The sequence below is a fragment of the Trichosurus vulpecula genome, chromosome 9 (assembly GCF_011100635.1).
Source record: "Trichosurus vulpecula isolate mTriVul1 chromosome 9, mTriVul1.pri, whole genome shotgun sequence".
Classification (NCBI taxonomy): Eukaryota; Metazoa; Chordata; class Mammalia; order Diprotodontia; family Phalangeridae; genus Trichosurus; species Trichosurus vulpecula.
Genome location: NC_050581.1, coordinates 156,362,895 through 156,434,983, shown reverse-complemented (window position 1 = coordinate 156,434,983; position 72,089 = coordinate 156,362,895).

Sequence of the window (72,089 nt, the reverse complement as noted above, 5' to 3'; positions counted from 1 at the left end):
GAAATCTATCCTGCCCTACAAGAAAATAAAGGGAAAAGGGATGGGGGGAGGGGGGTGACAGAAGAGGGGACAGACTGGGGAAAGGGGCAATCAGAATATATGCCATCTTGGAGTGGGGGAGGGTAAAAGAAGTGGGGAGAAAATTTGTAACTCAAAATATTGTGGAAATCAATGTTGAAACTAAAATATTAAATAATAAAATAATTGTTGGAAAAAAAGATAACACAGAAAAAGTTTAGAAATTCAGAAATGCGTAAAGTATATGTATAGTGTTATATCTTTTAATACCATAACAACTCAAACTTCTTTTCTGGTATGAGGGGAAGGCCAAAAATTTTATGCAGATTTTCCAGATAACAGGGGTACTGTGCTCCTAACGCCTGCTATGTGGAAGGGATAACTGTATATGAAATACTGAACTTCTCTTACATATAATTTGTTTTTTCAAGTATCCATTATATTTAATAATGTGTTAACAAAATTTCTCTATTTGGGGTGAAAAACAATAAACTATTTTAAAAGAACGTATTTAAAAATATAAATCATTAGTCTTTTAACATTATTATTAGTCATTATTTTGATCTGAGTTCTAAAGTATTTCAAAGTTATCTCTCATTTTTTTTTTGTTTTTTTTTTGGAGAGGGGAAGGCAAGGCAATTGGGGTTACGTGACTTGCCCAAGGTCACACAGCTAGTAAGTGTGTCTGAGGCGGATTTGAACTCTGGTTCTCCTGACTCCCGGGCTGGTGTTGTACTCATTGCGCCACCTAGCTGCCCCCTATGTTTCATATTTTTGTGATTGTTGTATATATCATTTTACTAGTTCTATTTATTTCACTCTATACTCATTCATGCCAGGTTTCTCTGACACCCTCATATTCATCATTTCTTATGATGAAATTGTATTCCTTTTCCTTCATGTATCATGATTTGTTCAGCCCTTCCCATCCATGATGGGCACTCACTCTCGTTCTAATTCTTTGCTACAAGAAAAAGTGCTGCTATAAATATTTCTGCACATAGGGTCCTTCCCCTCTGCCTTTGATTGCCTTCCAGTATTTAACTGTTAGTCTCCTACTTCCTTTTCTAACCATTGGTAGTTAAAATAATCTCTTTCACATTGCTATGAGTTTAACTCAGCAGTTATCACAAGGCTCAATAAAATTAAAACCATGACAACATATTGTCCATTTAGAACCACACCATAAATACCATAATCTCCTGTGGTTTAGACCTTCCTTAAAACATCTTACATGACATTGCTAGATACCTTTGGCATAAATATATCATACTTTTTAATATCTTGCAATGGCCCAGGATGAAGTGAATGATCTTGGCCTTTCTAAATCAAGGTCTTTCATAGGTCTCGGTTTGTCTGAGGCTGTGCCCATTCAATGAGGATTTGTATGTGTGTTTCAACAGCTTTGGAAATTAAAAAAAAAAACTTTTGAAAAATGAAGATGTGGGATTTTAAAGCACCACCAAACTCTAAATTAGTAACGACAACATTGCTCCTACTTTCCTTTTATCCCCTTATTGGAGGCAGACATAAAATGGGAAAAGAGGTGAGTGAAAGGGCCAACGTAAGGGGGTAGACAAAGGGAAATTTCTAAAAATTTCATGGGTGGAGCAAGAAATGCAACTCTTATTAGCAGCAGGCTCATCTGAAACTGGCACCTAGCCAATTCAAGATGAATTTCCCAAGTCTGTGTCTTCCCATTTTATCTAGACAACCGGATAAATTACACTAATGAAAGTAATCAGCAGCCACAGAAAATCTGACAGCTGATATGCACTTTGCCCGAGACAGATACAGATTTAGGAATGCTGCTGTATGCCAATATGATTTTTTAAAATACATTTTTGTCGCAACCTGTCAGTCATGCTAGGTGTACCTTTCTAATTGTGAGCTCTTAATTTAATACATATATGAGATATATATGTATATATGCACATACATGTGTGATACAGATATATATATATATATATATCACATTAAAAACGAGCCAGATTGTAAATAATATGTCTAGTTAAAGATGCTATTTGACACTGAGTATGATTAGCTGAGTTGAATCAAAGAATGTTAGAGTTAGATGGCACAACAATTTTTCTATCTTCGAATTTGTGCTTATTAAGAAAAAAATGGCTGATTATAATAAGACAGAAAATATCAGACAATCAAAAGTCTAGAGGCGGTAGGCTTCCTAGAAGCCATATAATACAACTCCTCATTTTACAGAGAAGGAAACAGGCCTAGGGAGAAGTTAACTTCTCTACGACTGTAAGGGCAGTTAAGTTGGAAAACCCAGACCAATTATTCAAATCAAACCTGAGGCTGTATCATCTATTGCTTGTGTAAATAAAAAAAAAACAAAAAACCTAAGAATTCTGCCATTGAAAAGCCACAGAAGTTGAAAGGAGGCCTGAAGTGATCTGGACTACACACAGTAAATGCCTGTAAAGGTCTTTTTATCGGGTCTATACTGAGATTCACTTAAACTACTCCCACTCCTTCACAACCATTACCACCCTACCATTCTTAATGGCTTTAGGAAAATACCAAGACCAGCAAGGTCACATTTATATACATTTGACACAACTCATTAGCCTGATCTGAAAGTCTATTTACTCCTTGGGTTCTGGTCACTGGTCACACATTACTCAGACTCTGTATTTTAAATCAAATGATTTTTAGGGAACAATAAAGTCTGATGAGAGTTCCATGTCAGGCCAGTTATTTCTCTTCCCCAAAAAACATTTAAATAGAAGTGAAATGTCACAATTTTCTTTCCAGTCTCTTCTTTACCTGTGAACCTTATTCTCCATCCTCAGCACTAAAACCTAAGACAAATGTTCTCAGAGATTGCTTCTAGAGCAATCAACCAATCAATTAAAAAGCAATTTTAAGAACCGACTAGGGGCAGATTCCATGCTTGGTTCTGGAGAAAGAAGGCAAAAATGAAATTGACCTTGACCTCAAAGAGCTGATGTTTTACAAGTAGTTACAGTAGGTATCCATGCAAGTAAATGAAAAATGTACAGAAATCAAATAGAAGACAATTTTATGGGGGTGAGATCTTAACAAATTGTTGGATCAGGAAAGGTCTCATGCACGTGATGACAGTTGAGCTGAACTTTCAAAGAAAGCTAGGGATTAGAATCCAGCCTCAGACACTTCCTAGCTGTGTAACCCTGGGCAAGTCATTTAACCCTGTTTGCCTCAGCTTTTCATTTGGAAAATGAGCTGGAGAAGGAAATGGCAAAACACTCCAGTGACTTTGCAAAGAAAGCCCCAAATGGGGTCACAAAGAGTCAGACACAAGTGAAATGACTCAACAACAAGAAAAATGAGGGATTCAAAGACATCAAATTGATGAAGGAGTGTATTAAAGGCATGGGGGACATTCTATGCAGTTACATAGAAATAGCAAATGGAATGTCTCATGGGAGGATGGGTATGATGATGTTGGTGTTGATAAAAGTAATTATAGCCCTTTAAGCTTGGTACCTCTTTGGATCTCCCAGAGCACCCCCGTGAGTTAGATTATTGTGAAATTAAAATTTGATTTTAATTCTATTTTGTTAAGACTTAATCGGGCTAGCATAGATTTGATATTTTCCTTTGTTGTATGTGCCTAAAGTCCTTGCTCTGATGAGTTCACTAAGGCAACTTCAGGTTACTTGGATCACAATTCTACTTTTGATATTTGAAATTCCACCCTTAACATTGTAACTGGTACCCGTCCCCTTGTAACTTTACCCATCATTCACTTTCTTGAGAAACTTGGTTAACCAAAAGGTCACTCTCATCAAATTAAAATGCTGTAGCAACTCCCAAGCCTGCAGACTAATCCCATCACATGAAAACTGACCTCATCTCCCAATGATATAATGAGTAGGAGCTGAGATGCCACTCATCCCACCTCCTCATTAAAAAGTCTACCCAATCTGAAGAAGACACACTTTGTTGGTCCAGATTTTGCTCTGTCATCTTGTCAATCACTATAAGAGATCCTGTCATGCCTAACTCAGAGTATTTGAATATTAAGGAGTCATTGACCCTACTTATTGATGGCTGCTAGCCTAGCTAATAAATTGCTCATGCTCAGATCTTTCTGCCTCACTCTACCTTCATTTTCATTGCAATAATATTATTTTCATTCTGTTGTTTGTTGTTCAGTCATTTTCAGTTTTCCTTAACTATTTGTGACTGCATTTGGGACTTTATTGATAAAGATACTGGTTTGCCATTTTCTTCTCCAGTTCATTGTACAGATGAGAAATTAAGGCAAACAGAGTTATGTGACTTGCTCAGGGTCACACAGCAAGTAAGTGTCTGAGGCCAGATTTGAACTCAGGCAGATGAGTCTTTTTTTGACTTCAGGTCTATTACTCTGTCCAATACACCACCTAGTTGTCCCTTCATTCTACAGATGGGGAAACTGAGGCGCAGAGATATTCACTGTTTTGCTCAGGTTCACAGAGCAAAACAATAGATACTGAAAGTGGAACTTGAACATAGTTCTTGCTGACTCAGAGGCAAGCTCTCTATCCACATACTAGAGTATGCAATGGGGTCTTAATATATAATAAACTTGTAAAAAGAAGCTTGAAGTGAATTTTGATAGGCCTTAAATGACAAAGAACAGCAGCTACATGGTGCAGTCAGAGCGCTGGGATCAGAAACACTTATCTTCATGAGCTCAAATATTGCCTCAGATGCTTACTAACTATGTGACCCTGGGCAAATCACTTAACTCTGTCTCAGGTTCCTCACCTCTAAAATGAGCTGGAGAAGGAATAGGCAAACCACTCCATTACCTTTGCCAAGAAAACCCCAAAAGGGGTCATGAAGAGCCAGACGAGACTGAAAAACAATTCAACAAGAACAAAACACGACAGTGAACCTTGTATTTCATTCCAGAATCCGTTCAAGAGCTGAAAGAGTTAATGCGATTCAATCTCATTGAAGATGGAGTGAAAGCTGACCAATTGTGGATGCAGTGAAGACCCTATGTGTTTACCACTGGAACTGAAAGCTTATACCTACTCACCCATCCCACACTCAAATTTTCAGGTTGTTAAAAAGACCTTCCTTGTCTTAGACTACTTTGCATTCTCTATTCTGCAAATACATCAAGGATTGTAACAGTCCTTTTTATTACCCCTCTTTTCAATCAGAAAATAAGCTGGTCAACCATCTTCCTAAACATAAGAGGGGATGTTTAATTGTTTCCATACGTACTTCCAGTGTGTCCCAGTTAACCTATGTATACCTGAAAGGCAAATTCTTTGGGCATGGGACTTGTAGTATGGAAACCTAGATTAGAAGATTGCTTCAAATACTTAGCTATAAGATGTGGGGAGGGAGAAAAAGAAGCATTTATTAAGTCCTACTATGTGCCAATCACAGGTCAGGTAACCTCCCTCAATCTCGGTTTCCTCATATGTTAAATGGACTAATAGTAGCATCTATCTTGTGGCGTGGTTATAAGGGTCAAATGAGATCATCTATGAAAAGCACTTTTAAAGCTTAAAGTACAATATAAATATTAGCTAAATTAGCAGGCAGCTTGGCATGGGGAGTAGAAAAAAGCCCTCAGAGCCATTAGAATATGATTCAAATGTGGTCTTTGCTACACAGAAGCTCTTGTTCTGACCAAACCATTTAACGTTATAGTAGCCCTCTAAGTTCCTGAACAGGTGCCATTAGCAGAGTTGTTTCCTCACAGAAGTATTTCTTATGCCAAGGAAATTAGGCTTCTAACTGCCCCCCAATTGTATTATTATTAGGATACCTGTAGGAATAATACATTAGGTTCATGCTCAGAAATATGGGGCAGTTGGGACTCAAAGTGGGTGGGGCAGATGACATTAGACCTATGTGATAGAGGAAGAAACAGATTCAGAATGTGGAAGTGACTTGACTACATTGACTCGTAACATTATTGATGGTGCTGGAACTAGACCCAATTTTTTTAATCGTAGGTTGGTATTGTAGATGCCTCCCATCCTTCTAGATTCCTGCTTATCAGTAGCCCAGCCACTGTAAAGGAACTTGGCCTCTGTCAGCAACAACCATAAACATTTATTACATAGCTACCTTGGGTAGAACATCATGCTAGCTCATGTCTAGATGCAAAGCTTAGATTTCATTGTAGTTTCATTGGTTTTCTGGAAGAAGGTCCTTTTGTCTGGGCAGATCCCTTTTCCAAACCCCAGTTTCTTTTACTCCTCCTAGGAAAATGGATGGGTTAAATATTCTTTAGTAAGAAAGTATAAGGTATTAAGAACCACCACCTCCAAATACTCCTTCACTTCAGCCCTGCCAAGTATAGTGTTAGAACAGAAGAAAGGAAGGGTCTAGATAAAAACACTTTCCCCCCTCCCCAAGTTGTTTCAGCCTTCCTTTCACCTCCCCAGATGGGGCCCCTTCCTTGCTTTTACAGGTAAAGGGCTCCTCTTGGGTCTAACAGTTTGGCATTTGGAGTAAGAGACAGGTTTGAATTCTCTCCTTCCCAGCTAAGAAACTCACTATGCCTTCATCTGTCCTTGCCCCCTTGTTTTTCAGTCTTAGAATATGAAGTGGGCCTTCTCCTTTTGAAGACAGATCCTCTCCACTCTGTTCTTGATAGGATTCCTTTTATCTAGTCTTACAGTTCATCTGATTTATCATTTGCTACCACTGGTTGCCTTGTATTATATTTATCTGGGTACATGCCATACCCCCTAAGAAGTTGTAAGCCCTTTGAAGGCAGAAATGGGGGTATTTTGTTTTGTTTTATCTTTGTATACACAACTCTTCACACAGGATTTTGAACAAAGAAGGGAGTGAATTAAATAGGCTGCTCCTCAAAGACTCGACTTTATTCTCCTTTTCATTCAATATTTACATGGCTATAAGTACCTTCTTGTCTTGCTAGAAAATAATGGAATAGGGGATGTGGGAGAAGAGTACATCTTAGAAAAAGAAATATACTCCACCAATACATAATGTTGGGTGAAAAGAAAACGAATCTGTGTGGGTACAGCTAAAAGATGTAGCTCTGCTTTCCTGTGGTCTTCTAAGAAAATTACACCTGAGTCCCCATAGTGTATTACAGTCATGAAAATGATATTCAGTTGGATTCAGGAGATATATTGTATGTTAAAAATAGAACCAGCTTGAGAACATATATGGGGAGAGGAAGTCAAAGAGCAGATTTAGCTGTGACAAAGAACATCTAGAGACCTCTGCCCACCTGAGTTGCTCCTTGGAGTCCTTGGAGGATTGAACACCCTCCTGGCAGTCAGGAGTCCTGAGCTGTATCTGCCACTAATCTAGTTTCCCCAAGGTAGTGGTTATGACAATTGCCTAACATATGAAAAGTCCTCAGTTTGAAGCTGAGGGGAAACATGAGACTTTTTCAAGCATTCTCAGGTATAAAAGGATTTGATGGGTTCTATCAAGCTGTCAAGGGCAGAAACAGGAGCAATGGGTAGAAGCCACAAGGAGATAAATGGAGGCTTGATTTGGGGGAAAAAGTGCTGTAACAATCAGAGCTATCCCTAAGTGGGCTAGGCTGCCTGTGGAAGTACTAGGCTCCTCAGCCTCAGAAGAACTTAAACAGAGACTGGATTTTCTTTTAAAAAAAATTTTAAAACAATTTTATCCTGAGCTTAAGAAATAAAACAAGTATTTTCATAACAAAGTAGAATAGAAAAAAAGGATAAAGACTGAATTTTCTCTTGTCAGACATATTGTAGAGAGCATTCCTTTTCAGGTATGGACTGAAACAATTCAGAGCTGTCAAGTACAAACAGAAACTAGAAGGCTCTAACTCATCAAATTGACAAAAAAATGCCCTAAATTAAACGAGCAATTAGCTGTGGAAACTTAATGATCTCATTGAGTTCCCCTGAGTCCTTGAGTCCTCATGAGGGGGTTGGAATACGTCATAGACTCTTTGGATAATAAATCTAGAGCTACTAGTGACCTTGTTTTTATCAGTCATTTCAGTCATGTCTGACTCTTAATGACCCCATTTTGGAGTTTTCTTGGCAGAGAAACTGGAGTGGTTTGCCATTTCCTTCTCCAGCTTATTTTACAGATGAGGAAACTGAGGCAAAAGGGTTAAGTGACTTTCCAAGGGTCACACAGCTAGTTAAGTGCCTGGGGCCTGATTTGAACTTAGGAAGATGAGTCTTCCTGCCTCCAGTCCTGGCACTCTAACCATTGTGCTGTCCAGCTGCCCAAAAGTGACCTTAGAAACTATCAAGTTCTCCCTTATTTTGTAAATGATGAAATTGAATCCCAGGGAAGCTGTAACTTGCCCACTGTTTCACATCCTTTTGGATGCCAATGATTCTGTGATCTCTAAATTTCCTCCAATATTGGAAATTCTATGAGTCACTCTGAGGGTCACTTCTATTTCACCTTTAGCTCCTTTGGTAGTCTTGACAGGACCAATTCAACACACCAGTAGAGAGGCTGCATACATGTGGCCTCTCCACCCCCTTATCCTGATAAAAACATTTTTCACATCAATGTATCCAAGACTCTGACACAAACACTTACATTTAGGCATACTCCTAACGAGTCTTCATGTCTCCTGTCTCTCCTCTCTTCAACCTACTCTCTTATAGTTGTCAAACTACTCTTCCCAAAACATAAATCATGTCACCTCCCCCTACTCAAAAATCTTCAATGGCTCCCTATTGCCTGTAGGATAAAATACAAAATACTTGGCACCTAAAGCCTTCTGCGATTTGACTCCCCATTATATGTTCAGTCTTACTTAGTATTGCTGCCTTCCAGATACTCACTATCCCAAGTTCATTTGTCCCATTGGTTGCTTCCTCTACCCAGGTTTCTGTTTCCTGCTTCGGTGATTTTGCATAAGGGCACTCACATCCTCCTGATCTTTGCTGAGGCTCCTTCTACATACAGTCAAGGTGCCACTTCCTACGCAGGCCTTTCCTGATCTCTTTAGTTATTAGTCTTGTATCCCTCTTGAAATAATCTCCTGTTACTGTTGCTGTTGTTATTTTTAATTTACAGCATTGTTGTTGGTGTTTTATAAAACATATTTTGTGTCCCTATTACACCCTGTCCCAGTAGAGTGTAGGATTTGTTTCGTTTTTATCTTGCCCTTTGATCCTCAGAGCCTTGAATATAGTAAGTAATTAATAAATGTTTGTTGAATTCACTTAATATTTTAGGATCATGTGTTACTACATAAGTAGGCTATCTGTAAGGGGACACAGAAAGCCATGATCCTAGTAGAGAAATTGAACAAGATGCAGGCAGGCAGGGCTAGCTGAATATGTGGGTGGAGTAGGCATGCACCGAAGTGGCAGAATTTCACAGGTGTCAAAAAGTTCATCTCATACCACAAAATACTTTGTCCCACCCAATAATCTGATTCATATTGGAAAATAAGAGCTGGTATCAACTCTTCCCTTTCCCTCATGATCCCTTCCTATATCTAGTTAATTGCTGAGTTCAATTAATCCTGCCTTTATATACTTCAAATCTGTACACTTTCCTTCCATCGGGTATAGCTGATACCTCTTCTTAAGGTGATTGGTATCTCTTGCTTGGGTTAATGCAAACAAAGCTTGGATTGGGATCCTAAATTACAGGTTCTGCCCTCTCTAATCCACCAAGAGATGCCATGATAATCTTAAGCAAAAGTCTTGCCTCGTTGCTCTTCTGCTCAAGAAACTTCACTAGCTCCTTGTTATTTGTAGGATAACTCTTAAGATTGGTCTTTAATGAACTTCACGATCTGTCTTCTTCCTATCTTTTCAGGCTTGTTTCATATGCCTTCTCATTATATACTTTACATTGTGATTAATTTGGCTAGCTTTCTATTACAAGAACAAAGACCTCCATCTCCTACCCTCCTACCTAAGCTGCCTCCTTACTTGGAAAAAAAAAAACTTGCCTCCTAACTTCTACCTCTGAAGGAAATGGAGCCTTTGATAGAAAGATCTTTCCTGATTCCCCTGGGTGTCAATGCTTGTTATCATGTCACAAATTGGCATGTAAAAACATGTCTGTATATTATATTCCCCCAGCAGAATGTAAGCTCTTTGAAAGCACGGCCTGTTTTTCCTTAGCAGAGTGCCTTGAATATGGAGATTTTATAATAAATGGATGTTGGACTGGATTGATTGAGAAGCTGTAGGCAAGAACCAAAACCAGCAAATGAAACAAGTAGAATGCTATCATCAGGCTAGGACACATTCTGAGAAATTAATAGGCAAGGGAGCTAGTATCTAGACTGAAGCAAGAAGTACCACTCAAAAGCATTCCCAAAAAGGATGTTTCCCTGACAGATGCTTGTTGTCTGGAGTTGCCTTTTAACAGCAGCTCAGAGTGGATCAGGGCTTTTGCTGGGGGACAAGATTCATCTCAGGGGCTCCAGGTTAGTCTTAGGAGATAGTACTAACTTCCTCAGGCTGATGAATAGGGCAGGGGTTGGGAATAAGATATGACTCCACCATCACACCAGTAATAGCAATCTCTCCTAATTTCTCAAGGTCAGATTTCAACAGTTTCTAATTTGTCTGATGGAACTGACCCTGCAGAATGGGAGGGACAGACCTGAACATAGTACAGGTGAGTTTCCACAAGAAAAAAAATGGGTTTGAGTATAAGGTACTGTCTGTAGATTTCCAGTAAGGGTCTTGCACATCTGGAGGCAGTATCAAAGCCTTGAGATTCCAGGGAAGGTTTTAGGAAGAGCCCAAAAAGGAGAAAGGGAAAATCAAATGGGAAAAGGATAATTTAAAAGGTGGCATTTTGGTAGACTGGAAAGAGTATTGGATTTGCTATGAGAAAATGAGGTTCAAAATATAGGAAAATAGATCTGGAACCTAGAGCTGGAACTTTATGAGTCCTCTCCAGCACTTCTTGAGGTCCTGACCCACAGTTTAAGAAGTGCTGAAAGGGTCCCAAGTGGAAAAAGTTTAAGAAGCCCGGCTAGACCAAGCTTCTCATTTTCTTATTCCAAGGAAAATGAAGGATGGAGAGATCAATTGATCTGACCTAGATTACATAGCTAGTAAGTGGCAGAGCTGTGATTTGAACCCAGGTCCTTAGAGTCTAAACCCAGTGGTCTTAACATTATATCATATTCCCTCACTGAAAGAGGATACACAAGCATTCTTTATAATTAGGGATATTAGATTATCTGTCCTTGGCTAAATTAGCCTGCTTTGATGTGAAATGGAATCATATGAGATTAAATTAAATAACATGTATAAAGCACCTAGCACAGTGTCTAGCACACAGCAGATGCTTAATAAATGCTTGTTTTCTCCTCTTCCCCTTTGATATCAGTCTATGATAGCTTTTGGAAGAGAACAGAAAGCCTACATCTGCTTCTTATTCCTGGTGTGATTTGGGTCAAGATACTTATTCCCCCTAATCTTCTCCCCTATAATACAGAGGGAGTAGATTAGCTGATGTCCAAGGCTCCTTTTAAAGCTAAATCCATATATTTGGAACCTGGGATCTTAAATGATCTCTAAGCTCCCTTCTAACTTAGAATTCTATAATCCTAAGATTTCCTCCAGTTCACTCTGATTCCTGATGTAGGCAGAAAAAGTAAGAAGGCATCAGGATATAAAGAGTCCTGTGGAGGCAGGGAACCTGGGTTCAAATCCCATCATTGACATTTAATTCTTTGACAGGTGTCTTAACATCGCTGATGCTCAGTTTCCTCATGTGTAAAATGAAGAAGTTGGGTTAGATGATCTCTTCCTCTGGGTGATGTTAACACCTGCTTTTTTCTCCTCTAGTCTAGAATTCTGATTCTATTACTGGGAGTCAGGAATACCTGATTCTGATTTGATACCCAATAGCTAATTCTGATTTGCTAATTACTAGCTCTATGAACATTTAAACTCTGTGAACCTGTTTTCCCATCTAGTAAGTGTCTGAAGCCAGATTTGAATTCAGGAAGATTAGTCTTCCTGACTCCAGGCTCAGCACTCTGTCCACTGTGGCACCTGGCAATCTCCATGAGGAGTTCGGCAAACCTTAAAAGTCTCTTTAGTAGAAAGCATATAAGAACAGCACCAAGGACAGCTCACCTGCCCCTCCAACTAAAACAGTGTCTTGCATGCCATAGGTTTTTAAACAAGAATCTTTGAATGAATGGATGGATACTCACTATGTTTTTTCCTTTCCCTCTGCTACCTAAAAAATGAACAAGACAACTATATTAGCATAGATGAGCACTGCATTCATGAAGGGCCATCCTATTGTGGCAAAACGAACTCTCGCCTGGCTTAAATTAGCACCTACTTCACAGGGTTTTTGAGAGGATGGAATGAGATCATATTTGTAAAAGCACTTAATATGATGGCTGGCACATATTAGGTGCTATATAAGGGCTTATTATTGCTTTTCCTCTTCAATGGTCTCTCACTTCAGCATCAGGTGAGGCTTGGAAAGTAGTTATTATTTCTTTCATGTACTTAGTAAGTAAAAAGCAGAAGAGGATGTCAGAGACAGGTGTCCTGAATGAGTGATTTGAGGTTATCCAAATCTCCTCATTTTATACACAAAGGAATTGACTCGGAGGAAATTAAGTGATTTGCCCAGCTAGTAAATGTTAGAGGTAAGAAGGAGACCCTCATCTTTCTGCTGTCTACTCTGTCACCTTGCTTCTTGGTTTAATAGTCAGGGGGCTATCATGTATGTTTTACATGTGAAAGTACTGAGTTAAAATCTCAGGGTCCTTTTGGGAGATAGAGTGATGCAATAGAAAAAAATACCACTGGATTTGGAGGAGAAGGAGCTGAGTTTGAATCCCAGCTCTGCCACTTAATAACCTTGAGCAAATTGCTTAACCTCTCTCAGACTCAGTTTCCTTATCTATAAAATGAAGGGCTTGGACTAGATGAACTGAAAGGTTTCTTCCATATCAACATATATGATCATATACAAAGATAGAAGTGGGGACAGGAGCATTCTTGGGCCTCCTCTGTGATGTTCTGCTCTAAAGAGTAGCCGTATGTTTTAAGAGAATATGCCCCTGTCCTCAGCATGCAGTATGGTCTTTTGATAAGAGTTCTGAATCTGGGTTCAAATCCTAGTTCTGGGTATTTAATAACTATGTAACCCTAAATAATATGTTTTGCTTCTCCTGGACTGTTTCTTCATCTGTAAATGAAGATGCTAGATGGTATATATAATAAGATTTCTTCTAATTCTAAATGTATGAGCTTGTGGTATAATTGGGAAGGTCCCCAAAGTCTACTACCAGTACAGATGGCCTAGAGTTCCTGACATTTGAATAATCTGTTTAGTTTACAGGAACAGTTTCTAAAAATTCCAGTTGGAATACATCTGTATAACCAAGAACAGGACAGGTTAACACTAAAGGGCCCATTAAGTCATTAGATTCACCATATATCATTGTATATCACTGGCTACCTAGCTCTGTCTTGAAGGGTGAGGGCATAGGGTAGATGAGTCTTAAAGGAGGAATGGGATGTGAGGAGAGAGAGAAAGATGGAAGCTGTCCTGGGAGTTCATCCTAGGAGGGTGCTTCGGAGGGTCCTATGGACAACAAAATATGACATGGGAGAAAGATGAAAGGTTACAGAGGCAAAGTTTTTCCCCAGTTTGTCATCCTGCCTACTTGGTCATGGTATTGCCCCAACCCTCCACCATATTCTTTCATAGTGTTTTTCCTCTCTTCCCCTGGGTGATGTTAACACCTGCTTTTTTCTCCTCTTTTCAAGATAGTCCCATAATTCCTCACTAATAATACCTTATGTCTCTTAAAAGTATCCAGTACCTCAAAAAGCTTATTATTCCCTGAGACTTCTCAGACATTCTTTTTTTTACCTTGCATGGTAGGTCAATGCCTGAGGCAATGCCCGTGGCTGCATCACAGGAGAATCCTGGTGTCAAGAGCAGCCTGAATGTACTAATCTCAGCATAGTAGATCATGGTCAGTCTCAAATGCAGGCTCTGCAAAAGCATATTTGGTACCAGACATGGAGGTGGGAACTTGGCATCCCAGTAGCACTCTTAGAGATTTAAGCAGGTCATTTCCTAGAATGGCAATCATAAATTTCATTTCAGAGGAAAGAAACAGCCTGGCATGGTAAAAAGAAACCTAGACTAACAGTTCGGAGAGCTGACTTCTGGTCCCATCTCGGTTTCTAATGAGCTTATATAACTGTGGGATGTCAATGAACTGTTCAGAATTTCCTCATATCCTCATTTCTAAAACAAGGAGACAATATGATTTATAAAGAACCCAGGTATCTCTAAAATTCCATTGTTCTACAAGATATGCTAGCCTAAATCCTATGGCATGGGAGGCTAAAACAGACAATCTTTGGTAGTTTTATAAAGATCACTGGCATGAAGTAAAATGTTAAAAAAAATAAGATTGGAGAAGAATCTCAAGGCCTGTAGATCAGTATTGGTCAGACCCCAAATGAAGTAGAAAGCATAATATGCCAACTAATAAATGTCAAAAAGAAAATTGCTTAAGAGGAATTGCCTACCAATACATTTCAAATGCTTTAGCTTACATTTGAGTCTTCCTTCAATCTAGGTCCAAATTGCCTTTACAAGATTATCTTTTAGTACTTCCCACTGCCTTATCACCAAATGGTATTATTTAGGTGGTATTCTTTCATCACATTCCATACGTTTAAGCTTCAAACCCTTTCTTTGCCTCACCCACTGTTCCCCAGAACTAGAATTCCCTTCCTCCCTGGTTCCTATTTGTAGCTCTTTACATGTTGCCTTTTCCATGCAGTCTTCCCTGACTACCTCAGCTGGTAAGGGTCTCTATTTCATATGAACTCACAGGATGACATATTTAGAGGTGGAGGGTACCTAAAAGTTAGCCAAACTATTTCTTTTTACAAATGAGATCACTAAGTCCCAGAGAGGCTAACTCACTCACCCCAGGTCACTCAGGTAATGAAGACTACGACTGAAATTTGAACACAGCCCTTAAAACTCTTAATTCAATGCTCTTTCTACTAGACCATAGTTACACACATTTTTTATTAATTTAACATATTCTAATTTGTGTTATCATTACATACGTATATAGATAGATATAGATATAGTGCTCTGTGATTGGTCTAACGGTAGTCCTCTGGGAGTTTGGAACAGGGGTGGGGAACCTGTGGTCTCAAGGCCACATGTAGTCCTCTAGGTCCTCAAGTGTGGCCCTTTGACTGAATCTAAACTTCACAGAACAAATCCCCTTAATAAAAGAATTTGTTCTGTAAAACTTGGACACAGTCAAAAGGCTGCACCCAAAGATCTAGGAGGCCACAGGTTCCCCACTCTTGGTTTAGAGTCTCAAAATGAGACTCACATGAATCCTTCAACAATTCACTGTAACTGGTCCCTATTAATGACCCTTTTGCCTAAGTGAGTAAGCTCTTTCTCCATCACATATCTCAGGGGAAGATGGAATCCATTCAAAGATATATCCATTTACAGCTGAAAAAAACCCAGTTCCTGCCCCAACAGAATTTATAATTTATTAGATGACAGTCCAATATTCTTTTTACTACACCCAAGCAAAGGATAGGATGATGAACTGAAACACAGAACAGAAGAATTTCAAAATCCTGTGAATGGCATCGATCCCCAAGGCCTCCATATCAGTCGCTTTTAGGTTATCCCACTTTAGTCAATGGGAATTTAATTTCACTTGGGGAGGACACAAATCATTTATGAATATTACCCAATTTTTGGTCATGTGCTTTGTAAATGTTGCATATTCATTGGCCTTAAATGAAATAGTATAGTCTAATATCTCTCTAATGTCATAAACACCTGAAAATGCTATTTCCAAAGCAATTTAAAAATCCTATATTCCATAGGCTTTGCTACAAGAAACACCAATAGACCTGTAAAGAAGAGAGAGAATGTGCATTTGCACATTCCAAATGAATCAACAGGGCCCTATCAATCATGTCAATCTATGATAATTTGGCTAATTTCACAAGTGATGATTAAATCTACACAGAGGTCCATGTATCAAGTAAGCAACGAAAAATGTAGTTGGTAGACAGAACATGACTTAAAGTATTATCTATAAAGAAACATACATGCACACACAAACACACACAAACACATACACACACATTCACAGACACACTCTTATTGTAGAGACGGTTTAGAATTCAAACGAAAATAAATCTTTTATGACAAACCCAAGGCACAGTTATTCCCCCAGACTTCAATGGGAGCTTGCTGTCTGTATCTTAAGGTAGAATTTGCTCCTCTCTCTTTTTTGTCTTGGATATTTCTTTTCTCTCTGCAGAGTGCCCTGGGGCTCTATCCAGGGCCACTGCCAGGAGATGGGCACAGCTTTCTACTGGGATTTAAGTTTGCATGCAATTTTTTCCATCTTTTAGAAGATTGGCTAGCTGTCTTGGCAATGCTTGCTTTTCGTTCTAGTCAAAGAAATGAATTTGTAAAACTCAAAATGGCATACACTGTGATGCAGACATTTCTGAAACTCCGCATCAATGAAGTCTATTGACAGATTGTCAATAAATGAACCCAAGAATCAGGAAATATCAGGATGGTGAAGAAAACTGCCATTTTCTTTCATGTCACACTTGAGAGAGTCACAAACAAATATGATCGAGAGTCCATTGGAAGATATTCTTTCAAAAAATAAAGAGGGTATGCTTATAATGTCTTAAAATCCAATTTATATTGAAAGATAAGACTATTAGTAAAACAATGAACTAACGGAACTCTAGCTAGAATGGAATACCAATTCTGGACTACCTTGTTACTGTAAGTATTACCAAATCATTTTCATGTTAACCCAGGGTTTGAGATCTACTATTTAAAGGAATTGGAGTAAACAGCTCTTCTGCCTCATAACCATCAGGACTAAGAGGTGGGGCAATGAAGAAGGAAATCATAGATTAAAGACTTATAACTGGAAGGGAACTCAGAGTCCATGTATTCCAGGGTCCTTAATTTGGAGTGCATGGACCCTTAAGTGATTGGTGGATACGTTTTAGGGAGTCCATAATTTTGTTTTTATATTTTGATAACTGACAACTGTTTTTCAATATATTTGGTTTTCTTAGCAATCCTGTGCACTTCATTTTATGCACATGAAAATCCATAGCTTTAACCAGACTGCCAAAGGGGGTCATAATACAAAAAATAAAAAAGGTTACGATACCTGCTGTAGTCCGTCTATCTCATTTCACAGATGAGGAAACAGGTCCAAAGAAATTAAGTGGCCTACAGAAAATCACAAGGTTGAACATGTGAGAGGAAGAATTTTAAAGAAGTGAAAGGAAAGGGATGCTTTTGAATATGAGCTGGGATGATATAACAAAGAGTTCAAAACTTGTGCATTAAATAATTCCTTCAATAATTCAGCAAGTATTAAAACACACTTCTGGTGTGCCCGAAATTGTGTCAGGTGCTGAGGATACAGATATATTTTACTCTCCTTAGGAGTACTCTCCCCTTCCAAAGGAATACTCTCTCCTCCCCATTTGCCTTGGGAGGAGATGCAGCTATACATATGTACTAAAGCAGATACCATTGCTCTGCACATTTTGATGAACCATCCTTGGACGGTTTCTTCAGAGTTAGCTTACAGTCTGATTAATTTATGTTTACAATTCTTTCTCCCCCCACACAAGATTCCTTAGCTTGACAATTTACCTTCCTCACCAAGCATATCTATGAACGACTTTAAGATGTTTCAAAAATTAAATCCACTTTGAAAGGGCAAAGACTCATAACCACTAAAATGGGTTCCAAATTTTCTACATTTAAAGAGCAAGAAAGGAGGTTTAAATCATTAGAAAGAAACACTTTATTTAAGTTTCATCTGAATTTTGATAAAATCTGTCATCTTATAGATTAAGGAAGTTGGCATGCTGTGTGGGTAAGGGCAGTAGATTCTTCTTGAGCCCTGGCTCAACCACTATTTACTGTTTGAACTTGGATGGATCAATGAGTTAATCAACCAACATTTGTTAAGCACTCACTGTGTGCCAGGTGCTATGCTGTGTCACAAGTACCCCAAAATTACTCAGTTAAAATCTCAGAGCCTATTTCCTCATCTGCAAAATAAAGACTACGATTGTCATACTCTGCCTCAGATGGTTATGAGGATAAAGTGTCATGGGCATATATGTTGTATGTAAAGCACTCTGCAAAATGCTACACCAACTTCAGCTAGCTACTATTACTAAAAGGTACAAATGTGAGACAGGAAAAAAAAGGACATGAGACAAAATATTGCAATCAAAATCTCAAATGAGCTCTCAATAAACAACATCATTAAATATTGCAAAGACCTAAAGTCAATTAACTGTAAAGGCAAGAGAATTGAAATGAGAATGAGGCTCGGTTTGTCATTCTAAAATACACTGTGTGGGTGTAATATGCAGAGCACAAAAGGATAAATCAAAATGAAGATTCTCCGATTTGACATGCTCTGATGATAAGAGCTTGTTATGTCTTTACCATTAAATTCTCTTAGTCTCAAAGATAGCAGTCCATCACATTGGAGAATAGGGCCAGCCACAGATTTTCCTACTGAAATTCAACAGTGCAATCTGGTCAGCAGGTTAACCCACCACAGCATCCCTTTCCACTGGGACAAAGGACCTTCTTTACGATGAAGTATGCTTCTATTCCCCAAGTTGAAATGACTGCAGAGTTCCATTCTGCTTACAATGCTTCTCTTTAAAGGTAGGTTTCTAAGCCAGAAAACCAGTCCTTTTAGCATGATTAAATAATTAAGAATTCACAGCATTGCCAACCCAAAATGGGCTAGCAGGGAACTCTGGATGCTTTGACTTCACTTGCTGGGAAGCCCCTCTGATAGTAGGGATAGAATGCCAACTCTCTATCCTTTAAGAAGTGGTGTCTTCTGGCATTGGTATTGATAGCCATCTGCTGATAGGATCATAGGGCAGTTGTTTTGGACTGTTCTTTCTTGTACGTTGCAGAAATCTTCTCTGGCTTAATATTGATGCTGAGATTTTGTGGCCTCTAATGAGAGTACATCAGCACTTCCTATCAGAAATCCTAGCTGTTTAAAACATTTGGTTTTGGGGGAGATGAAGAAGATGACTGGGTAACACAAGAAGCAAGGAATTAGAGGAACTGATGGCTAAATTTGGGGTTATTGTTCAGTCATTTCAGTCACGATTGACTCTTTGTGACTCCATTTGGAGTTTTTGTGACAAGACAAATATGGAGTGGTTTGCTATTTCCTTCTCCAGGTAATTTTACAGATGAGGAAACTGAGGCAAACAGTTAAGTGACTTTTCTAGAGTTACAACACTCATAAATCTATGAGGCTGCATTTAAACTCAGGTCTTCCTTACTCCAGGCCTGGCAATCTATCCATTGTACCAACTACCTCCTTGTATATAAGAGATAATGAAGATTATGATAGTAACTTATGTTAATATAGTGGTTTAACATTTTGTTCAGTGCTGGAGAGCAGTACGATCCCTATTTTACAGATGATGAAACTGAGTCTCAGAAAGGTTATAAAACTTGTCATGGTCACAGAGTTAGTGAGGTCAGCAGCCAGAGGTAGAATTTGACCTCAGTTCTTCCTGACTCCAGGTCAAGAACTCATTCAACTATATCCAAACCATATTTCTGTATAACTGGGTTTCACTAATTCATACCAGTTAATGTGAAAGACATCCTAAATTATTTTTAAGAGAGTGAATTGAAAAATATTTTATAAAGAAATGGAGTTGTGTTGTTTCATAGATTTGACTTAGTACTCTGTTCAAACAACACTTTCCCATTCTCCATAAATCAGAGCAGAGACCATAATCTGTGATTTTTTCAATGTATATTGTCATATGCATGCATATGTATGTATGTATATATATGTATATACACATATGTGCATATATGTTTGTTTTTCCTTTAAAAGAGATTGTATTGGATGGATGAGGCTCACATTCAAATTTAGGTATAATTTAAACCAATCTAACAAAAGCTCAAAGTGAAGGTCTTAGAGAATGTATCTAATTAAGGTGTGAAAAATAGTCACTAATTAAGATGAAATGGAATGGCATGAAATGGATTCTTCCAAAGTGTTTGAAGATGGCTTGCTCTCATAAATAACTTAAACCTCCATCATGAAACACTTTCATGTTGGTTTGTTTATACTCCATTCAATTTGCTTCTTAACTCATTTTCTATGGCTAACTGAAAGTACATCCCACCCTATATCCAAAAGATCCCTCCAAATTGCTGAGATCCTTATTAATGAATGAGGTATTGTTGTTCAGTTATTTCAGTTATGTCTGACTCTTCGTAATTCCATCTGGGGTTCTCTTGGCAAAGATACTGGGGTAATTTGTCAATTCCTTCTCTAGATCATGAGGTGAACAGAGTAAAGTGACTTGACCAGGGTCACACAGCTAATAAATGTCTGAGGATGGATTTGAAGCCAGGCCTTCTTGACTGTAGACCTGGCACTCTATCCACTGCTCCCCCTGGCTGCCCCCCGAAAGAGGCATTACTACAATTCTATAGTTAGAAATAATTGCAGTCTTATCTGATGGGCTAATCTTTTGTTGAGACTCTTCTCATGCAATTTCATCCTTTTTTGAATACATTTTGATTCCTTCTGGACAAACAGTAAGTGGAAAGGATGCTACAATAGGTCCTAGCAAGCAGAGCATCGGAAGCCAGAGTGTTTTTTCCCAATTCACACTGACGGATCAGTAATTCTGAAATACATGGTTATGACTCACAGAATCACTGAATCTCATGGTTAGAATGGGACTCAGAGACTATGAAATTCAGCTTATGGCAGAAGTGTCCTTTCTACAACATTCCCAAATAATTGAAATATGGCTTTTTCTTGCTGATCTCCACTATCTCTAGAGGAAGCCTATCCCATGTTTGAATAACTCTTTGAATGACCCCAAAGGTCAGAATGAAAAGCAGGGGTAGACACATCAAAGAAGCAAATTTAAGTTTTTTTGTTTGCTTCCTAATATTGAACTTAAATTTGCCTCCTTGAAATTTCTATACCCTGCTTTTTATTCTGACCTTTGGGGTAAAGCAGAAGAAATCTAAACCCAGATCCATCAATCCATCAAGGCGGATTTATTAAGGTTTACTGTGGGTAAAGTAAGGGCAACTAGGTGGCACACTGGATAGAGTGCTGGGCCTGAAATCAGGAAGACTCATCTTCCTGAGTCCAAATCTGGTCTCAGACACTTACTAGCTGTGTGACCTAGAAAAATCACTTAACCTTGTTTGCCTCAGTTCCTCATCTATAAAATGAGTGGAAGAAGGAAATGGCACTGCAGTATCTTTGCCAAGAAAACCCCAAATGGGGTCACGAAGAGTTGGATACACCCGAAATGTCTAAATAGAAACAGCACTGGTAAGGTAAGTTTGGGAATAAGAAGAAAGGCAAAGACAGCCCCCATTCTCAGAGACAACACTTTCTAATGGAGGAGAAACCATACATATAAATACGTACATGCAGGAAGCAAACAGGGTAGATGATTGCTTTAGGCTTTAGTAGCAGGGAAGAGAGAGGAGATTGGGAGAGGCATCTTGCAGAAGGTGGTGTTTGAGGTCATCATTGAAAGAACTCAAGGAATCAAAGAGATGGCAGTAAAGAGGGGAAGCAGACAAATGTCAGGTCTCCATTTAAGTTGTGAGATCATAGATTTAAAGCTGTAGGAGACCTTCGAAGCCACTGAGTCCAAACTTTTCATTTTAGAGATGAGGAAATGGAGACAGTTAAGGGATGTGCCCAGGATCTCGTAGCGAGTAAGTGTATGAAGCAGGATTTGAACTCAGATTTTTCCTGACTGCAGGATCAAGCAATTGCAACACCTAGCTGCCTTGGAATCATGGCTTTAGAATCAAGAAGATCTTGGATCTAGTACTCTCTGATACATGATGGCTGTGTGACCCTGGGCGAGTTATTGTACCTCCAATTGCTCCAGTTTAAGCAACTTAGTATGATTGTAAATTGCAGAAAAAGTTAGTAAAGTGTGTTTCTTCATTTAAGAGCTCACTATATGAATGAAATCTCAGCTCTGGTCACCTATTTTTTTCTGGTCATGGGCTATCTGTGTTTTAGACATGCTCCCTCTTCCTGCCTGGTTCTCTCTCCCTTACTCCTTCCCTGGAATGCCCTCTATCTAGAATCACCCATGTCCGAAAATGACAATGTTACTGGGTGATATTTCCCTGTCTATGTCTTAGAAGCAGAGATTAGAGCTGGAAGGCACCAGAGATGTCATTTAGTCTGCTCCTCCCACTCATTATACAGATGAGGAAACAGATACAGAGAAGTTAAATAATTTACCCAAGGTCACACAATCAAATGGAAAAGATGGTCAGAGAACACCAGACTTTGACTACAAATCAACATACTTTCCAAAGATAAGAAACCAATTACAAACCAAATCTCCAGCTTCTTCTGAAGATCCTAGACTATTTTATGAGTTTTCTAGTCCTAATCTACAACCCTGAGCAACAACCCCACCATGTTCAATAGCCTAAGTGTTCTTCCCCTAAACTAGAAGAACTGAGAAGAATACAGGCATAACCTTCATTCTGAGTGAAAAAGGCATCTCTCACTAGATCATTGGCTCCTTTTCTCCTCCTGACACTACCTGAAAATCATCTCAGCCAAAGCCCAAATACTGACATATCCTTACCCTGCAGAGATCTTCTCATCTCCTCGTCTCTCTGATGACAGTGATCTGGAATGCGGGTTTGCCACCTATCTTGGTTCCCCAGGTTTCTCCAGTTAAGCCATATTCCTTCACTTGTACAAACTAAAACACACCAAAATAAAGGTCTATTTTTTACCATCATTCACCATGCTGTCTCTTTGAAATATACAAAGTCCTCATCCTCCCTTCCCCCTCCACAAAAAAATAAAATAAAATCAGCTGCAATGACCAGGATTGGCCTCAATCTTAAAGTTAATTCTTTTAGATTTCTCCCAGTGTTCTAGACTGTCAAGATCACATTGCATCCTGATTTTGTCACTGAAGCATTAGTTATGCCTTTTTGGTTATCTTCAAATCTGATAAGTTTGCCATCTCAGCCTTTATCCAGGATACTAAAAACAAAAGGTCAAATAAAGATCCACTAGAGACCTCCTTTCATATTCATCTCAAACCTGTCATAATGACACTTGGGATCCAATCATGCAACATGCAATCTCTCTCTCTCTCTCTCTCTCTCTCTCTCTCTCTCTCTCTCTCTCTCTCTCTCCCTCTCCCTCTCTCCCTCTTCTCCTCCTCCTCTCCCTTACTGCCTCTTTTCTCTCTCTGTCTCCCTCTTGTCTTTCTTTCTTCTTGTTTCTGTCTCTCTCCTCTGTCTGTTTCTGTCTGACTCTGTCTCTTTCTATCTCCATCTGTCTATCTGAACAATATTTATTCTTTAGCCATGTAATGGCACCTTTTCCCAAGTTTGGAACTAGAGAACTTTTAAAACTGCTGGATTTTGCCCTGCTCCATTCTTGTCTTGGTATCCCCCAGTACTGAAATGGAGAAAATATTTAATAGAGATTTGTTAATTGACTGATTGTTTGGGCCATATCTGGAGTATTCTGTTTAGCTTTAGCTTTCCCACCCACCCCCAGTTTTCAAAGGTCACTATCAGTGGCCCATCAACCATATTACCATTCTAGGACATATTTGATTTGGTTATTTGAGCTTCCCCAGGGCTGCACTGTGCTCATTTTCTATTATTATTTCCCTTAAACACCTTGGATACCAGCTCAGAGCCCTCCTAGACCCTTTGCTTCATTTAATACAGGCTAAGGCCTCATGAGGTTGTTTAGCTACTGTATGACTGTTGACTCATATTGACTTTGGCATTATGAATCAATGCCCATTACTGTTTTTTTCCTAGTCCACAGACAATATCCTTAGATTTCTTTTCAAGCTCAACTCATTTTGCACTTTAGCATTTTTGATACCATCATTACAGTACTATTCAATATTTTTATGCATCCTCCTTTATTTATCTTTGCATCCATTTTCTGTTCTTTTTAAAAATGGGTTTGTTAGTGCCTCCACTTCTGAGACAGCTCCTCCTTTTGGTCTTCGTCATAATGCTAGGGGAAGGAAACATGGCCCCAGAAGAGGAGCATCATGGTGACAGCACCTTGAGGATGTCCCCCAGTGAGAGAATAGGGCCATATGTCCCTTATCTCAGAAACTTAGGTGACAGAATGGATGGAGTTAGGCCTGGAGCCAAGAACTTTTGTTTTCACTTCTTACTTCAGTCTCTTACTAGCTGTGTGACCCTCAGCAAGTCACTTAACCTCTGCCTCAGTTTCCTTAATTATAAAATGGAGATGATAATAGCTTCTTCCTCACAGGGTTGCTCTAAATATCAATGAGATAATATTTGTAAAGTGCTCAGTATGGTCCCTCACACATACTTTATGGTCTGCAGTGCTTTAAATAAATAAAATAAGATGAAATAAGTGCTTATTCTCTCTGTCCTTTTCTGTTTCCATGAGGTCTCAGGTATAGAGTTGATCTCCAAGGTTAAAAAATAAAAATGAAAAGTTCCCCAGAATTGCACATTCCAAACCCAGAAACATGTCCTACACTCAACTAATTCATAGTGTCTCTAATATAACTCCTGCCCAGGCTGCATGTCAGACCACCCCTTGATTCTATCACAAATTAAAACATGGTAGTCATTTTTACCAAGGTTCCTAAAATTCTATTCTCTTCTTTTCCATTAGTATTGGATTCAGAAGGGAATTTCTGTTTACTATGCCTATGCTTTTTAGGTAATGGACTTCTCATTAAGATAAACTAAGACCTTATTAGCTGATCTGCATTTGGCAGAGAGAAGGGAGAACACAAGTAGAACCCTGGACCTGGAACCAGGAAGATTTCAGTTCAAATCTAGTCTTAGATGCTTGTGCTATGAGTTGCTGTCTGCCTCAGTTTATCCATCCGTAAAATTGGGATAATAACAGCACTTAATTCCCACAGTATTTGTGAGGATAAAGTGAGACAAGATTTGTTAAGTATTCTGCAAACCTTAAGGCACTATATAAACACTATCTTATCATTATAATTGAAATCTCTCATTACTACATGCAATAGCATGTCTCTGTATCTGTCTTACATACTGTTTCCTAAATTCCTTGTATATTTTGTCATCCTGTTCTGTGTTCTGATAAAATTCTTAGTGTTGTTCTCTGATGACTTTAACCCACCCTGCTTCCTCCCACCACTTCCTGGATTTCCCCACTTAATATACAGTGCTACATTGTCCTTTCCTCCTCTACCTGTTTTGTACCTTTTGAATAAGCCATACCCCTCCAGAGTCATATTCCTTTTGTGGGTCCTGTCCCATAAAATCTCAGGAATTCTTATGAAAGTGAATTTCTCTCCTTTCATCATGACCCTGAGTTCATTTTGTTTCCCATACTTTGTGATTTTGTGTATATTATTTATAGGCGTTTAAATCTATATCTACATCTATACTTACATTTACATCTTTCCAACTCTTATCTCAGTTTCTATCTCTAAATCTACACATCATCTATATCTATATACAGAAGTAAATATGTACATACGTGTACATGTATATGAATATATACACACGTGTATATAAGCAAAACTTCACTACTACTTTTCTTTCTGCTTTGTAGGAATGGTTCTCAGAAAGAGGACAGTATTATTCCTTTCCTCTGCCTCTCTCTGGTTGGCTATGCTACTTCTTCTATGCAGAAATTTTATTAGAGTGGACTTTTGTAATCATGTTAGCTCTGAGCCCCCATCCTACTGATAAAACCCTTCCCCCCCCTGAATTTTCTATATTTCTCTGAGCCCTGGTCACAGGATCCTAAAATAATAGTCATTTCCCTAGAGCAATAGAAAAAAAAACAGGCTTAATTTTAGGGTCTTTTACACTTTCCTTAGAAAACATTTAAAAAAAAAGCTTGCAGTTTTTCATTGTCCTGGACCCAGATGGTATAAAGAACATTGTTAATTCAGAAGTCCTAGAAAAAAATAACCTTCATTTTGTGAAACCCACCTTCCATAGCAACTCCTCCACAAGCCAACAAAGTAGGATAAATACTGCAGAGTTCCAATAGATATTTAGGACTATCCAGAAGTGTAGGCCATTAGACGATGATTCAGAATTTATGTACCAACGAATAATTGTTTACATGCACATGCAAAATGCTTTAAAATTTATTTTTGCCGATACCATCTTATTTGATCTTACTGCAGTCTCCTGAGGTCAGTGGTCCTTGCCTACAGATGTAACCATGTAAGGCTACTAAGTGTCTCAGGCAAGGCTTGAACTCAAGCCTTTGTTACTACAAGTTCAGTGCTCCATCCTTTATGCCAGTTTTTTGTTGCTATTCAGTCGTTTCAGTCACGATTGACTCTTTGTGACCCCATTTGGGTTTTTCTTGGTGAAGACAGTGGAGTGATTTGCCTTTTCCTTTTCTAGCTTCTTTTACAGATGAGGGAACTGAGGCAAACAGGATTAAGTGATTAGCCCAGGGTCACATAGCTAGTAAGCATCTGAGGCCAGATTTGAACTCAGGAAAATGTCTTCCTGACTCCAGGCCAGGTACTCTATTCACTGCACAACCTAGATGCCCACCATGCCAGCTAGGAGCCTTCAAGATCTGGCTCTTGGTTCTTCCTGACAGGGAATACTTGGGATACAGAGAAAACAGAATCTCCTCACAGCCTGTGTTTTTTTTTTCCAATCTCTGTCCAGTTTCTATCAGGGTCCCTTGCTTCTTGGTTTCAAGCAGCTTCTCACTCCTGTAACACAGATGTACCCAAAGGCAGGGCAGATGTGGAAACAGATTCTCTCTGCCCTTTTCACCATCACACCTCCTTTATCCCTTGTGTCCCTCGGATTTTGAACCCCTTCACTCATGTTTCTCCTAACCGGTGTGTTACGTCACACTGCTCTCAGTCCTGGTCTGCGCACCTGTCCCTTACTGTTGTAATATCTTTGTTTGTGTACCCTTTCCTCAATCCTCACTCTCCACCCCAAGCCCTTCCACTGCATTGGAGTAAGGCAGGGGCCAAAGAACAAGAGAGACAGGGTGTATTGGCAAATGTTTAACAACAGGCTCTCTGAAAATGCCTGAGATACTTTTTAATCTACATTATTAACATTTTTTTCCATCACTTTGTTAAATCTAGGCAATGAAGAAAACAACAAATCATGCTGCAATTTGTAGCATTGCCAGTTCTGGAGGAGCAAATTCTTACCCTGAAAATTTAACAGTGCTTGAATTGGTGCATACTCCTGAAGAGGGGTGCTACAGGAAGCTCAGTAGGTACCTGAGTGTTACTATCCATTTTACTGATGAGGCAATCAGGATTTAGAGAGGTTGAGGCTTGCCCACGGTCACACAGCCAGGAAGTGCTAGGGCCAGGATTCAAACCCATGTCTTAGGATAATAAATCCTATCCCCTTTCTACTTTAACATGCTGCCTTAGGGTGATCCATTACATGGATACCCCAAAGGAGTCATTTTCAGGATCCTGTTTAACAAAATCACTGTGATCCTCATTATTTTTCAAGGAAAAAAAATCACTTTATTTTAACTTACTATCCTGTAGAGACTAACTAGGCCCTAGTTACTAGTGGGTAGAAGAATGTGTCTGCCTCATTAGATACATCCTAGTATGGTAGAAGAGTGGGAGTCAGAGGACCTGGGATCCGCTCTCAGCCCTATGACTTTGAACAACCCACTTGTATCCTCTGGATCTCGGTTGCTTCATTTATGAAGTGAGGAGATAGAATAGGCACCATTGAATCTGTTCCATTCTTCCCATAGTAGTGAGAATTTAATAGATAATTGCCCACTCTCTCCTTTGTACTTTGTAAACCTGGTCTCCATGTTCCTATTTGAGCATTTGAGATAAATCTTTCTGTTATCTAGAAGTTTATTCTGAAGCAAAGTGGGGCAATGCCTTTTCTTTTCAACGAATAAAGCCCTTGCCAAACCATTTTGAGTATAAGTTTTTTTTTTTCTCGTTAATTGGAATTTGACTATAACTGCTTTCATTGACGTATTCCCCCATCTGAACCCAATCTTTTTAAATTAAATTTTAATTTTTTTAGAATCCACATCTTTTACTCCCAAACTCCCTCCCTCATTGAAAAATTTAGAAAAACAAAACTTTGTATAAACAAAATCGAGTGTGAAAAGCCAAATAAATTCACACATTGGACATATTCACTCCCCCTCCAAAAAAATGAAAAGGTCTCAGTCCATACTCTGAGTCCATCACTTCTCTGTTAGGAGGTAGCTAGCATGCTTCATCTTGTTTCCTCCAGAATTGTGGTGGGTCATCATGCTGATCAAAATTCTTTTCTTTCAAAGTTCTTTGCCTCCATAATATTGTTCATACAAATGGCTTTATTGGTTCTCCTCATTTTACTCTGTGTTAATTCATATATATCTTCCCATGTTTTTGTGAGACCTACCTCTTCATCATTTCTTACAGTATGATGGTATTTCATCACACACACATCTATATATGTGTATATAGGTGTGTGTGTATATATTACTAGAAATTTGTCAGCTTTTCCCCAATTGATGGACACACCTCAGTGTCCAATTCTTTGACACCACAAGAAGAGGCGCTAGAAATATTTTGTAGATATGGGTTCTTTTCCTCTTTAATTTTCTTTTTTTTGGGGGGTATAGACTTGGTAGTGGTAACACTGAGCTGAAGGGCAGGCACAGTTTAATAGCTTTTTGCTACCTCAACTTTTAAACCACTTGGGTGAACCAACAGACGCACCCCTATTTTAAAATATACTGAAGTAGGGACATTCAGAAAACATGAATGGATCTATAGATTGCCCTGGGTCTGGGTTAGGTTAGATCATGAACTTTATATGCATCCTTGTTGTAACAGACATGATGGGTGATTAGTTGATAGGTTCTCTCCCTAGAAACCCTTCAGTAGTCTGAGTCAAGAAACCCCTTGCCTGCTCTTGGGAGCCTTTTTGGCCCTGGGTTTCTGGTAGCTTTAGAGTTTTGTTTTATTTTGGTTTTTTTTTGAATGATTGAACTTGATCCCAAAGGGCCCCATCTCTTTATTCAAAATCTGCATTTGAAAGCACAAAGACACTAGTGCTATGACCCTGGAAACTACTTAACCTGTCTGAACCTCAGTTTCCTCATCAGTAAAATGAAGGGGCTGGTCTAGATGACCTCAAAGATTCCTTGTGGCTCTAAAATCTATGATACTGTGATCTATAATAGTCTGACCTCATCATCTATCCTCCTTCTTATTCATTAATTTCCATATTTTTATTAGTTCATTATGATTGACCAGGCTTTAAACTTTGAAATCCTTTTTGACTCTTCCCTCTCCCTCACATTTCACATCTAGTCAACAAGCTCTATCCATTTTCAATAATTGTAGTAATAAAAATAATAAGCATTTATAAAGGTTGCATTTTCCTACATTACATATTTGATTTTCATGGCCATGCAGTGAGCTAAATGCTTTAGGTATTATTATCCCCATTTCATAGATGAGAAAATTGAGACCGATAAGAATGATAGGTTTTGCTCAGTCACACAGCTGTAAAATATCTGAGGTAGGATTTGATCTCACTGCTCCTTGGCCCCAAATCTAGCGCTGAATCCACTAAATCAATAACACCCTTCACATCCAGTACCTTGTTTTTCATACCCATTACCTATTGGCTATTTCCACTTGGGTTTCCCTTCATCCTCTTAAACTTAGGGTGTCTAAAATAAAATACTATACCCTATCCCAGGAGTGTGCTCAAGCCAGCTCATACAGGCTGAAAGTTAAACTTTCAGTGTGAGCATATATACCTCAAAAATCAGCAAATATTACAAATCAGGACTTGATTTCATTGTTTTGTTAATCGTGTACAGTTAAGAAAGTGGTGGATAAAATTTTATAATTCAGGTTAATCTTGAAAGTGTGTTGTGAGTATGTTTTTGTCAGAGAGCCTGTTGTTAAACATTTACCAGTGCACCCCGGCCCTTTCTCCAAAAGAGCTACCTTCTTGGCCCACTCATCTTTCAAGAGTATTCATTTCTGATGCTCAGTGAGGGGAGCAGAATCAGGAGAACCTTGTGCACAGTTACAGGCACATTGTGCGATGACTAACTTTGATAACTTTGGCTCTTCTCAGTAATGCAAAGTTCAAAGGCAACTCCAAAAGGCTCATGATGGAAAATGCTATGCACATACAGAGAAACAATTACAGAGTCTGAATGCAGATCAAAGCATACTATTTGCTCTCTTTCTCTCTCTTTCGTTTTGTTTTGTTTCTTCTTTCTCATGGTTCATTCCATTGGTTATAATTTTTCTTTGCAACATGACTAATGTAAAAATATGTTTAATGTGAATGTATATGTAGAGCCTATACCAGACTGCATGCCATCCTGCAGAGAGGGGATGAGAGGAGGGGGAGAAAATTTTGAACTCAAAACCTTGTGGAACTGAATGTTGTAAACTAAAAATAAACAAATAATAATAATTTTTAAAAAGTGGTCATTTATCTAACTATCCAGGTTGGAAACCTTGAGGTATTTGGCAGCTTCTCTTTCTTTTCTTGCCCTTCTGCATCAAGTAACCCAAAATACCCATTCATCATTCATAAGATATCTTATTTCTCTATTTTAATTTCCATCTCTTTTGCTACCGCATTGGTCTAGATACTCACTCATACTCACCTGAACTATTGGAATAGTCTCCTAACTGATGTCCTTCATTCTAGTCTCCGAGGTTCCTGATCCATTCTGAATAGTAATCAAATTACGAAAGCACAACTTTCTTCACACACTTCTCCTGTTCTTCATCAACAGAAGGATAAAGTATGTAATTTGTCATTTCTACTTCTCAACCACAGGCTGCCTCCTATGCATTATTATTACATTATATATTTGTAACCAGGACCTCCATAAAGTGTGGCTGCATATGGCGGGTGATATGGCTCTGGATTGATGGAGAAAAGGCTGATTATGACATTTATACTGCCTGTAAAGGATAGAGTTGGGGCACATGTAGTTCCAGAGCCACTTGGGAAATGATTCTATTCACTCTTTGCTAGAAATATGTTGAGAGAAAGAAAGGCTTTGGAAAGTAAGGAAATGTAGAGGTTTCTATTCATTATGTCTCTGATTTCTAGATTACCTACTTAGTGACTGACTTTCCTTTCAGTGAGACTTTGGTCCTTAGTCTTGTTTTGAGCTGAGATTTATTCACTTCCAGATAATAACTTTGATTCTTGTGTATCTCCTATTATACTCTAATCTGTAAAACTCTAGACTCTACTGTTTGCTTGGAGAAATGGATTGACTCCTTAACCATCAACTTGGTGAGGAGATAACATGGTGAGTGTTTGTGAGTGTATGTGTTAAGAACAGCCTCACTTTTAAGAGTGACCAGAAAATCATTTTCCCTCTGAATCCCACAAAAGCATACCCTCAGGCCACAGATATTTGAAGGATGCAGATGAATTTAATCTTTCCTTATACCATTCTTGGAGATAGGTGAGGAAAGAAGCATGTATCCAGCCATAGTCCTCCTCTTATTCCCATGAAGGAAGAAATTGCAGTCTCCTTTTGAGAGGGATGATTCATATTCCAGAACTTTCTAGGTATGACACCTCTGAGCCTTGTGTTTATTCTTTTAAACAACTCATGGGAACATACATATTTTACAGGTGTACACAGATCTTACATAACGCACTGAAGCACCGTTTAATTTTGCAAAGACTGCTCTAGGAAGGGACCTCCTTTCCCTCCACCTGGTACAATTCATGATGGCTAAATTGCTTTCTTAAAGGAAATATACATATAAATTCATATTAAATTATATATTAAATTAAATATCACATATAAACATTTATTTATTTATTTCCAACTCCAAAAAAGATAGGCTGGTGACATCCATTTTCCATGCAATAGGGTTGAAGTTTCACATCACATTTTTGCTCTGCCTTCAGATTCTCTCAAGCCTTCTCTTTATATATTGGAAATTTTTCTCCTCATTGGCACATTTCCTCTTTTGTTCTTATCACACAGTCGTTTTCATCAGGGACAAAGAGTTATCTGGGGGAAGAATATGATGGGATTGGTGCATTGCTATGTTTCACGTTCCATTGTGAAATGCTATGGCCTGGCTAGTACAAATGTCCACTGGCGGCTCAGAGTGCTCCTCAGCATGAACAATCCTGAGCCTTCTAACCACAGCTGGCCTCCTCCTTTCCATTTCTTTCTACTTCAAATAGCTAAAAAGATAAGGAACAGCATACAAGTCCTGCTGCCGGCTGAGTTAATGGGCCATTCAGAGTGAGAAAGGAGAGACAGGATAGAGCTGAGTATTAAAGAGTCATAGTGTTAAGAACAGCCTACCCACCCCCAACACCAAAATGGTTTTAGAAGCCAGGAGGCCAGCTCCCTGACAGTTACATCTTTCCCCAGTGGGATCAACAATTTCCCATTAATTGAGCCCTGATGTTTTAATGACTATTTTCCCTGTATTCCTACCAAGCGGCTCACTGCTGATGCTCTGAATATTCCCGATGCCTGACAAAGAAGGAAAATAAAAAAAACAATAAAAGGAGGGAGTCAAGCAGGATCCACAAGAAGAATATTCTTTCCAACTCTCAAGGGGTTGTCTGTATCTCTCACTGAGAGCTTCCCCTATATTCTCTTGTATTGCTATAGTTTTTCTGCAAATGCCGTTTGGTTCTTTATTCCCTTGCTTATTTCTAAGTCAAAACATTACCAGAAAGAGCTCTGTCTTTGCCACTGACTAGCTGGGTGGCTTTGAGCAAGACACCTTCTTTCTATGGAGTTTTATTTTCTCATTTACAGAATGAGTGAGTTGGACTATATGGTCTCCAAGTCCCCTTCAGGCTATAACATTTTGTGATATTGTCTTTTTAAAAATTCTATTATGTATCTGTGTCACTGGTACAACATCCATTGTTTTTGTGGGTGAGGAATGTTTTACTTTTCTATTTGTATCCTCAGCATGAGTCATGGAACATAGCTCCCTCTAAAGAATTGAAAAGGAATCCAATGGCATCTGGAAGGTGTGAGCACCAAGCAATATATGACAGTGAGAAACCAGAGTTAAAGATGTCATCAAAGAAACAGATGATTGAAAAACAAGATGGTTTGGTCATGGGGCAAGAGATAGGAAGAACAAATAGACAATCCACATGCACCATTGGCTTTCTCTTGACTTATCCATTCAGTCTGAAAGCATTTATTTTTTCTTAAATTTTTATTCATTTACATAATTATGCTTTAAGATTCATTTCCAAAAATTTTATTTCCAATTTTCTTATCTGTCTAGACCCTCCCCTACACGTTGATAAAGCAATCAATCTAAAATCAAATTATACATGTGAAGTCATACAAAACATTTCCATTAGCCACATTGGAAAAAAACAAAAAAAAGTGAGAAAAGAATGTTTCAATCTGCAGTCAGAATTCATCAACTTTCTCTCTGGATATGGACATCATTTCTTTTGTGATTAATTTGCATTTGCTTTGGATCATTGTATTGATTAGAATAGCTAAGTCTTTCACAATTGTTCATTGTTACAGTATTGCTGTTACTGTGCACAATGTTTAAATGGTTCTCCTTACTTCACTTTCCATTAGTTTATGTAAGTCTTCTCAGGTTTTTCTGAGACCAGCCTCATCCTCATTTCTTACAGAACAATAGGATCATCACAGTCATGAACTACAATCATTCCCTAATTGACGGGCATCTCCTCAATTTCCAATTCTTTGCCATCGCAAAAAAGGGCTGCCAAAAATATTTTTGTACATATAGGTCTTTTTCCTTTTTCTATGATCACCTTGGGATAGAGACATTGTAGAGGTATTTCTAGGTCAAAGTTCACAGTTTTATAGCCCTTTGGGCATAGTACCAAATTGTTCTCCAGAATGGTTAAAGCAGTTCACAATTTTACCAGCAACGCAATAGTGTACTTATTTTCCCACATCCTTTCCAGCATTTATCATTTCCTTTTCTGTCATATTAGCCAATCTGATAGGTGTGAGGTGGTTTCTCAAAGGTTTTTTTTTTTAAATATTATTTTCTCAATATTTTCCTCTACCATTTTAAAATTTTTCAATTTTTTTTTTCAAATAATCTCTTGCTCATTCTTAACTTTTTCTCCCCAAAATTCTTTTCACCTTGTGTTCAACTTACATTTTTCCTTGTCTCTTTGCTCATAGATATTTTCATATTGTTGTCTTTTTCTGAGTTTGTGTCTTAATCTTCCCTGTCACCATAGTTGCTTTCTATGGTCAGGTTCCTTTTTTGTTGTTGTTTTTGCTTGCTCTTTTTCCAGTCTATTTCTTGGCTTTAAAATTTATGTTCAAGTAGTGTTGTGCTTACCTGGGTGAAAGGATCACTGGCCTAAGCATCAGCCTTTTTTGGTGCTGCTATGTTCATGGGTAGTTCTGGAGGTTTGTACGTTTTCAGTGCTTCTAAGGTGATATGACGCAGGGAGAGATGTAGTCACTGCTCTTTTGGTATGCACTCTGATCCTTACCCAGGAAGGACCCATGCTTCTTTGCCATCACAAGGGCTAGTGCTCCTCTCCATCCTGAAAGTGTGACCAGGAAGTGGGTCTAAACAGTGAAATTGCCCAGTAGCTCTCAGTATTGTGCCCAGTGCTAGTTTAGAGATCCCTTGCAATCTCTCTCTGTGAGTGGGGGATGGGAAGGGAGAAAGAGAGAGAGTTTGGAACTCAAAGTTTTAAAAACAAATGTTAAAAATTATTTTTACATGTAACTGGGGGAAAATAAAACACTAGATAAATATTTTTAAAAATCCTGAAAGCAATCCCACTTATTCTCCACCTCCTATTTAATTTGGGGTCTAACTTGTCTTTTAGACTGTCCCAGCTAGCTAGCTACCATCTCTGCTAATGGAAAATCTCCAGATTATATACTAGGTCATTAACATATTGGCAGATATTAATTTATTATATGATTATCAATCTGGAAGTGGAGGTTATGGGTTCTTGACCTGCCTGTTGCAAATCTTGATCCACACAGAGCCATCAGCAAGTGAATTTTGAGTTGTAGATTTGTATCTGACTCTTCGTGACCCCATTTAGGATTTTCTTGACAAAGATACTAGAGTGGTTTGTCACTGCATTCTCCCGTTCATTTTACAAATAAGGAAACTGAGGCAAACAAGGTTAAATGACTTGCCCAGGGTGACACAGATAAGAAGTGTCTGAGGCCAGATTTGAACTCAGGAAGATGAGTTTTTCTGGCACCAGGCCTGGCACTCTATCCACTGTACCACCTAACTTCTGATATTGCCTATTTAAAAGGAAGGGGTTCAACTAAATTTCCTGTTTAGGGCACTTTTGATTCTAAGATCCTTTCTTCTTCCCTCTGTCCCCTCCTTTGGGTTTTGCTGGTACTCATGCAGACCTCTGTATCAGCAGCAATGTTCCTCCATGGCAGAGTGTATAAGTTCAGCATTTGAATGCCATCACCAAAACCTACTGAATATGTCACTCAAGACAATTCACTGAATCTCACTTTCCTCATGTGTGAAAAAAGATATTACTACCTAATCATTGATTTCTTATAAGTCTCAGATTAGTCTATGTGTACAGTGGAAAACATACCTGTTTTGGAGTCAGAGGACCTGCATCAACATGCTATCTCTGTGTCAGTTTTATCCCATTTCTGCCTCAGTTTCCTCATTTGTAAAATGAGACAGCTGGATTAAATTTCATTCTGGCTTTAATGGTATGATTGTGTGAAGTCATAGATCTACGCAGATAATGTTTGATCCTCAGAGGTAGGGACTTTCCCTTTCTTAGTGTCTTTGCTGCTTATCATAGTGTCCTGCACATTTTAACCTTAACAAGGACTTACTGATGGATTGACTGATAAAGAGCTACAGAAAATGTATCCCCTCTCTGTTTATCCTTACTGCTTCCATTTGCATTTCTCCTTCTTACAGGGAGGGGAGTTGTTCCTCCTTCACAGAAAAAAATGTATCAGAGTCAAGCATTTTATCATTTCTTAAGTTGACCCCTAAGTTGCTGTAGCTAAGATACTGTAAAATAGACCAACTTTTAGCATCCTTCTTAAAAAAAAGACTGGATAGAGAAGGTACCTGAGACAAGGTCACATCTATGAAAAAAATTATCATTGGGAGTATAATAAGCAATTTTTCCTGCCAAGTGAGAAAAAAGGCAGGTCTACCAAATGCCTTTGGCAGATGTTAATTTGCCAGAGCTATTCTGAGCGATTTTTACAGCCCTTACTAACAGCTCACCAAGGCTACATCCTGAGGTTTTTAAACAAACTGTTCCCACGAGCTTCAGGATGGATATTTTTGGGGGCAGAATTGCCAAGTAGGATGTGCTCCATAAGAAACCTAGAAAGTTCCATGGAGCTCCTCTGTACAAAAGCTCCTTCTGCTTTTATTTTTTCTCCTCATCTTCCTTTTTGTTCCTTCCTTATCTGTGGGCCACCACTGGACATAACTGGACAGGAACCCTTCACTCAGGCTCAATTCATCCCTCCTCACCATTAGAAACACACATGATTTCATTTGATTCAAACTGAGGAGTACTTTTGTCCCGTCCATTATGTGCAGTGTTGCTGCTGGGGGTATGAAGGTGATGATGATGATGATAATGATGATGATAATGACGATGAAGAAGAAGAAAAAGAAGCAAGTAGCCTACATTTATCTTGTACTGTAAGATGGAAAGCACTTTTCATACATCATCTCTTTAGAACCTCACAATGACCCTAAGATGTAGGCAGTCTAAATATCATTATGGTCATTTTACAAGAAAGGAAACAAAAAATCAGACGCATGTCCCTGATCACATGCATAGTAAATATCTAAGCAGGAATAGAAACCAGATCTCCCTTTGATCTAAGTGTAGCTTGCTTTCCACTAAGTTGTTAGGCTTTTCAGATATTATTTTTTTCATATTATGGATGAAAAGAGAAAGGCCTTGAACTTATCTAAAGTCTAATGGGTGATATGGAGCTGAGTTAAGATTTTAACCGAGGTCCGATGACTCCAAATCTAATGATATTTCTACTACAAGATAGATAAATCAGAGTTCATGATCTTCTAGAGCATATTGTTTAAAAAGGGAGACGAGACAAGGACAGAATAAGGAAAATAGAAAGTAGGATGTGAGTTCAGAGGTAGCAGACATCACAGAACATAACTTTTTAGCACCTATGTGCAAAGTCCTTTGGTAACACTACCAGTGGTATAAAAATATTCAAGACATAGGGCATGACTTCAGATACATGACAATTTGATTATGATGACAAAACACATCTCTAAAAGGCATTACATGCTGAGGTTTTATATTGAACCACCAGGGGGTGCTGCCGACCAAATGTCTGAACCAAGGCAATGATGGTATCTAAGTGTGGGCCTATCACATGCTCATCCCCATGATGATGCACTTCACCCAACACCACCAAATTAGTGATAGCTCTCAGAGAGCTGCCTATTTCCATCCTCTTGCCCTGGAAATTTTCTAGTTTGAAATGATAGTCTCCTTAGTCTGAGGCAAGAGCTTTTCAACTTTTTTATGTAAAGTCAAATCAACAAGTATTTATTAAGGACTTACTATGAGCCAAAAAATGCACTAAGTATTCAACATACAAATATAAACAGAGAGAAAACAGTACTTGCCCTCAAGGAGCTTATATTCTAATAGGATAATATAACACATGAAAATGAATATGAAAAGGTGGGGTGGATCATCATAGGGAAAATCCAGGAGAGGCAGAAGTCCACCCCAGAGAGGAATGAAGATGTGGCTGGCCTGGGCCTCATCCTTAAAGTGGAGATTCTGTGAGGAAGTGGTCAATCAGAGAGACAGAGACTACAGGGGTGGAGGGTATTCCCAATGTGTGAAGTCCAGAGATGGGGTGAGCTTCCAGAGTGAAAAGTTCTCCGTCAATTGCTCATTTGTTCACTGTATATAGCTCCTTAATCATGAAAAAAGGAATAAAACCAAGGATATCAACTACTGGAGCATGATATGCTTGTAGCTCTTCCAAGATCAGGCAGCCTAAAGACTTGTTGGCAAGCAAAAAACTCAAGAGTTCAAGAAACAAGATTTAGGGGATTAGAACCAAACCTCCCCTTTAACTGCAAGCCAAATCTAGAGATCAAAGAAACACAAATCTGGTTTTCTGATCCGAACCTCTCTTTTGTCAATCAGTTGACAAGTACTTGTGTGCCAGTAAGGCAATCTCAGAGCTCAAAGAAATGTAGCTATATGATAAAATTCATTTTTTTAGGGTAGCTTGGGGCCTATTTTCTCAACAATCTGAGTCAGATGCCAGTGGCCTTCCTGTCTCCTCTTGTCGGGTAGTCTGCTGTGTGCCAGACTTCCGAATATATTCATTCATCATTCACCTCTGAGCCTGCTCCTATCAAGGAAGCTCAAGACACAGCAAGGCTAGCAGCAGGATACCTCTGTGCCAGTGGCCATTTTTGTATATTCTCCTTTGTTGCAGCTTTGGCTGTCTCATGAGTTTGAGAGATCTTAGGTTTCTCAGGTGAATATCAGCTGCCTTGCTAGGGAGATTTCTGCAACAGCATATGTCTCAGAGGGCAAAAGCACCATCACTGGGAGGATCCTGCAGCTATAGTACTAAAGAAAGCCATACTCTGGCTAGTTGGAGATTTGGATCTTGTGAGCTGCACCAACTGCATGGGTGGGCAATGAAAGTGCAGCATTTGTCCAGCAGTCACACAATTCACCAAGGTTTGACAGCTAGGGGATGCAGTGGACAAGAAGCACTGGGCCTGAAGTCAGGAAGACCTGAGTTCAGATCTAGCCTCAGATGCTGAATAATTGTGTTACTCTGGACAAGTAACATAACCTTGGTCTGAATCAGTTTCCTCATCTGTAATATAGAAATAATAACGCACCTACCTACTAGGGTTGTCTTCAGGATCAAATGAGCTAATATTGCTGAAGTGCTTAGCACAGTGTGTGGCACAGAGGAGGCTCTTAATAAATGTTTATTTTCTTCCTTCCTTTTAAGTTTCCTATGGAAGTGAATGAGATAATTGAATTGTTTTGGTTTCTGTATCTGTCCACATATACATGTGTGCCTTTTCTGCTCAACCATTTTCTGTGCTGGAAGAAATATATAGTTGTTCTATACCTTGTTTTCATATTGTCCACTGAGTACCTTATCTAGAAGGGACCCAGTCGCCCAGATTTTAGGGATACCCCACATGTAATCCATGCCTGAACATGGTTTTAGAAATTTCCTTAGAGCTCCACTCAGAAACTGGGGTGAGCCAGAAAGATAAAGCCTAACCTCCCTTTTTAGGGTCAGTCCCATACCTGAAGAGCAATCTAAATCTATGAGAGACCAGAACAGCAACACCTTGTAGGGGGGGTTCCCCTGAGCAATGGGTGACATATCTGGCTCCTTGAAAAGTTTATGGCCTTCCAAATCCCCTCTCACTTCTCTCCAGACAACCTTTTCAGTAGTAAGAGATGTGAGAGTGAGTCCCGTATGATGGCAGTGATGAAATTCTCCTTCATCTTTCCTGATCCACTTCCCTTCTCCATACTTTTCCTCTTGATAACATGTAGAGGCGGTTGCCATAGGGAAAAAAAAAAGATGAGTTACATGTAGTCAACTAAGCTGAGACAAGCATGGTCTTCTGGTTAGAGTCATCATGGAAGACTTCAGAAAAGATGGGAGGTCAAATCTGGACATTGATGGATTTCAATGGAAAATGGGTGAGAGGGAAGGTAATTTCACCACTGAGAAACAGATAGAAAGTTATGCAGCGATAAGGAAGAAAGGAGTTAGACCAGTTTTGATGGAATAGTTTGTATAGAGGAGTTCTAACAAGTTAAGTCTGCAAGGGGAGGTGGTTCAGATGGTGAGGAGCATTGAGTACAGGGAGCATGAACCTTATCTGGCACGTTATTAGGACCACCAGCTTAGAGTTGGAAGGGACCTCAGAAGTCATATAAGGCAACACTCTTTATGTTACAGAAGATGAAAGTGGGCTCAGGGAGTTTAAGTGACTTGCCAGGGTGTTGTAACACAGGTAGCAAGCATTTGACAGAATTTGAACTCAGATTCCTTTGTTTCCTGCTTTAGAGCCTGTGTTTATTTCACTATACCCTATCACTTTGTAATTATAGGTTTCTGGGACAGGAAGTGAAATCAATCAAAGTAATCAATTTCAATCCCATTCCCCTACTTCGGAAAGGACAAGTTCTTTGTTCTTGTTGCTTTGATGTTTATTATAGACAGAACTTGACGTGAACATTGAAGTTGGGAGTTGTTTTTGTTCAATCTTTTCGGTTACTCTCCAGAACCCGTTCTGTGGTTTTCTTGGCAAAGATACTGGAGTAGTTTGCCATTTGGAGTTAGGAGTAGAATTAGAGAGACAAAACAGTAGTTTACAAGAGATGTTCTCTCTCCCTCTTCAGGGTAATTTTTCTCAAAGGGGAGCTCAGACTCTATGGACTTGAAAGCTTCCCCGTTTATTCCTCATGGATTCATTTTCACTAGTAGGAACATCCCTAAAAGGCACTTGAGGCAGATGATACTTCTTCAACAATTTGACTTGAAGCAGAGTCTATTCATTTATCAGGATTAAAATCTGTGTTCATTCCCTTCATCTCACATTCCCTTCATCTCACTCACCCTGGCTTGCAATCAGCATATCTTCATGTTCACAGCTTGTTTTCTCTTTTTTTCCTTTCATAACACTTTTTAAAAATTTATTATTATTATTTTTATTTTTAGTTTACAACACTCAGTTCCACAGGTTTTGGGGTTCCAAAATTTCTCTCTCTCTCCTCCCACTCCCCCCACAAGATGGCATATAATCCAATGTAGGTTCTATATTTACCTTCACATTGAACTTATTTACATTATAGTCCAGTTGCAAAGAAGAGTTATAACCAATGGAATGAATCATGAGAATGAAGAATCGAAATCATAAAAGAAGGAAAAAGAAAAAAAAAGAGAGGGCAAATAGTTTGTCTCCTGCATTCAGACTCCATCATTCTTTCTCTGGATGTGCGTAGCTTTTTCCATCATGAGTCTTTTGGGGCTGTCTTTGAACCTTGTATTGTTGAGAGGAGTCAAGCCTATCAAAGTTAGTTCTTACATATACCATGTGTCTGTCATAGTGCATATTCATCTTCTGGTTCTGCTCCCCTCACTCAGCATCAGTTCATATAAGTCATTCCAGGTTGTAATGGAGTCTGTCTGATCCTCCACAACTTGTTTTCAAGGCAGAGGTAAATAAGCTGAGAAAGGAGGTCATAGGATCATAAATTTGCAGATGAAAGTCACCATAAGATAAAATAATCATCGGAATAATTGTGCTAATTACTAGTGATCATATATAATAGTATGGTGATATCACCACACACATATATGTATATGCATGTATACATATATGTATGTATGTACATCACCATGTTGACTATGTTATCACTGATGGTGATATACTTGATGGTGATATAATCACACTATTACATCTAATGCCCTTATTTTACAAACTAGGAAACTAGAGATGAGAGAGATTTAGTGGATTCATTCAAGTCATACAGCTAATAAATGTTTGAAGAAAAACAAGTAAGAGAATAACTGGGGGAAAATGATTAGACCTTCTGTCTTAAAAGCAACATAAAACAAAAATAAAAACAGGATATGCCATGATGTGCTTAAAAGGGAAAAAAAATAAATCCCTTTAAGCATACATTGTTGAAAAGGGAGGCTTCCGAAAGGCTTCTGTATTCAACTCATGTATTCATGCATTCTCTTCATGTATTCTGTATTCAGCCCATTGCTAAACTCTGTCAGTTGCTGAGAGAAAGTTCTGTGGGAAAGGGTTACAAGTAAAATGCAGTCAATATGGTGCCATCATTCTCCTCATTTACAAAAAATTGGAAATATTGTTACTTTTGACTGCTTTTCCTCTATATTTTGCTCAGTCTGTTTGAAATCATAGTTCAAAAATGGCTGGGAAAACATCAGAAGCAGCAACTACAGAAAAGTCAGAATAACGAGTATAACAGGCATCCCCTCAAGTCCTCCAGAGAACTGTTGTTCTAGAATCACCTTTTCCCAAGTTTAGTTTGGCATATTTGTGGGCTAATCAGTGATGCCAAAAAATAACTGAACCTGTACAACACTGTCTCCTTATAGAGCAGCAAAAGCCATGAATCCAAGAGCAAAGCATTTAATTAAGACATAAGGACAGCATAAATAACAAAGAAGAAAAAATATGGGGAATCGGGTACTTAAGCCATTCTCTCCACCTATACACATGCTCAAATGTTCATGCATGCACACATACACACAACTCACAAATTGGTGTAATCTAACACAGCTTCACAATTTGTAAAGAGGGAAAAACTCCAAAAAAGCATTGAGAAATGAGGAAAATAATCGTCTAACACTAAGGCAGATGAGATGAGGAAACAATTATTTGAGCCCTCTTCTACTCTCAGTATACCCTCTGGGACTAGCATTGAGATATACTGTAACCTCTTGAGGCTGAATTAACCTTGTTTCTGGTTCTGGCCTGCCAAGTCTTTCTTCCTGGAGTCAATCTCAGGAGATCCCATTATCCTTAGTCTCTGCTGCAAAAATATTGCATGTGTGGGCTACAATGCCGGCATCTCCTCCGCAACAGGCTGCACTCTACTACATCCAACTGCTCCAGTTTGAGTCCCCAGTCTGCCCCTCCCCTTCATTCCATGACACCTCCAGTGCTCCCCTTTCTATGGCATTCTATCCCTATTTGCTTCCATTAAACAATTCCAAGTTCATGCCACTTTTTGCTGTCCCCTAAAACCTGGCACACTTCCCAGAAGATGCTGACATCCTGAGCTTTCCCCTAATGATGTCCAGCTCCCTTCCCTCCCCATTATGAACCCTTAACAGTTAAATAGTGATCTCTGTTATCTGTAGACTCAGACTCTAGGTAGTCCATGAGGACAAATCACATGACTAGAGGATCCTGGGAGAAGGTGCAAAAGTGAGGATCCTTGGAAGTATCCATAGCTAGGAGGAAACCACACCAAGTCTAAGGATATGTACAGGGTCAAACCTGGATAGTATATAGTGCTATGTACAGGACCAGGGTTCAATAAACACTGTTAATTTTAAGATCCACATTGCTAGAGAAAATGTAGGCTATGGATTAATTTCTGAATGAGAGTGAAATATAAAATATTGTCACTAGAGGGCAAGTTTGCATGTGAATTGTTATAAGAATATGGTAGTAGAGGAAAAAATAGAGAAGACTTAACAGGCACATATTGACCTACTACTTTTTAATAAATGAATTAATGTGGTGTTGATTTGTGCGGAAGATTTTAACATATACCTTTCAACCTTCTAACCCATTTATTCATTCATTCATTCATGAAGCTAAAGTCTGGGAAGGATTTAATGTATACATAAAAAGACCCTATAAACAAAAAGTACAAGATTGATTTGGTAAGTACATTTGCTTCGAAGTCAGAGGACTTGGTATCTAATTCCATCTGATACTCATAAATTATCTGATTTTGTGACTTTAACCTCCTCTTACCACAATTTCCTCATTTATAAAAAGATTTCACTAGATTTGACTAGATGGCCTCCAATGCTCCTTCCAGCTATAAATTTAAGATGCTACGAATATATGAATATAGCCCCTGGGAACATGCTTGTTAAATTGTCTGGGCCTGGTGGGTATGGTGTCCTTACAGAGGTCAATTAAACTTCAAGTGAAGTTGTCTTAGATGAGGGGTGGTCTGCTATTTATTGCCACAGTGATTAGCTGGGAAGAGAGTAAGATGAGATGGGCCCCATGGTGATAGGACCCTTAGAGTGTGAGTAGCTGAAGACAATGGAAGACTGTAAGATGAGCAATGGGAATGGGGGTCTCCTCAGGGTAGAGATGTGCCTCCCTCCCTGTAGACATCCTATGGCAAATCCCCATGAACTCCATGCTAGCTATAACTCTGATTTACTTATCTTTTGGTATGTTGTATTCCTTCAGTAGAATCTTAGTTCCCTGAAAGCATGGTTTGTGTACCTTGTACATAGTAAGTTCCTACTAAATATGTGAATTTAACTGAGTAGAATTAAATACATTATGTTAAATGGGAGGATAAAGGTAATGGCAGCCATGAAAATTGTCACTTATGACAGATTACAATATTCCTTCCTTTACCATGAAGACTAGTAGCCCAGTGCCCAGAGGTGGTTGTCTCTTGTTTTTGTTTTTAATTTGTTGGGGATAAAGAAACCTCAAACTTCTGTATTCAGTTGTAAATGAAAACCACTCCATCAGAACTGATATTTGATATTGGCTCATTTTTTGCAGAAGTGAAAGTGATGTATACCCCTGAGAACAATACAAAGAGAGAATTTTCCTTTTTCTTGATTCTAGAATCTCTGTCCTATCAGGCATTAGAGAGCGGTGAGACATGGGACCAAGAATGGCCTCTTTTACCCAGTCCAAAAAAAAAAGAAAACAAGGAGGGGAAGACCCTTAGGGTTTCAGGCCGAAACAGAAAAAAAAAAAATTGCTATTTACCTTCACTCTGAGCCAATGCGGGGTGGGTGGGCAAGCAGTGACCAAGTGGGGCTTGGCTAGAGACCTATTTTTGGCTAATCAATGTGAGCCAGAGTGATTTGGGTTTAAGGCTTGGTTCTTAATAAATAAATATAGACCCATTTCTTACCTAGCTTTAATAACTGAATGGATGTTGCCTCAGTCAAACTAAGACCTGAAAAGACCTTTCCTTAAAAAGGACAAGGTCTCTCACTGCATGCAAGGCCATCTCCAGTCATCCTGATCTATATCTTGCCACTGGACCTAGGTGGCTCCAGAGGAGAAAGTGAGGCTGGTGACTTTGTGCAGCCCTCCTTCACTTAAATCCAATTTACTTGCATGGCATGGCATCACCTCCATGATGACATGGGCCACTTTGAGGACAAAGGACAAATAGCTACAGCAGAATCTCTATCCCCTCCCACCAAAAAAAAATTAAGGGAGGCCAGAGATATAAGGAAGAAATGAATTTTCCTCCAAAAATTAAAATTTAAAATAAACTTATGAAATAGTATGGTACAAAGCAATGAACACTGGCTGTCATGGAGTCAAGTAATTTTGGTTCATGTCCAACTCCTGATGTTTATCACCTATGTGATCTTGAAGAATTCCTTTTAACTCTATGGGCCTCATGTTCATCATGTATAAAATGGGGGGCCAAGTTAGGTGACCTCTGAAATCCCTTCTAACTCTCCATCCATGATCATATATGGATTGGCTCAGCAACAGCAAAAAAGTATATGTATGTGTGTATATGTGTGTGTATGTATATATGTATATGTGTGTGTATATGTATACATATATAATTTTAAAAATAAAAACAGGAAAACTTTTCCTACTGTGAGAATGATTTAGTCTGGGAAGATTGTTTGGAATCAGATTGTGAAAGCCTTTTTTGTGAAAGTGAAGAATTTGTATTTTATCCTAGATGAAATGGGGACCCACTGAAGACTCTTGAGCTAGATTGCCATGCACCACTCCATCCAGAGTCTCCCTCTTAGCCTCCTTCCTAAACACACATTTGTAAGACACCTGCTGATGTTAAGGGGTATGCTCTATGCATACAGAACAAAATCACATGAAAATTAGACAAATTAAACCCGTACTTGTGGAATTAAATCTCAGATTGTGGGCAGTGTCATTGTCAGGTCAGACAGCGGGTCAAGACAGACACAAGATGTGATGTCTTCTTACCTATGTGCTCTCTTTGACCCCTTAGGAGCTAGAGGTGCATAAAGTGTGTATTGTATCTTGGTGAGATTGCTCTGTATGTTCTCTAGGTGGACCCAAGCCCTCGGTTGGTAATAAACTGCAGGCTTTCTCAGGCAGCACATTCATTTATTCTTCCCACCTTCCACATATGGAAGTAAGGGCATCCCTTATCCACACTCCTTCAAGGCTCTCTTAAATACCCCTGTTGTCCATGAAGACTCATCTTGTTAATTCTCTTGTTCCTGGAATGCTATCCATCTCTTACCCACCTTTGGGAAAGCCTAGCTCCCTTCAGGACTTGGCTCAAGTGACACCTCTTACAGGAGGTCTTTGCTTATTCTCTGCACCCCCAGCCCCACTCTTAGTACTTTCTCTCCCCACCCCCAAATTTCTTCGCACTTTTCTTTATATTTTGCCTTTACTAATTTAAATGCATGTTGTCTCTCTCAGGAAAATCTAAGTTTCTGGATAGCAAGGACTATTTCATTTTACATCTTGTGGCCTAATGCAGAGTACCTTGTTTATAGTGGGTGTCAAATAAATGCTTGTTGGGTTGTCTTGCCCCTGAACTAATCTCTCCTTTCACTAAATTTCTTTGGCACTTCAAACATGGACCACATACACTGGATTTTGATTTTAAATTGGGCTCTCTTCCTTTTGAATGGATACCTTGACTCTGTAATGTGATTGCATCTTCTTAATTAATAATTATATCTGACATTTATATAGCACTTACTGTGTGCCAGGCACTATGCTAAGGGCTTTACAATCATTATCTGATTTGATCCTTACAACAACACTGAGAAGTAGATGCTATTTTCATCCCCATTTTGCAAATGAGAGAATTGAGGCAAGCTGAGGTTAAGTGACTTGCCTAGGGTCATACAGCTTGTGAACAAGTGTCTGAGGCTGAATTTGAATTCAGATCTTTGTGACTCCTGCCTGGGCATTCTATCCACTGTGCCACCCAAGTGCCTAAAGAGAACATAGCAAAGCATGCTTGAACTTAAACAGAGTAAAGTAATTGGGAGTAGGAAAGCAATAGACACAATGACTTCAGTAATACAAGGGAGAACAATAAATCAAACATCAAGAAATTGTAAGGACTAATCTTGGCTCCTGGAAAAAAAATGAGAGAAGGCAACCTCCTCCTTTTGTTAGACATGGGGGACCATGGGAGGAGACGGTTTTGTTAGCTGTCATATGTGGTTACTTTTCAATAGTTTCTCATTACTGTTTTTATCTGTTAGAAGAAGAGGATTACAAATGATTATGATGTAAGTATAAAAGATTTTGTAAAACTTAAAAAAAACCCAACCCAGTAGCATTCTAAAAAAAAATCTTTTTGGAGGCAATCAGGGTTAAGTGACTTGCCCAAGGTCACACAGTTACTAAGTGTTGGAGACCAGATTTGAATTGAGGTCCTACTGACTCCAGGGACGGTGAGCTATTCACTGTGCCAACTAGCTGTGCCCCTCCCTAGTAGACTTTTCTCTTTTTTTAATTTTTTTTATTTAGTTTTCAGCATTGATTTTCACAAGAGTTTGAATTACAAATTTTCTCCCCATTTCTACCCTCCCCCCCACTCCAAGATGGCATATATTCTGGTTGCCCTGTTCCCCAGTCATCCCTCCCTTCTGTCACCCCACTCCCCTCCCATCGCCTTTTCCCTTCCTTTCTTGTAGGGCAAGATAAATTTCTACACCCCATTGCCTGTGTATCTTATTTTCTAGTTGCATGCAAAAACTTTTTTTTTGTTTTTAAACATCTGTTTTTAAAACTGTGAGTTCCAAATTCTCTCCCCTCTTCCCTTCCTACCCACCCTCCCTAAGAAGTCAAGCAATTCAACATAGGCTACATGTGTATCATTATGTAAAACCCTTCCACAATACTCATGCTATGAAAGACTAACTATATTTTGCTCCTTCCTAACCTATCCCCCCTTTATTGAATTTTCTCCCTTGGTCCTGTCCCCTTTCAAAAGTGTTTGTTTCTGATTACCTCCACCCCCATCTGCCCTCCCTTCTATCATCCCCCTTTTTTATCTTCTTCCTCTTTTTTTCCTGTGGGGTAAGATACCCAAATGAGTATGTATTTTATTCCCTCCTCAGGTCAAATTTGATGAGAGCAAGGTTCACTCATTCCTCCTCACCTGCCTTCTCTTCCTACAAAACTGCTTTTTCTTGCCACTTTTATGTGAGATAATTTACCCCATTCTATCTCTCCCTATCTCCCTCTCTCGATATATTCCTCTTTCATCCCTTAATTTGATTTTATTTCTTTTAGATATATTCCCTTCATCTTCAACTCACCCTGTGCCCTCTCTCTCTCTCTCTCTCTCTCTCTCTATATATATATATATATATATATATATATATGTATATATATATATATATACATATATATATATATACACACACACATACATATATATATACATACACCGTATGAATCATACACAACATCTTTCCATGTAGGAATGTAAACAAAACAGTTCAACTTTAGTAATTTTAGTAATCCATATTTTGCCTTGGAGCATGATACTCAGTTTTGATGGGTAGGTGATTCTTGGTTTTAATCCTAGCTCCATTGACCTCCGGAATATGTTATTCGAAGCCCTTCGATCTCTTAATGTAGAAGCTGCTAGATCTTGGATTATTCTGATTATGTTTCCACAATACTCAAATTGTTTCTTTCTGGCTGCTTGTAGTGTTTTCTACTTGATCTGGGAGCTCTGGAATTTGGTGACAATATTCCTGGGAGATTTCTTTTTGGGATCTATTTGAGGAGGCAATTGGTGGATTCTTTCAATTTCTATTTTGCCCTGTGGCTCTAGAATATCAGGGCAGTTCTCCTTGATAATTTCTTGAAAGATGATATCTAGGCTCTTTTTTTGATCATGGCCTTCAGGTAGTCCAGTATTTTTTAAATTATCTCTCCTTGATGTATTTTCCAAGTCAGTGGTTTTTCCAATGAGATATTTCACATTGTCTTCCATTTTTTCATTCCTTTGGTTCTGATTCATAATATCTTGATTTCTCATCAAGTCACTAGCTTCCACTTGCTCCAATCTAATTTTTAAGGTAGTATTTTCTTCAGTGGTCTTTTGGACCTCCTTTTCCATTTGGCTAATTCTGCCTTTCAAGGCATCCTTCCCCTCATTGGCTTTTTGGAGCTCTTTTGCCATTTGAGTTAGTCTATTTTTTAAGGTGTTGTTTTCTTCAGTATATTTTTCAGTATTTTTGGGGTCTCCTTTAGCAAGTCATTGATTTGTTTTTCATGGTTTTCTCGCATCCTTCTCATTTCTCTTCCCAATTTTTCCTCTACTTCTCTAACTTGCTTTTTCCAAATCCTTTTTGAGCTCTTCCATGGCCTGAGACCAGTTCATGTTTTTCTTGGGGACTTTTGTTGTAGGCTCTTTGACTTTGTTGACTTCTTCTGGCTGTATGTTTTGGTCTTCTTTGTCACCAAAGAAAGATTCCAGAGTCTGAGACTGAATCTGGGTGTGTTTTCGCTGCCTGGCCATATTCCCAGCCAACTAACTTGACCCTTGAGTTTTTCAACAGGGTATGACTGCTTGTAGAGTTAAGAGAACAATGTTCCACGCCTGGGGGGATGCGCCAGCTCTGCCACACCAGCACTCCTCCTTCCCCAAGAACCCCCACCCGGACTCGACTTAGATCTTCAGCAGGCTCTTCACTCGTGCTCTGATTCGCTACTTAGTTCCTCCCACCAGGTGGGCCTGGGGCCGGAAGTAACTGCAGCTCTCGTTCTGTAGCTGCCCCACTTCCACTGCCCCCAGGGCAGTGGCCTAACCATGAGCTCCTTCTACTCCCGCAGATTTTCCCACTAACCTTCTCTGTTGTCTTTGGTGTTTGTGGGTTGAGAAGTCTGGTAACTGCTGCAGCTCACTGATTCAGGGCGCTAGGGCATGCTCCGCCCAGCTCCTGGTCTGGTTGGTCTGTGCAGAGCATGCTGGGCTCTGCTCCCAGCTCCGTGTGGGATAGACTTCGCCCAGAGACCATCCAGGCTGTCCTGGGCTGGAGCCCTGCTTCCCTCTGCTGTTTTGTGGGTTCTGCCATCCTAGAATTGGTTCAGAGCCATTTTTTATAGGTTTTCTTGAGGGGCTCGGCGGGGAGCTCACACTAGTCCCTGCTTTCCAGCTGCCATCTTGGCTCTGCCCTGCCCCCCCCCTAGACTTGTCAAGAGAAACCACACCACAGAACACAATAAGTATATGGTAGGTGATCAACAGAAGCTTTCTGACATAGTAGGACTTTGATCTACCTGTTAGGTAAGTCCTAGTAGGGGTAGAGATAGGAAAACTTGGTCTCCAGGCTGCAGGTTCCCCACTCCTAGAAGATTTTTGAGTATAGGATTTTCTTAAAAATTTATGATGGAATAAATCTTCACCCAAGAGAAGACAACCTTGCTTCTAAGCTTGGTTCCAGTAAATAGATAAATAATCTTGTCTCCAAATAATAATAATACATATTTATATGGTTATTTAAGCACATTTCCTTCATTATTTCATTTCTGCCTCACAATAGTCCTGCAAAAGACTATCAGCATTGTTATCAGGAGTAAAGGAAATTGAAAATCAGAGAAATTAGGTGATTTACTCACATTTATTAAGTGTTAGAAGCAGGACTGGAACCCAGGTATTCCTGGTTCTAGCTGGAGCATAATTCAGTCCACTACACTATGCTATAATTCACTTAACTATTATGTGCCTCAGGTTCCTCATCTGTAAAATAAGAGAATTGGACTATATGATCTCTAAGGTTGTTGATGTGAAACTGATGAACTACACTATGAAAGTTGCGGTTTTTGAACATACTGTAAAACTTGGCTCATGTGTTGCTGTTTTCCTTTTTATTTCTCTTTATTCTTTATTTCAAAGATGTTGGGGAGGAATAGATAGATTGGGAAACGAAAGTGTTGTCAAAACAATAGATATTCAAAAAATGAAGAATGAAAAGAAGGAAGTAGGGAAAGAAAAGAAGGAAGGAAGGAGAGGAAACAAGGAAGGAAGGGAAGGAAGAATGGAAGGAAAAAAGGAAGAAAGTAGGCACTGAGTATATCTGAGTTCACATAGTCAAGACTGAAAATATCAACTGGAAAATAATTTTAAAAAGTTTATGAAATGTTCTTTTCCAACAATCTTTTTAAATGTGTGTATTCAATGTTATTGCTATGTTTGGTTTTTATATCACCTTCCTCCTGGCAATCTCTTACCTGATTAAGATAATTTAGATATCTTAGTTGGAATAGGTGGTAAAGAATTGATTGATTGACTAGGTCTGATTCTCTTCCCTTAAAGTAGGAAGACAGACTAGTTTATATTCTAAGTACTTTTCTTATTGTCTCATTCACAAACTCTATTCTGCAACTGAGAGGATCAAAGAGTTATAGATTTAGTGCTAGAATGAATTTTGGAGGTCATTGAGTCTAACTCTTTCATTTTACAGATGAGGAAACTACTGGCAGACCGTTTGTGACTTGGCCAGGGCCACACAGCTAGTATGTGTTTGAAGGACTCAAACTTAGTTCTTTCTGATTCTAAATCCAATAGTCTATCCATTATACCACAGAGCTGACTAATGGTGCTATACCACTCATCAGGTTGCAACTACTCCTTAAATTAGTTTCTTCCTGAGCCCTACCTTACATGTTTGTCAGACAATATGATGTTCTAGCTGGAGGAAACCTTAAGTGTCATCAACTTGTCTAGCTTGTTTGTAGATAAGAGTGTTGCTTTGATGACTCATTTGGGGGATTTCATTTTTCAACTGTACTGTATTTTGAGCAGGAGCTGACAGGCAAAGAGCTTTCTGAGGATGAATTGGCAAGGGTTAGATTTTACCTCTCAGTTTGTACCACGGGTGTCTGAAGTTTTTTTGTCTCAAAGGGGCATTATTCACGAGGATGATGGAAGTGGGCACAAAGGAAATTTATTTATAGCAATGGGAAAGTGGACCTAGAGGACCAAGAGGCCAACAATAATCACTCCTCATGTCTGACACAAAGTTAGGAAAGCAGAATGGTGCCATGGAAGGAATGCTGAGCTTGGGAAGATGACCTCTTCTAGTCCTGGTTCCAAAACTATTACGTGCCTAATACCTATGAAGATAAGTGACATTAAGCCCACATCTGGAAGCAAAGAGAGATACCTGGTAAAAAGGCAGAAAAGAGACAAAGACATTCTGGTAAAGCAACAGAATAGAGACGATACAAAAGAATTTCCTTTTTAAGTAGGGAGCCTCATCTAAAATCCTGACTTTGCTACGCACTGTCTGTATTACTGTGGGGAAGTTATTTCTCCTCCCTGGGCTTCAGTTTTCTCTCCTGTAAAATAGAAGGACTTGGACCAGATTAACTCTCAGGTCTGATTCCAACCTTATGTTGCACAGGAACGGATGGACAAAACTGCTTTCGATAGCTGGTCTCAGGTTTTATGAGGACTAATTAGGAAGGCATAGATTTTACGGGCATAATCACATATACATTTCTATGAACTCATTCTCCAATATTCCTTCTCAACTTGAAATTTTGTGATCCCATGATTAATTACAGAGGAACATAGCAGAAGACTATTATATTGTGTTTATGCTTTATAGACAAAGGCTGTCCTACAAACATGTGGACCGTGTGACAATTTCATTCCTTCCCATTTCCTTCAAAACAATGTGCATTAAGTGTCTACTACATGCTAGCCACTTTATTTAGTGCTAAGGATCCAAATGCAACATCGATAAGTTCCTGATCTCAAGATGCTTAATTCTATTTGGTGGAACCAAGATCTATAGACGAGCAAACAGAAACAATGTAGGAAATAAATAGCAGCTAGGTGGTGCAACAGATAGAGTGCTGGGCCTAGCATCAGAAGACCCATCTTCCTGAGTTCAAATCTGGCCTCAGACACTTCCCAGCTGTGTTGACCCTGGACAAGTCACTTGACCCTGTTAGTCTCAGTTTTCTCATTTGTAAAATGAGCTGAAGAGGGAAATGGCAAAGCACTTCTGTATTTTTGCCAAGAAAATCCCAAATGGTCATGAAGAGTAAGACACAACTGAAATGACTGAACAACAAATGAATAAATGCAATATAACTTTTTTTTTTGCAAAGGAGCAATAGCAACTAAAGGAATTAGGAAATGCCTTTCATAGAAGAGGGCCTTGAGCTGAGCCTTAAAGGGATCTATTAATTTCAAGAGGTAGAGATAAGGAGGGAGAAAATTCCAGGTATGAAAGAGAGTCTATGTGGCAGGTGGAACAAAAAGGCCTAAACTTGTATCAGACATAAGCTGTATTCACCACTCAGTCCTGTAGGTCCACTTTCCCACTGGTGCAGCTATAAAGCCTTTATGGCCATTTCTAACACTCTAATAAATGATCTCCCTTTGAGACAAATATATATATATATGTATATATATATATATGTATGTATGTATGTACATATCCATATCTATATGGATATATAGATATAGATAGATATGCACATATGTACATATCTATATCTATATAGGGATAGATAGAAAGATAGATAGATAGAAAGATAGAAAGATAGACAGATAGATAGGTAGATAGATAGATAGATAGATAGATAGATAGATAGATATAAAGGTGACAAAGGATGGAGGTAAGAGATGAAATGTTATGTGGAATGGTAAGTAGACCAGTTTGGCTAGATTATAGAAGTGGGTGAGTATATTAAATGACTCTGTGGAGATAGGCAAGAGCTGGATTATTAAGGTTTTTAAATGTGAGACAGAAGAGTTTGTATTTTATGCTGGAGGCAAAAAGAAGACTTTGAAGAACCTTGATCAGTAACATAGACTTGTGCTTCAGGGATATCTATGTGCCAGCTGAGGAGGATTTATTGGTTAGGGAAGAAGAAGAAGAGGCAGGGAGACCAGTTGTGGTAACCTTGGCAAGGGATGATATGGGTCTGGACTAGAGTGGTTGCTTTGCTCATGGAGTGAAGCAAACCTATTTAAGATATGTTAGGGAGGTAGAATCACCTAGACTTGGCAACGGATATTGAGAGTTTGGGGGGAGAGAAGGATTAGTCCAAGGCTGCAAACCTTTGACTAGAAGGATAGACAAAATAGAAGGAGTATGGTATCCCTAATAACATTGGAACATAGGACTTTAGCTCTGGAAGGAAACTTGGAGGTTATGCCATTCACTTCCATAATTTTATAAAGGAAGAAGCTGATGCCTACAAAATGAAGTGGTTTACTCAAGATTGAGCAGATAGTAGGAAACAGAAAGGGGATTCACACCTAGGTGTTCTACCTTTACTTTTAGGGCTCTTTCCACTAGAAATTATTTGTAAGTATACTGAGGAAAATGTTTGCAGATTGAAAAAGTAGAGAAATGTTTTTATTTTTAAGTGCACAAAAGAAGATTCTTTTCCCTCCAGGAGGATTAAGAATTTATAAGGTTCTTTGACCCTCCTCACTAGCTCTCTTGGAGCATGTGCAGAGATTTTCTCTCTGCTTCTGGCTAGTTATGACTCATTGCTGGGTATACTCTTCCTAACAACTGATGAGCCAGAAAAGGACATGATAAAGGGGTGCCACACACAGGAGAAGATGAGGTGGCTCTTGGCTGGCTCTCAAGTCCCTCGGAGGCAGCTTCTGAGAAGAAAAGATGCAATTCCAAATCAGAGGTAGAGAAGGAATGTTCCTTCCTTTCCCTGGCCTAATGTTGAGCATGGACTTAACTAGTTCATCTTGAACCAGGGGTTCTTGGCTTCCCTGCCTCCCCTTTTATGTTTCATTTCTTCTAGCATTGACATTGTGAACATGGAAAGGTTATGAGTGCTGATAAAAAAGCCTACATCTACTGGAATGGCAGCAGTCACAATGCAGTAGAACGATTGGTTTTACGCATTAGTGTCTAGAGAGATACTTCTAGGGAAGAAGATCCTACTCATATCTCACTTGGTCATTTGACTAGAAAATGTCAGCTTAGAGAAAAATGCAAAAACAAAAGAAAACCAAAAAAATCCCTGTTTAGTAATTTTAGAAATATAGTGTACTAGCAAACTCAGATATTAGCCTTCTAATCACTTGTACTAGCCAGTACTAAATTCTGTTTTACTCATTATATCATTATTTACTACTTCACATTCCCTTTTCAATGGGGCAATAAACTGCCTATACCATATTCGATTAATGTTTGTAGGGTGGGCATCATTTTTTTAACCTTCTCTCCTTCTTGGGGAAAACTCTAGACTTAGATCCTATAACCATTTCTAAAATTAATAATTCTATAAGTGGCACTTTTTCTTGGGAATCTCATGTGGAAGTGGAATGATATGTTGGGGTACATGATGCCCCTAATGAGAAGGCAAGCAACACCAGAGTAATGAACCTAGTATTCAACAACATGGTACTCTGAATTTCTATGAATATTAATCTTGGTTTCCTCTAGACTCTTAAGTTAGAAAAGCAAAAACAAATTGGAGGGGTGAGGAGGGAGAAAACAACCCAAAACACACGTGCACAGAGAGAAAGATTTATTCTGTCCTATATTTTAAGAATGTGTTGCTGTGAGCTGTGGGCATTAATACAGGTCAGACTTAGCTTAATGAAGCACTCCTCTCATATGTAACAGGAAAGGAGATTCTAAGAAGAAAATCCTCTCAAGAATGATTGTCAACCTGGCCAGAACCAAATGTGTGCAATGCCCTTTGCAAATCCTCTTGTAGCCTTAAGAAAACAGAATTAAAATAGAAAACTGGAACAGAAAGGAAGAAAGTGCAGTCACACATAACTATCAAGGAGAGGCAAGGCCCAAATTTTTCCTCGTTTGTTATTCTTCTCTGATGTTAATGAGCAATGACATATTGCTGTATGTACATCCAAGAAAATTTGTTCCCTCCCCTCAAACCTAGATCTCACAAGCATGGACTCTTCTCAACAGTTTACACTAAGGACGTCTGGGCCTAGCCATGAACCCTTTCACTGAACCCCAAGGATGACTGGAATTTTCCATCTGCTCTGTAGCTGAACTTTCCTCCCTACATGTGTTCTCACACCTAATTATAATGTTAGCTCTTTGAGACAAGAGACTAGCTCATATGCTTAACAAATGCTTTTCAGTTACTAGTAGGATAGCTATGCCTATCCCAACCTCAGGGGATGAAAATAATTGTACCAACATAGATAATCAAAGTTTGCATAAATGTTAAGGGGTGGTCATGGTGGTGATTGGTTTGCTTAATCAAGACACCCCAACTCATTTAAAGAAAGTGATAAGAAGCCCAATCAATCTTAATTCTAAACTTAAGATTAAGTGCTAAAAGTAATTGGACCTAGATTGTCAAGGAATAAGAAGAAGGTTTCCTGTAGGTTAAGGATCCTCAATCTTGCCTTAAGGGTCATTTGTAAATTATTGTTTTAATTTTGCAATTGGGTTCATTCTAAATATTGTCAAGAACACGGCATTCTAGTCAAATCCCTGAGAAGGAACTTTCAGAGAGGAGGGGAGAAGGCTTCAGCCTTAAGTGCCCCCCCCCAACATTGGCCAGAGAAAGATACACACACACACACACACACACACACACACACATACATGTGTGTGTGGCCTTATAAGCTATCCCTAAATTTTGAAATGTCCAGAGTATATTGGATTTTCTATCTTCCTTCTACTGCAAAGGTAAGTTATTTCTCTGTTCATGGTCCTCAGGGTACTTATCTGTGCATAGCTATTGGGTCTTAGTGGGGGTTGCAGTGGGACATGGCCAAAGCTCACCACAGCATTTCATTCCTTTCATTAATTTCTCCTGCTTTTTCCTCCAGTGTGGGATGGCTACAGATGTGCCTTCTGTGCTCCCCTTTTTATCAGAGTGATGTGCCCTTTATAATATTGAGGTGTTTGCTGAGTCATGTGAAAAAAAAGGGTCCATGAGTTGAGACTTGGAGATTTGTTGTGTGAGAGACAACAACAGCATATTAAAGGCAAACATACTTTGTCCTTACAGGTCTGAAAGAAGGAGAAGAAATAGAATGTCAGGGCTGTCAGGGCTGATCCCTAGGTAACAATTTTTGCAGCTGGCATCTGTGAATATCTTCACTGATAGGGGTTTAACACCTCAGAGATCAAAGAGTCCACTGTATTCACATGATGGCCAGATGAGATTTTGAAAGCAAATTCACTAATAAAATGTGGTTTGCAATAGGAGGGCTAGGGAAGTGAATCTGATGAATTGCTGCTTTCTGGAGGCAGCCAATAAAACCTAGAGAGAGGACGATTGCTCTGCAAAAGGCAATTTGTAAATGAGAAGCCTCATCGAAGGCCCTCAGTAATAAGTGCGCTTAACCTGATGGAGTAGATGGTGGCAGAGGAGAGATTCTCTTGGCACAGAAAGAAAATGCTACTATGTAGTAAGTAAGAAGAGGCATGCCACTTACAAGGTATTTTCATGCCTAAAGCTATTGTCTGTGTGTGTGTGTGTGTGTGTGTGCATGCGCACACACATGCATCTATGTAAAGAGAGACAGAGACAGAGAGAGAAAGAGAAGCAGAGAAAGAAACAGAGACAAAGACAGAGAGAGAAACAGACACAGAGACAGAGACAGAGTCAGAAACAGAGACAGAGTCACAGACAGAGAGACAAAGAGAGACAGAGAGATAGAGACAGGCAGACAGAGACAGAGAGAGAAAGAGAGACAGAGAAAGAGACAGAGACAAATACAGAAAGACACAGAGACAGCCACACACAGAGAGAGACAGAGAGAGAGAGCACTTTAAAATGACATTCTATATATCTAAGCCTAGCTTCTTTTAATTTCTTTAAAGGAAGGGAAGTAGTTAAGGTACTCAAAGATGAATTGGGTTCTTTACACAACTCTCCTGGCACTTAGCCATGTGATCTTAGGCAAGGTCTTTTTAGCATGAATCTCCCTTGGATTTAACTGAGTCAACTCAGGTCAATAAGTATTTATTAAGTACTTACTTTGTTTCAGGCCTTTCTTATCTGAAAAATGACATATTCATAGATGACATGAAACACAGTTGATTTTCACAATCCCTCTCTGAGAGTTCTAAATGGTAGTAATCTGAGGAACAGTGAATCATTGATATTTTTAGCACTTAGTTGTGGTAACCTCCATGATAAGTATTTTTTTATCCATCCAGTGATCAGTACTCTGTCACTTTTAAGCTTAATTTGTTTTAATAACCAGGTGAACCCCATCTGCAGTCCATGTGTGCAAGCCAGGTGCAACACTGGCTATGTCACTCAATCAGTGAGTATTTATTAATCTACCATGTACTGTGTGCAAAATGATTACATGAACAAATACACCAACTTCCTTTTCTTGCTGTTATAGGCTCGTTTCCTTGTTAAATTTCTCTCTTCAAGATTCACAGAAAGCCTGATCTAGCAACACCTCAGAGATGTAATAGCAGAAAAATTCTCTTATCTAGTTAGCTTTTTATCTGCACACCATCCTGAGCTATAGAAAATCTCTTCTTTTGGGGATCATTCCCCCTCTCCCAAGCCAAATAAATTCATAGGGTTAGACTCAAATCAATATATTATATATATATATATATATATATATATATATATATATATGTATATATATATATATATATATGTGAGTTTTTTGGAGATATTTAATTTTTCCCAATCACATGAAGAAACAATTCTTACAAAATTGAATTTTAGATTCTCTTCCTCCTTCCCACCTTTCCTCCCTTCTCCTTTCATGGATAAGGCAAGAATTTGATATAGATTATGCATGTGACAGCCTGCAAAACATTTCCATATCAGTCATGTTGCAAAAAAAAAGAAAGAAAAAAGAAAAAAGTTTTAAAAAATATACCTTGATCTACATTCAGACTTAATTAGTTCTTTCTCTGGAGATGCATAGCATTTTCTCATTTTCTGTCCTTCAGAATTATCTTGGATCATTGTATTGCTGAGATTAGCTAAGTAATTCAAAGTTGATCATACAATATTGATGTTGCTGTGTACAGTGTTATCTTGTTGGGCTCATTTCACTTTGTATCAATTCATGTAAGTCTTTTCAGTATCATTGCTTAGAGTAAAATAGTATTCCATCACAATTATATACCATAACTTCTTCAACAACTCCCCAATTGATGGGCATCCCCTCAATTTCCTATTCTTTGTCACCACCAAAAAACTGCCATAAATATTTTTGTATGCATAGATCCTTTTCCTTTCTTTTTATTCTCTTTGGGATGTAAATCTAATAGTGGTATTACTAGGTCAAAGGGAATGCATGTTTTTATAGCCTTTTAGGCATACTTCTAAATTGCCTTACAAAATGGTTGGGTTAATTCATGGTACCACCAACAGTGCTTTAGTGTCCCAATTATTCTACATCCCCTTCAACATTTTTCATTTTCCTTTTCTGTTATATTAACTAATCTGATAGGTATGAGATGGTATCTTGTAGTAGTTTTAATTCACATTTCTGCAATCAATAGTGATTTAGAGAAATTTTTCTTATGAATATGGATAGTTGCGATTTCTTCTTCTAAAAAGAATTGTTCATATATTACTGTTTACCAACTGAGAAATAACTTGTATTCTTATAAATTTGACTCAATTATCTGTGTATTTGAGCCAATTCTGATAAGAGTAAGGAGCAAACATTGTCTCCCACTCCACCTCATCTTCTCCTCCGCTGTAAAAGCTCTTTCACAGCCCCTTCAATCATGGTGATTTTGCCAGTCTGATGGATGTGAGATGGAACCTCAGAGTGGTTTCTTCATTTACTAGCTTCATGACTCTGTGTCTTCACTTGGCTTTTCAGCCCTCAGTTTCTTTATCTGTAAAATGTATCTTATTTGTAAAATTAAACGAACCCCACAGGATTATTATGAGGATTAAATGAGATAATACATGCAAACCTTTAAGCACTATATAAATATCAGTTATTTGTTATCATTTTAGAACTTAAAAGCATATAGCAACCACTGATAAACACAACAATGTTATTTTGGGGAACATCTAAAATGTGAACGATGCCAATTAGATCACTGAGGGTTTTCTCAAGTAAAAATAAGTGTTTTCCAAGTGTGTAATAAGCATAAACCATCAATAAATATTTACATGAGAAAACATCAAGTGCTATTTTGTAGTCATTTTATAGCGCTGATTTTCATCTACTAACATGTTGCCAATATTAGGAGGAATCATGAAAGATTTATGCCTTTCATATTTATTATTGCAATTAATGCTGTTTATATCACTGCTTATCTGCAAGGCGACATTCACTCGATAAAGTCAAACCTTTGGGTCAGCCAAAGGCAAATAGAAGAAAGGAAGAGAGTACTAACTGTCATCCGGATAACCAGGCTAAACATTATAGCCCTCACAGGTATATTTCTCTTTAGAGGATAAGTGTATTCATGAAAAAATTGCCTGTAATATGTGTTTCTAGAAAATAAATTATATTTCCTTTTTTACTTATATCATAAAATTGTTTGCAGTACCACAGGAGAACCTGAAGGGATAGGGTGGTAGATGGATGTAGCATGGGTTCATGGGGGTTATTGTTCTACAAAAGGAAAGAAAAGTATAACCAAGTATTTAAGGTAACCATACAAAGAGCCATAACTAGGGCATGGAAATGGTGACTTTGCTAATGGGAAAGAACTCTGTTAAGCCCTGGGAAGACAAGCAGACAGAGGCAGTCCTCTCTCTCAAAGAACTCACATTCTGATAGGGAGAGAAAATACAGAGAAATTTAACTACAAGTTAGATGGGAATGGCAACTGGACACCAACTTTAAGAGGCTGCTAGTAGTATTTACAAGCTTCTGGAAGTTTTAAAAGAGCTGAACTACTTCTAATTAGCAAGGATAATTAGTCAATATAAGAAAGTATCAGATAGTTTGCCTCCTTCCTCCAATGGCTACATCCAAGCAGTCTCCTCCCTGAATTGGCCCTGTCCTGCTCTTCATTTCTACTTCTGAGCCACAGAGCATCCTAGAGTCTCTATCTCACTCTAGGAAATGTCCTCCAGTCACACTCATTGGGGTATTGTGTCCTAGCTGCTCTACCCTAACTCTCCTTCAACTAAATTTGTCCCTAAGAGTTGATTTTTAAAGCACATTTCATGCCATTTCTTCTAGAAACTAAGCTTTCCAGCTATCCCTCTGTCCATGCAAGAATCTCCTCATTTTTGGTGAAGTGAACCTCCCTTTTTCTGGTCTGTAGTGTTTTCCCTACTTTGGGTGACTGCATCTTCAGGGCTCCTAAACGGACCTTAGCAACTCTACTCTATTTTAATGTGTTTCTGAAATTCTTTTCTGTCTTCTGTGTGGTCTTCATCCCAGATCTTGATTTATTCTCCATTCCATTTACATGGAAATGACATTGAGGAAGATGCATTACCATCTGTTTTGCTGCTGCTCCCCATGCAGGATCCCAAGGATCCAGGAGGCCTTTCTATCTGACTTGTAGCTTATACCTCCTATATGTGTTCCTCTCCATCAGAATGTAAGTTCTTTGAGAGCGCTGACTGTCTCTGTTTTTCTGATTCTCTTTCCAGTGCTAAACACAATGTTTTACCCACAGTAAATTATTTTTCCTTCTTCCCTCTTCCCTGCCTCCCTCCCTCTCTCTCTCCCCTTCCCTCCCTCCTTCGTTCCTTCGTTCCTTTCTTTCTTTCTTTCTTTCTTCCTTCCTTCTTTCATTCACTCCTTCCTTCCTTTCTTTTTCTTCCTTCCTTCCTTCTTTTCTTTCTTTCTTTCCTTCTTTCTTTTTTTCTTTCCCTCCCTCCTTCCTTCCTTTCTCTCTCTCTCTCTCTCTCTCTCTCTCTCTCTCTCTCTCTCTCTCTCTCTCTCTCCCCCCAGCCTGATAGCTGGATCATGATTCCTGCATGCCGAACGAAAGCTTTTGCATCTTTGGTTCCATACTGTCCCTGGACTGATCTCTGTATGGATACTGATCTCTGTATGGATGCTGAGCAGGAAAATTCCAAGTTCCTTTCTGTGACAGAAAAATCAGATCTGATAAGATGTCATACTTCTCATACAGGGGAATAATTTTCTGATAAAGCATAAGTAGTCTTTAAAATACGTCACCCAAGACACTATTTTGAAATGAAAAACAACAAAACAGAAACTCTCCCCCACCCCGACTTTGACTATCCTAAAGTAAATGTGCCCTTTGAGAACCCCCAGAATTTAGTAGATGTTTTTAAATGTGAATGGTTAGTGTGTTTGTGTTACTATATCTAAAGGAAGCTGAGGCACATTGCAAAGAGAGTTTTAGATCTTAAGTCGGAGAGCCTGGCCTGAAATCCCGAGGTCACACAAGTTCTCCATGATCTTGGATAAGTCATTTAACTTCCCTGACTCTCAGTTTCCTCCTTTTCTTCCATTCAATAAGAAACAATTATTAAGCACTTAGTATGTACAAAACTTGATGCTAGACAATGTTAAGACAAAGAAAAAAATGAAACAATGCTTGTCCTTAAATTCTATAAAGGCAAGCAACACTGTCCAGCTTGAATGCATCTAAGCATAAAAAAATAATCCACATTAAGTTTGTCAGGGAGGAATTAGCAATTGATGGTGATAAGTTGGTGTGAGCAAGAAAAACCTTGGGTGGGAGATGGAATCTGAGCTGAGCTTTGAAGGAAAATAGTGCTTCTAAGAGGCAAAGGTAAGGAAGGGGTCAATTCCAGTAAAGGGGACAGTCTGTGCAAAGAATGAAGATAGAAGTCTTGTATGTGAGGAAAAGAAAATGGGACAAATCGACTGGATGGTAGAGTGTGTGGATTGAGAGTACTTCATGTATGCCTGGAAAGTTAGGTCAGATCAAGTTTGTGAAGGGTTTTGAATGCCAGCAAGAGGAGGTTGGATTCGGTGATCCATAAAGTCTTTTAAAAATCCTCAATCTAGCATCCTTTCTAAGTTTAGAGGCAGCTTAAGTGTCTTTTCATTCTGGTGTTAGATAGTCAGTCAACAAGCATTTATTAGGTGCTTAATATTTGCTAGACATTGTTAAGTGCTGGAGATACACAGAAAGAAAAACATCATCTCTGTCCTCAAGGAAGCCACATTTTACTGGGGTGAGGAGGGGCGCGGAGAAAGCATGTAAACAACTGTGTATATATAACAGATGTATACATTGTAAATGAGTGGTAATCTTGAAAAGAAAGGCACTGGCAGTCAATCAATAAACATCTATTAAGCACCTACTGTGGTTTAGTCACTGTGTTAAGACTGGAAATACAAAGAAAGATAAAATACAGTCCCTAACAAGAGAAGAGGCAAACAACTAGGCACAAACTAGCTATATACAGGATAAATTTGAAATAATCAATAGATAGAAAGGACTAGAATTAAATGGGACTGAGAAAGACTTCCTATAGAAGGTAAGATTTTATATGGGCCTTGAAAAAAGCCAGGGAATGCAGGAGACAGAGAGGAGGAGGGAAAATATTCTAGGTGCTAGCAATTGGGAAAAGTTGCCTGAGGGAATTGAGACTTAAAGATTGTCACCATCCTTTTTGTCACTTCTAAGAGTAGGAATACCTATGCTAATATTTCATTAAAGCAGAATATAGGATCAGAAGATCATAGATTCAAAGATGAAAGGAATTTCAAGGGTTACCTGATTTAATTCTCTTACTTTAAAAAAGGATAAAAATAGAAGTCTGAAGCTCACATTTGCTCACATGCAGCAGCTGTTTAATAAATGCTTGTTAATACATTGATTTCCCAAATTCACAGAAGAAATAAATGTGATGGAGGCCCAAAAATCTTGATCTCCAGCCTGAGTCCACTGATTCCAAATCATCCAGGATTTTTTTTCCCGTTATATCATGAATATACTTATCTTAAACCAGTCCTTGATTATTAAATGATAATAACAACAAGCTATTTTCTATTAGTTGGCATTGATGAAGATACGGTCAGTAATCACTCAAAAATATGATCTATTAACCATTCTTTACGCCATGATTCCTAAGCACATGATAAGCACAAATAAAACAACGGGAAGACATCATGGTCTGAATACCCCTGATTTACAGGCAATCAGATAAGACAATGATTGACTGAATAATTGTTTTCTAATCCTGTTGCAGGGCTTTTACAGGGAGGAAAATAGAATGTTTCTGACTGTCCCTTTCTTCCAATCCTGGGCCCTAAAACAGAAAGTACATTGTCTTCCCCTTACTGATTTTTCTAAGCCACTTGAAGAAACTACCTGTCAAAGAATGATGGCAATAAGAACAAAATGAGCTGCTACAATCATTAAAATAATGATTTTTTAAAAAGTTAAAATCATACTGAAAATATATCTTTTTTCACCCTGGGAATTATCAATTATTGCAATGGTGGACAATAAGATTTCAAACCATGATAATTAGTCCTGGATCAAAACACCTTTTCTATTAAGGATGTGGAGAAATGGTAGACTTTTATTGAATTCTCTGGGTAATCTGAGCCCACAGGTAGGAAGAAGAGTCCAGAGATCTAGCCCAGAGGCTAGTTCTGCCTTCTGGAGCACTAGATGGAAGTTACAAAGAAAAATATTTGATTTTGATATAAGGTAAGACAATTTGAAGTTTTCTATTAACAAAGGGAGCTATCACAAAGTGGAGTGAATTGTCCACAGGAAGTAGTGAATTCTCTCTAACTTGAGCACTTCATGTAAAGGCTGACTTCTCAAGTATGTGAGAGTGGGGATTCTGTTCAAGGTATGGGTTGAACTAAGTGACTTCTAATGTCCCTAAAACTCTGGAATTCTAAGTCCCATTCAATAGGAACTTCCCAAGGAAAAGACAAAGGAGCATTAAGGATTATGGGAGTTAAGGTGGGATGGGACCTTATCCAGTCTAACAAATGAGAAACATCAGGACTTAGGAATAAATGATTTGTCTAAGGTTACACACAGGTAGTTGGTAGCAGAAAAGTAATTTGAACCAGAATTTGAATCAGAGGGTACATCTTCAGGTTTCAAATACAGTACGTTTAATTTGACTCCATATTAACCTACTATTTGCAGTAGAAAATCTAGAATAGTATTGACAGTTATGTTGACTCAGTGACTCCTTGTTCCCAGACCTGCTTGTTAATCAGTGTTGGGGGAGGTTCTTTTCAGGAAGTAGACCCAGTCTGCTCCTTTTTTCATTTCCTGATTTGTCATGTACCCTTACCAGAAAACTGTCATGTGGTTGCTACCTTAGGGAAGAACTGAGATGCAAGGGCTCAACTTCTTTTGCTGATGTTGACCTACCTGAATTATTTTTATCTCATTATGAAGGTAACCAATAAAAGCTGGCCCCACCTTAAAGCCATCTCTGATCTCCAGTGATCAGATTGTCAATGTGTTGTATCTTGAGGGACTTCTAATAAATTCTTTTTAATTCTCTTTGTCCTGAGTTTTAACTCATTAATCAGGGTAAAAATCCAAACAAAGAATTTTCTTTTCAACAATAGCAATTAGACCATTTTGGTGGGGGTAAGGTGGGATCATATCTTTATGCAGCAACTATTTTCAACCACAGATATTCATTGCACAGTGAGTATGCAGAGAGCACTGTGGTCAATGCTGTAGTTAAACAACAGAATGTCCTCATGAACCTAACAATGCAGTTGATGTATTGGGCTAATGAAAATAACTCTAAGGCATTGCAGGATCAATGGAATAGAAGTGGTTTACATTCTAACAGCTATAGGAATTTTGAGGAGGAGGGGTTAATTTAGCTAGAATACTTAGGACAGAGTCCATGGAGGAAGTCAACTATGAGCTAAATCTTGAAAAACATTGTGTGAAGTTTGAGAGGGAAAGAAGATGGGGAGTTTTGTTTTTTTTTTCCAAATAGAAGGAGTAAAGTAAGCAAAGGTGTGAACAAGGGTAGGTGTGGCACATACCTACAGAACAGCAGAGAGACCCAACTAGCCAAGGGATAAATGAGAAATAAGAAAAAAAAATATTTAGTCCAAATTGTGAGAATCTTAAGATCAAGGTAAGGAATATAAACATTATCAGAGCTTTATGTCATCTGAATTAGATTTTAGGAAAAATCAACTTGATATCAGTATGCAGAATGAATTGGGTGGATGTATGGAACATAGGATTTGGACAAATTAATTATGAAACAATTGAAATAGTTCAGGCATGAGCTAATAAGACTCTTGGCTAAAGTGATGCCCATAGGAATAGAAAACCAACAGAAAAAGTCAATTGGAAAGCCAATTGTGAAAATAGAATTCACAAGACTTGTCTTAGTAGATGTAGAGAGCAAGGATAGGATCATCTTCAAAGACTGCTCATATTTTCAACCTCAGTGACTAGAAAAATAGCAGTCCCATGAACAGAAATAGGAAATTCTTGAGAATAAACAGATTTGATGGAGAGACAATGACTTCATACTCAGACATACTAAGTATGAAGGGATTTCAGGACATTCAGGGAGAAGTGGTAAAGAATCCTGTGTTCATTCCTTATAGGGATCAGTTGAAGGGACTGGGTATATGTTGACTAGAGAAGAAACCTCTCAAGGGAAACATGATATTCTTTAAGTATTTGAGGAGTTGTCACATGGCAAGAAAAATTAGTTTTGTTCTGCTTAACCCTAGGTAGTAGAATGCAGAGCAATGAGTGGAAATTGAAGAGAAATAGATACCTGCTAAATGTGAGGGAAAAAATATTTCCAAAAATTATAATGCTCCTAAAGTGAACTATACCACTTTGGGAAATAGTGAGTTCCTCTCCCCATTAGAAGTCTTCAAGTAAAGACTCAGTGATCAATTGTTGGTTATATTGTGTAGAGATTCTTGTTTAGATATGGATTTGTTTCGATGGCATCTGAAATTCTTTCCAATCGATAATTGTATGAATTTCTTAGCAAATAGTGGTAAATATAGTACTATAGCTTGGAAGAAGCATGAAGACTACAAATATGGATGTAAGAGTCACAGAAAAATGGAATTTCAAATTTGCAGGAGACCTCAGTTACCGTATAGACCAAATTATACCCAGAAGAGACTTCTTTTACAACATGTCTACAAAATGGTCATACAGTCTCTGTTTGAAAATATCCAATGAAGGAGAATATTTTTTCCACCTGATGACACCCATTATACTTTGGGATAATTCTGACTATTAAGATTTTTCCCCCTGATATCAAGCTTTTTTTTCTCATTGTAATTTTCACCACCTGTTCATTATTATGCCCTCTGGGGCCAAGCAGAATGAGTATAATCATGTTTCCACATCTTAGACATTGAAATATTAAAAAAAAAAACACCTCTCTTGTCCCCTGTAAGTCTCTTTGCCTCTATGTCAAATACCCCTAGTTCCTTTAATGAACTCTCATGGTCTTGACAACTTTTCCCATGCTGGTTGCTTTTCTCTGGCTCCTCCTTAACATTATTGCTCATCACAAAAAATGGCATATAGATTGAAATTCCATACTATAGATGTGGTCTAAGTGAGGCAGAATGGAGTAATACCATACTTTTCTTCTTTGATATTTTGCCTCTCTTAAGGCAGCCTAACACCTGTAGTTTTGATGGCTGAGATATAACATTGTTGAATCATGTTGGTTTGTAGTTCTCTAAAATCCCTCCACACGGTCACCTTCAATTAGCATGAGGAAAAAGAACTTAGAGAAAATGTAAATTATAGAAACTTGGGGAATGCCCATGTGTAGAAGGTAGAAAGAGGAGACCATTTTAAGATGGAAGAGGAAGCACAATTAAGATTGGGGGAGCTACAGTTCAACCAAAGGAGAGTCAGGAAATGGCAGTGTGATGGGAGTCAAGAGAGCAAGAGTATTTTTATAGATATGGATTAGACTCATTGGCCCCTGAGTTCCCTTTCTACTTTGAAGTCTTATGTCATTCCACAAGAGATAAGAGTTTAAAGAGGGGAGGGACAACCAATAACTTATTCACAATCAGCATCTAATTCCAATGAGCAAAGATGGAGGTGGAATCATATGGTTGGTAGTGGTGAAGTGGAAAGAAGATTCAATTTAACATTAAGAAGACATTCAATTTCTATCTCTGACACTTTCTGATTATAGGTGAATCCAGTGGTGGATTCAATTCCAACCCATTAGCAAGATCAAGAATTCATTGTTGTTTTCAGTGTGAGCATTTGAATCTAGGAAATTAGCAAATGCTACAAATCAGTGCTGGATTTAATATTTTGTTGATCATCTATACCTGAGAAAGTAATGGAGAAAATGTTTGTAATGCACATTAAACTTAAAAGTAAATACATTTTTTTAGGAAACCCTATTGTTAAACATTAATCAGTATACCCCTGCTTCTCAGCCTTAGTTTCCATGGCACATGCCTCATAGAGTGGTTGTGAGGCTCCCACGAGATAACATGGAAAGTTCTCTATAAATTTTAAAGTCCTATGTCAATGTAAGTAATTTACAAAGCTATTAAGCAGCGTCCAGATTTCTGGAATATCCCTGTTGTCTTACTTATCTTTCCCTTTGGAAATAACATTGATATTGTGGTAACCAGCCTAGTGCTACCTTCCTCAAAAATCTTTTTCCTGATCCTCATTTGTAAACATAATTTGCCCCATCTACCTCAGTGCCTATCACACATTAGCAATTTGACCACATACATGCAAACCTGCATTTCTCTTCCTATTGTTGTAACAAGAGCATTGCATATTGTCTTGGGTCCTTCTGGATTGCTTCAAACAGGTGAAAGGAAATTTTCCATTGGATTCAAAAGACACTTATGTGTCTATTCTATTCAGAGCATTAGTCTAAACTTTGGAGGAGATGCAAAGATAAAACAACCATGCCTACAAGGAGCTTACTATCCCATAAAGAGAATACACACAGATAAAACATAGATACACACAAAGTCCTTAGATCATGTAATCCAGAGTTCATTGTGACATAACAAGTATGTATGTGGACACACACACACACACACACACACACATATCCATAATGCAAAGTGGAAGAAGAAAATTGCATAAAATAAGCACAAAATATTATGTAAGATGATCTCAGAATGGAAAGACAATTTCTTCCTAAGGTAATCATGACTTCATGAAAAAGTCAATATGGAAGTACCTGGCTGGGTGAATAGGATTTAAACAGACAATGGAGGTTAGAAAGGGTGTTCCAGGAAAAGGAAAATGTGTGGAGAAAAACTGAAGGTGGGAAATCAGGTAATCCTGTTTTCCTCAATGTAGATAAAGTGGTATGATTTTTTTTTCTTTTTCACATTAAAGACAGAGACAAGAAATTAAGCCTAATGCAGAATAGAGAAGATCAATCTATAATTATAAGGTGTAGAGAAATCCTGGCATAGATTCCACCTGTACTATGTCAAGGATGCTATTTTTGTTTCTGGTCTTTTCATTGAGGCATTCACTCATCATTATTTCAAACAGTCTTCTGAGATGGTACTTGAATAATGACCTTAATTGCTCAGCTGTTTAAGAGCAGAGTAATTAAGATTGCATCACATTACAATATATATTTTTCCCTTCAAACCATGAGTGCAAGAGCATCAGTTTGTTTAGGTAGACCTACAGATCATGCCAGCCTGTGTACCTTTGGGTACTCAGAGAAGCTGATTCAGTTATGCTTACTGCCATAAAGACTGCCTCTTATCTATATGATTTGCCATTTACTCTTCTCCTGTTTGTCTAAGTCGAGAGCATTATGAAACAAAGCAAACATCAGGCACCAATACAGTAAAACCTGTAACCTTGCTTTATGTTACTATTAACCGAGGCACATTAAAAAAAAGAAACTTTTACCATTATCTGAAAAGCCTTAGGGCAGGGATGTGGGTTGGGGTCTTCAAGATTCACATGTCAACATCCTGAAAGATGCCCTGATGGTTTTTGCATGTAATCTATACTTCCACAGAATATCTACAATCTAAAAAAGAATATGAATAAAGGAATTACAATAGACCCAGTTATCATAAATTAATCAGAAGTAAAGAATGAACATTTTCCATGATATGATGAATGCAGTGTAACTCAATTTTCACAAACATCTTGGGAATTCAATTTACATCATATACATGTCAGTATCCTAAACCCACCAGAAGACATAGAGGCAATATTTGGTAAGTGATGGAGAAATATTAATCAGAATGAAGCAAATTTAGAATCTAAATAATTAAGCTACTATGGTTTCATATAAAATTACTGGAAAAATGTTAATTAATAGAGTGCTCAGAAGATCTCTTTATTGATAGTGATTGTTCCAACTTAAGGCAAATCTAGTATTCTGATGGTTGATGATATGATAAACCAGGGAGCCATTCATGGTTTACTGGAAAGTGTCAAGATTTGGGTTTCAAATCCTGATTCTGCTACTTAGTTGTATGATCTTAGTCAAGCCACTTAACTTCTTTGGGACTCAATTTCTTCATCTATAAAATGAAGGAAATGGATGGAGTTGATTCCAGCTCTAAATGTATGGTCCTGAGATCTGTATATATCTATATTCATATCTACATCTATATCTATATACACATACATACATACATACATATGTATATATACATACATACACACATATACATGCATACACACTTGTATATATGCATATGTATACATGTGTATGTGTGTATATATGTACGTGTATATGTATGTATGTGTGTATATATATGTGTGTATATGTGTGTGTGTGTGTGTGTGTGTAGGCATAGGCATAAGCATAAGGATAAGCATGGGCATAGGCATAAGCATAGGCAAAGGCATAAACATACCATGTTCCATATACAATGGTAGACACCAGGGGGTACAACAAAAAGGAAATCAGTCCTTGCCCTCAAAGAGCTTCTGTTCTACTGACATCTTTGTTCTTATTCTCATGTTGAATAGAGGTCCCCAAGAAGGGGTGATTTTATAAACAATCTCTACTACAATACTTCAATTTTAAATCTCTCCTAATTTCTATTCATCTGACTCATTCTTGCAATTAACACTACAAATTTAGAAGTTTTATGAAATAATAAATTGAAATTTATAATAAATGAAAAGCTTTCTGTGACCCAAAGTTGCCTTCCAGAAGCTGCGTTTTATCAATTGTTAGAGTGGAAAGAGCTGTGAAATGAGAACCTGGAAACCTGGGTTCTAGTGCCACCTCAGTCACTTGCTTACATGGCCTTGGACAAGGATCTTAGCCTATCTCAACCTCAAATTTCTCATTTGTAATGTACATTTAATGATATACTTATTCTACAAGGTTTTGGTAAGTATCAAAAAAGATAATGGATATGGGAGGGCATTGCAAATTGTATGGTAATCATAGAAGGTTTTGAGATCCCCATTCAGGAGAGCTAAGGTACCATGATTAGGGCAATTCATTCAATCCTATTTCTCTGTCTTTTGTGAGGAAGGAGAAAAATGACCATAGGATTGCACAGTCATAATAGATCTTGATTTGGAAGTGACCTCAGATATCATTGAGTCCACTTTTATCATTATGCAGATGAAGAAACTGAGCCCCAGAAAAGTTGTGTGATTGAGCCATCAGGTTTTACTTCCCTTCCCTTCCCTTCCCTTGCCTTCCCTTGCCTTTCCTTGGCTTGGCTTGCCTTGGCTTGCCTTGCCTTGCCTTGCCTTCCCTTCCCTTCCTTTCCCTTCCCTTTCTTTCCCCTCCTCCTCTCCCTTCTCCCGTTTCCCTCCTCATCTCCCCTTTTCTTCCTTTCCTTTCCCTTACTATCCCTTGGAGGTTGTTGCTTTTCAAGTTATCATTCATAGGGTCATTAGTTTGCAGGACTCCAAAAGGCAAAGACAGAATTTATGTATTTGAAGAGTTAAGACGTAAGAAATTAAGACTGTTCCAGTTCTTGAAAAACTGAGTTCCAAAGAAGTTAGACTTGATGAAGATCACGCAAGTAGTAAGGGACAGCTAAGACCCCTGATTTACTCCAATGTCTTCAATAATGAGTTGTTATTATCATTAGCCTATAACATTTTGAACTAGATTGTAAAAATTAAAAATTACCTCATGTGTTTGCTTTGATGTCCCATCTCAGCTGAGCCTGGAGGGGACAAATTCATCACCAGGAGTATAAAGTGTTCAGTCCACAAAATCATCAAGAAAAACATAATTACTCAGGGCTATAGGGAACAGCCTTAATGTGACTCATAGGTTTAATCACTAAACATCACTAAAAAATCTAAGATGATGTACTATTCCTAACTTTTCTGCTTTTATATTCAGTCAAAGTTACTTCGTACTGGAAACCAGGATAACGCC